The sequence below is a fragment of the Homarus americanus genome, unplaced genomic scaffold (genome assembly GCF_018991925.1).
Source record: "Homarus americanus isolate GMGI-L3 unplaced genomic scaffold, GMGI_Hamer_2.0 scaffold29048, whole genome shotgun sequence".
NCBI lineage: Eukaryota > Metazoa > Arthropoda > Malacostraca > Decapoda > Nephropidae > Homarus > Homarus americanus.
In genome coordinates this window covers 740,542-801,681 of record NW_024752739.1, presented here as the reverse complement: position 1 = coordinate 801,681, position 61,140 = coordinate 740,542, and the positions used below count along the sequence as shown (strand labels likewise).

Sequence of the window (61,140 nt, the reverse complement as noted above, 5' to 3'; positions counted from 1 at the left end):
ATTAGTACTTTCATTAATACAGATTTAATTTTAGAGCCTTCACAGTTTTCACTCAGGAAAGTCGAGAAGATTCAGCGTCCCTCTTCTCCTCTTCATTCTCTTGTGCTCTTGACCCAGGAGTGTACACCAACTTCCTGTGGGAGCCATAACCTACAATAGTTTCACCTTCTCTGTGAAACACTTTGTTACTCTATACTATACCTCCTCACCTCCCTGTCTCCTCTCCTCTCCTCTCCTCTCCTCTCCTCTCCTCTCTTCTCCCCTCCTCTCCTCTCCTCTGACTTCCCTCCTCCTCTCCTCCCTGCTTTCCCTCCTGCCTCCCCTCATTTCCTCCTAACTGTTTCCCCTCCTCTCCTCCTCCACGCCGTCCCTTCTCTCCTTCTCCATGACTCTCTTCCTCCCTGCTTCTCTCCTCTCTTCTTCCCTGCCTCTCCTCCTCCCTGCCTCCCCTCCTCCCTGCCTCTCCTTTTCCCTGCCTCTCCTCCCTGCCTCCCCTCCTCCCTGCCTCTCCTTTTCCCTGCCTCTCCTCCTCCCTGCCTCATACCCTCCCTGCCTCTCCTCCTCCCTGCCTCTCCTCCTCCCTGCCTCTCCTCCTCCTTGCCTCTCCTCCTCCCTGCTTTCTCCCTCCCTGCTCCCCCGCTCTTCTGTCTCCTCTGAAGTCCCCAACAAAGACGTGTCACACCAGAGGCGAGAGTGATTTGACCTTCCAGAGTCATTGAATCTTTCCCTGGAGAGATTTCTTACAATAAAGATTTTCTAAGCTTCTGTGGTTCATTTACAAAGTTAGACCAAGGTGAAAGTGATCTCAAGAGTCTGTCAAAGTCATCGTCAACGTTTCTTTTATGCTTAGGAAATTATTGTTCACACTGTTAAAAAAAGGCCCATTACTGTAGGCAGGAGTGGGGTGAACGATCGTCTGGCTAAGTGCGCATACCTGTGTCCTGTGCTGGATGAAGGAAGAGGGAAGGGGGAGAGCTGCCAGGCGTTGTCGAGCCCTGTCTCCTCTCCTCTCCTCTCCTCTCCTCTCCTCTCCTCTCTTCTCCCCTCCTCTCCTCTCCTCTGACTTCCCTCCTCCTCTCCTCCCTGCTTTCCCTCCTGCCTCCCCTCATTTCCTCCTAACTGTTTCCCCTCCTCTCCTCCTCCACGCCGTCCCTTCTCTCCTTCTCCATGACTCTCTTCCTCCCTGCTTCTCTCCTCTCTTCTTCCCTGCCTCTCCTCCTCCCTGCCTCCCCTCCTCCCTGCCTCTCCTTTTCCCTGCCTCTCCTCCTCCCTGCCTCATACCCTCCCTGCCTCTCCTCCTCCCTGCCTCTCCTCCTCCCTGCCTCTCCTCCTCCTTGCCTCTCCTCCTCCCTGCTTTCTCCCTCCCTGCTCCCCCGCTCTTCTGTCTCCTCTGAAGTCCCCAACAAAGACGTGTCACACCAGAGGCGAGAGTGATTTGACCTTCCAGAGTCATTGAATCTTTCCCTGGAGAGATTTCTTACAATAAAGATTTTCTAAGCTTCTGTGGTTCATTTACAAAGTTAGACCAAGGTGAAAGTGATCTCAAGAGTCTGTCAAAGTCATCGTCAACGTTTCTTTTATGCTTAGGAAATTATTGTTCACACTGTTAAAAAAAGGCCCATTACTGTAGGCAGGAGTGGGGTGAACGATCGTCTGGCTAAGTGCGCATACCTGTGTCCTGTGCTGGATGAAGGAAGAGGGAAGGGGGAGAGCTGCCAGGCGTTGTCGAGTGCTTGTGTTGACATTGTGCTTTGTGGCTTCAGGCAGGTGAGACCGCACAGGAAGGCGCCACAGGAAGAGAAGACCCTCACACTGTATCTCTGCGTCGGTCCCTTTATTTATTTTTTTAATGGCGACTTAACACAGATGGTGACCCAGTCTTGGATACCTTTGTTTTTTAGTTCAACCGTGACCACTAGAGTCAACACATTCTTGCTCCGCTATTAAATTAGACGCAGAACCCCTCTCAGTCACTATCATCGACAAAGACTCCCCTCTCCGCCACTACCATCAACAAAGAATTCCCCCTCACAGCCACTATCATCAACAAATACACCCCTCTCAGCCACTACCATCAACAAATACACCCCTCTCAGCCACTACCATCAACAAATACACCCCTCTCAGCCACTACCATCAACAAAGACACCCCTCTCAGCCACTATCATCAACAAAGACTCCCCTCTCAGTCACTATCGTCAACAAAGACTCCCCTCTCAGGCTGGCAGGGTGGTTGGATGGCAGGGCAGCTGAGTGGTGGTAAGGTTGCCAGTCACTGTCTTCTTTGGTATAGCTGGGTGGCTGGGTGGATGGGTGGAAGGAAGGCTACGTGAGTGGATGTCAAGGTGGCTGGGTGGCTAGAGGGTAAGGTGACTGGATGGCAATTTGTCTGGGTGGTAATTTGTCTGGGTGGCTGGGTTGCTGGGTTGCTGGGTTGCTGGGTAGCACGATGAAGCTACTATAGAAAGTGGACGATCGGTTTCATAATCTAATTCCATCGTTTTTCCTTTCTCGTTCAGCACTCGTGTGTGTGTGTGTGTGTGTGTGTGCTGATATACGTGTATGGAAGGATAAACAGAAGAAGGGAGAATATGGAAGGAAGTGAAGGAGGGAGAGGGGGATTCCGAAAAGGAGGGAGGGAAGGATGGGGAGGGGGAGAGTGGGGAAGGGATGGAGGGAGAGAGAAGGGAAAGAAGAAAGAGAGAGGAGGGAGGGAAGAAAGAGAGGGTAGAGCGGGAGAAGAGGGAAGAGAGGAAGAAATGAGGGTAGAGAAAGAGAGAAAGAGAGGGGAGGGAAGAGAGAGAGGGTACAGGTGAGAAGAGAAGGGAAAGAGAGAAAGAAGAGGCGGAAGTGAAGGTAGAGAGAGAGGGGGGAAGAGAGAGAGAGAGTAGCGAGGAGAAAGGGGAAGTGAGGAAGAGAGGCGGAAGTGAAGGCAGAGAGAGAGAGAGAGAGAGAGAGAGAGAGAGAGGACTCGGGTGTCTGCAACCACCCTACTACACCGCCAGGTCTCTTTAAAACAAGTTTCCCCTCAACATTTCTCCCTTGCCGCCGTCGGGTAAATGGCCAGTCGCCGGGTAGGGGGGGAAACAGGGGCAGGAAGAGGGGACGCGGGTAGCTAAAGGTGGAACGGATAGAAATAGTAGCAGAGACAGTCACGGAGGACGATCTCATTAGCACACAAAGGCTGGGATTGAGGAAGTAAGTCCATCACTATTGCCGTTGAAGGAATCATTGATAACCTACAGTGTCTATTGGTGTGTGTGTGTGTGAGAGGCTAGGAGTACTCAGCATGGTAAGGTGTTCTCCTAATGACCTCCAGGTACGAGAGGTCTAAGGTGGAGGGATGGGGGTTAAGGGGGGAGGAAGGGGGGGGAGAGCAGTTGAGAGCCCTGACAGTTTCAAAGAAGGTGAGGGTAGTGACCAGATCCACGGTAGCAAGGTGTGGTCGGGGAAATGGTTGGGGATGTGGTTACAGAAGGAAAATAAAATGACAATTCTTACTTTTTGCCAGAAAATAAGTTAAATATACGTCAACAGGACACCGTTTGAGCACGAAGAGGTATTATTAGTTCCCCATGACGACACGGGAAACACGCACACACTGAGGAGACAAGTTATGGTCATTTCTGGTTAGTTAATATTGTGGTGAGTTTATTATGGTGAAAGGAAGTACAAAAAGGGGTCACGTCACCCGTGTGCGTGTGTGTGTGTGTGTGTGTGTGTGTGTGTTTAAGATTTGTGAAGTGGGATTAACAAGAACAGTTACTTGTATCTTACCTGCAGCACCAATGAGGTGTTTTCCATGTTATTATGTCATTACCACCACCACCACCAGCAAAACAACCACGACCACCACAACTACAACTACCACCACCAAAACAACCACGACCACCACAACTACCACCATGACCACAACCATCACTAACTAAATCAAAGCTTATTATACAAATTCATTCAGGTATGCGTAAATAGGTGTCCACACTTATATATACACACGTCAACTAATCCCCGTCAATACTTGTATATAAAGAGAAATTCAGTGTAAAAGCTCACTTAACTTCTTAGCGTATAAATGTTCATTGCCATTAAATATATAAGGATGGATATTGTTGTGTGTATTACCACCAAAGTTATTACAGATATATGTTTGTAATATTCGTCCGATAAACCAAAATTTATAACGAAAAAAAAGGAGTTTGTAATTTTGTTAATAATATTACAGAGTTTAGAGGTGAAGTTTTTTTTTTTTAAGTAAGGGTCTACAGCAACCGTCCCTACCTCCTTCCCTCCCTCCCTCCTTACCTTTCCTTTCCTTTCCTTCCCTCCTTCCCTCCCTTCCTCTCCTTTCCTTCCTTCCTCCTTCCCTTACTCCTCCAATCTTCTCTTCTTCCCTCAACAATACCGGTCATCTTAATTCTGCTGGTTGTAGCAATTGTGAGTACGTTACCCCCCCCTATTATAACTTTCTTTGACCGACCTGTTTCACACCTCAGTGGCCCTGAGTTTTTGCTGTTCCTGAATCAGTATCAATATCCCTACACTGATGTTGCAAGTGTCGTTCCCTTAGATGTGCTAGACTGTATGTGTTACACCCCCTTTACCCATGGTGTCGACACAATACTCCCTCATATTGACCCTGATGCCTTTCTACACAACTCACTGGGTTACATCAACCCCATTTGTACCTATTGCTTTCCTGACTCCCGAATTTAGTTCTAGTCTTTTTCTACCTCATTCATTCTTCTTAATTAGCCATAGCATCAGCAGTATTCCCCTTCACTTAGATACCTTTTTAGATCAGTGTATATCTTCTATTGAGCACAAATTTGATGTACTTGGTTTCTGCGAGACCAAATTCACTAACGATATTGAACATTTGTATAACATTCCTAATTTCAATAGACACTGCGTCAACACGTCACGACACAGTGGTGGTGTCGCCCTATATGTTGATATCAAGTATAACACTTCTGTAAGAGATGATAAACAGGTTCAGGAGGAGTTCATGGAGAGTGGTTTCACTGAATTAAGTAACGACACACGAAATATCCTAGCAGGAGTAATCTACAGACGTCCCCACACTACGTAATGTAAGGAATTCTCTTGATAAATTTTCGGAGCTTATCTCTATCATAAGTTCAGAGAGGATACTTTGCTACATTACAGGAGATTTCAACCTTGATCTATTAAAATCAGAAACCGACGCCTCAGTATTAGACCTTCTTGCTACCTGTCATTCTAAGCTCTTCCTCAACGCTATAACCAAACCCACTAGAGTAACTGTCATCTCTGCCACTGTGATAGATCATATCTCGACTAACAACACTCATAACAATCAAGCAAGTGGAATTATTTATAACAATATCTCAGATCTTTTGCCAGTTTTTGCCATGTATAAAACAGCCACAAGATCTGAAAGCTCTAGTAGAGTCTCAGTACAATATAGAGACTACTGCACCAACAACATGCTCCTTTTGAAAACAACCTAATGAATGCTAACTGGGATCTTGCCTATGCCTCCGACAAACCTAACGTGAACTGCTGCAACTTCTCTTGCATCTTCAATGCTTGCTTTGATAAATGCTTCCCGCTCAAGACAAAGTCAGCGAAAACTGTATACATTTCCAAACCCTATATCACAAGTGAAATCAAGGTAATGATAAACGAAAAACACAAACTCCAAAGGAAACTTGCAAAAAGACCCATAACTTTTGGCAATGCTTACCGAAGTATCAGAAATAGAGTAACCCAAGTAGTTAGAAATGCCAAACGAGTTTATTATACAAATAAGCTCCAGTCAGCATCAGGCAACAGTAAGAAAACCTGGAATATCATAAATTCTATTCAGAACAGGAACACTCAACCTACGTCTCCCCATTCAGCTTTTATGATAAATGATTCAGTTGTAACGGAACCCTCCCTCATTACCAACCACTTCAATGATTATTTTATTAATGATGGCAAATTCTTGCAGAGAGCATCCATAATCTCTATGAGGAATTTAAAGCCTACCTGCAAAACAGACAGCAAAATGGGCTGTTCTTATCCCCTGTCATAGCAGATGAATTATTGACCATCATAAAAATGTCCAAAGAGGCAGCAGCAGGCGAAGACAGTATACCAATGAGCATCATTAAGAAAGTGGCCCACTTATTACTACCTGTTCTCCTACACATTTGTAGCTCCTCCTTCACTAGTGGTGTCTTTCCGGATAAACTGAAAATTGCTAAAGTTCACCCAGCATATAAAAAATCTGGGGACAAATGTTTTTTCAAGAATTACCGCCCCATATCAGTCCTCCCAGCCTTGAGTAAGATACTGAAGAAGCAAGTTTGTAGTAGACTAAATTCCTTCTGCAATGTCAATAACATCCTTACAGACTCTCAGTTTGGATTTAGAGCTAGAAGGTCGACTGAGAGTGCTCTGCTATTCTTTACTAATGACATCTTAAACTCCTTTGATGACAGTCAGTTCACAGTCGGTATATTCCTGGACCTCTCTAAAGCCTTTGATACTGTCGACCATACCATCCTCCTTTCAAAGTTTGACCATAATTGCGTTAGGGGCCTGTCCCACAACTGGTTTACCTTATATATGTCTAATAGGAAGCAGCATGTCTGCTATAATAATCATCAATCTGACTCATCAATTTTGTATGACGTCCCTCAAGCTTCCATTCTCGGTCTAGCACTGTTTTTGTTGTACATAAACGATATAGTCCACGCCAGCCCACTCATAAAATACAACTTATTTGCAGACGATAGTAATCTCTATGCTAGCAACTCAGACCTCCATTCCTTAATAAGAACTATGAACACTGAATTGATTCAAGTCAGGATCTGGGTAATACGTAATAAACTGACCTTAAACCTAAAAAAAACAACAACTACACGATCCTTCACAGAAGGAAAAACTTAGCCCCAGATTTGAACCCCTGTATCTTGGTAATACAGTCCTCAAACGCGAACAAAATACTAAATTCCTAGGAGTTATTGTTGATGAGAAACTTAACTGGAGAAACCACATACAAGCCATACTCAGTAAAGTCAATAAACAGTGGGGTATCATGTATCACACTCGACAGTTACTTACTCTTACAGCAGTGCAAGAAATCTAATATGATATTGTTTGCCAACACCTGATACACTGCCACACACTATAGGGGCCTCTGGCTCTTCAAAAACACAATCCTTTGTTACTGCACAAAAGAGTTGTGGGTATAATGATCAACTTGAAAAAAAAAACTGATCACACAAACGAACAATTTGCTAAATTGAAAACCGTTAAAATTCGAGGATATTAACACCTACTGCTGTGCCCTGTTTGTTTACAAATCTGTTAATCACTTGCTTGACAACAATTATTTCCAGTTCCGGAATAATCAGAGATACAACTTAAGGCACCCAGAGCTATCAAGACTACCCCCAATGGGCTCCTCTCAGTCCCAGACCTCCATAAAATATCATAGTGTGATGGTGTGGAACAACTTAGGGCCATATTCAAGAACAGTCATGGGATGTACGACGCCTAAATAAATTGTTTCAATATCAATACTTACCTCCCATCCTTTCTTTCCTCCCTCCTTCCCTTCCCCCTCCATTCTGCTCTCTTTCCCTCCCTCCCTACCTCTCCCGCCATCTCTCCTTCCTTCCCTCCCTCCCTTTCTCCCAACCTGCAATTCTCCCCACCTCCTTCCCTCCCCACCTCTTTCTCTCCTCTCTTACCTCCTTCACTCTTCCCGATTCTTCTCCCCCTCTCCTTTCCTTCCTTACCCGTCCATGGAAAAAATAATCTCTCCTTAAGAACTCCTCTCACACAGGATAAGGGACGGAGAGAAAGTGCTATAAGGAAAAGAAAAGGTAAAGAAAAAAACGAACGTGTGTGAAGCAGTGAGAAGGAATAAATGACAAGTAAAGAGACAGAGGGGAGAAACAAAAATTGGTAGTAAAGAAAGGCACACACACACACACACACACACACACACACACACACACACACACACACTCAGGGGACGAACAGTGACCGACAGGAAGAGAGTAAATAGGGAGGGAGAATGAGGAGGTGGTAAATGCAAACTCTGTTATATAGTTAGTGTTGCCGAGAGGAGGAGGAGGAGGAGGAGGAGCCGGGAACTGGGGGGAGTGAGTGGAGTATGTACACAGAGGGAGAGATGATGTGTGGTGGTGTGGGGATATAGATGGATAGGAGGGTAACAGGATGGATAGTGTGTGGATAGAGATGGAGAGGAATAGAAAATAAACCAGGACAAGTGTGTGTGTGTGTGTGTGTGTGTGTGTGTGTTAGTCAATACGAGAGAATGGAGGATAAAGAAGATGGAGGTAGAAAGAATGAGTTGAAGACAGACGACCAGCAAGGACACACACGCACACACACACACACACACACACACTTTCAAAGGAAAAGCACAAAAACACAGCAGTGTAACACCAGACCGTGGTCACTTTGTCGGTCACCTTCAAAGTGCCAGTGACAGGGACCACCACGGTTTTTACACATACTGTGGGTACTGTATCGGTGACTCTTAAGTGCCGGAGACAAGGACTCGTGGTGTTTACGACTAGACAAATATTAACAGATGTCTACCAGTGTCAGTGGCTCTCAAAGCGCGGCCAGTGAGTTTATGGCCACCGGGGATAGATGTCTACCAATTACTTACTCCAGGCGCTCCCTGTACCGTCTAAAGCATGGGAACGGCTATCCTGATGGCAGTGTTATCGCGCGACTAGTCACTGACCCTATTTCATGCTCGCAGCCGTAGACAAGGACGTCATAAACAAAAGCCAATTACGACCATCACCTCCACTAGAAAACCAGATAAACCTTCTTCTGACAGACCGTAACAATATACTGAAGTTCCCCGAATATGATGTGATCTCCCGTCTTTACTGCTCTCCAACGTCACTTCCTTAGCTAATAAATTTGACGAACTGGCAACCACAGTCCGATCAGTGACTGCCAACGTCGATGCTATATGTAAAGCCTGGCAAATTGTTCCTGAAACGTGCCACATTGAGGGATATCAACTCTTTCATCACCTTCGTTCACATGGACGTGGAGGGGCCTTGCCCTCTTCTGTCAAGATGTACTATGCCCGTCACGCCTGGATGTTCAAGTCCCAGTTGATGTGGAGGCATTATGGGTACGGGTCATGCCACTGGCCCACCCACGCCACACTGCTTCTATCATAATACTGTGTGGCATACCATCAACCTCGCTCACCCACCAGAGACACTTTTATCAATCACCTCATTACCACCACTGAGTTAAGTACCCATGAACCAAGTTAGTACTATGTGGGGATTATAACGAAATTGACACCACTGATATCCAGGACCAGCTGTCACTATCACAAGTTGTGAACTTCCCCACACACGGTCAAAATACCCTTGACCTTATCTTAACTGACTTAGCGGACCAGTACCAACCACCTCAACCAATGCCTTCTATCGGGTGTAGCACACACCTATCAGTGCTCTGGTCTCCAGCTCCCACTACCAGCTAAGTGCAGAGACCCCACATCAAGACCTACAGGCCGATTACTGACTGCAGTGCGTCTCTTCGGGCAGTGGATAACTCACCATCCCTGGGCTGAAGTACTTAGTGTGGATGACGTAGATACCAAATGGATAAATTATACCAACACCACCACGGAAGCTCACCACTACTTCTTTCCCGAGAAGTCCGTCAGATCACACCCAGATGTCCTGCCCTGGATCACAACTCGGATCAAAAGACTTGTGCAACAGAGAGACAGCGCCTTTTATCTTAATGACCACAACTGCTACAGGTCCCTTCGCATCCAAGTCATCCGCGAAATACGCACTGCAAAGAAGTCCCACTACCCAACCAAGTTGCAACACCTGAAGCAGACCAACATCAGTCAGTGGTATGATAAGATTAAAGAACTCTGTGGACTAAACAATAAGAAACACCCCCTCCCCTTCCTTAGCCATCTCGCTATGTTGGCGCAGCTGAGCAATCAAACAACCATTTCGCAACTATATGCCAGACGCTCCCCCTGCTTGACACAACCAGTCTCCCTGCTTACAAACCAGCCCCCTTTCCCACAGACTTAGTAGAAGAATTTGAAGTAGCAAAACGTCTGGACAAACTGAAGTTAAAGCACTGCTCCACCCCCATTGACTTACCAGTGAAACTCTACAAGGAGTTCTCCCAGGAACTAGCTAAACCCCTCTGCTCCATCATTAATGTTTCCCTCAGCCAAACAAGATGCCCAGCTGACTGGAAGACCTCATATGTGTCACCAGTGCACAAGTCAACCAGTCCACAATCCTTAAATGAGTTATGACCCATTGCAATCACCCCAATACCCAGCTTAATTTGTGAAAGTTTCGTGTTTGACTGGGCTTATGCTGATATTGTAGGCGTCATAGATCCTCAGCAATTTGGCAATATGAAAACTTCCTCCAACACTCACTGTCTTGTCAGCTTTCTCGACTACATATACCTCCATCTGGAAAATCGAAAAACTTCTGTTGCTGTCGCCTTAATTGACTTCACCAAATCATCTGACCTAGTCGACCACAATATAATCATCAACAAAGCTATCGACCTCGGGTTTCGAAGAAGTCTTATACCATGGCTTACAGACTTCCTCAGTGACCGACGCCAAGCCGTACGCTTCCGAGGGGTTGTCTCCACTTTTCATTCAATCACCTGTGGCGACCCCCACGGCACCAAGATGGGACCGCTTTGCTTCCTTATGCTTATCAATGATGCCCTAAGAGAAATCTCTGCTCGCTGGGAATATGTCGACGACTCCACCATTGGGATCAGTGTCAACAACTCGGCTCCCGTTATACCGCCCTCAAGGATTTACTGAAGTCTCCAAAATTGGGCCACCAACAACCACGTCACCATCAACCATACCAATGCCATGGTTATGCACATCAACCTCTCCTCCGATGTTGTCCCACCCCCTTCCATTACTTTAGGACCCAACACACTCCAGGTTGTAGACTCCACTAAGCTCCTCTGCGTCACTATTGATAAACTAAATTGGAAAACCCACGTCACTGAAGTTGTCAAATCCTCCAGTTTCCGTCTCCACCTCCTCCGCCGACTCAAGTCCCTCGGAGTTCCTGCGCCCGAGCTCCTCAGTGTTTACTCAACATTCATAGTTCCCAAGCTCACCTACACCCCCCTTCCTGGTCTTCCTCCCTAAATACCACACAACGTAAACACCTAGAAAAAGTGCAAAAGAGAGCATGCAAGATTATTCTCTCCCCTTCCTACTCCACATATCAAGAAGCGCTCAACACACTGACCCTCTCGGCTCTCTCTGACCATCACCACGACCTCATCTACAAATTTGGTTAGAAGTTTCTGCACCTTCCTGACACCGGCTCCTACTACCACCCGAGATCCACCGTCCGCGAATTGCTGTTCGACACGACAATCGCATCCAGTCCATACGAGCACGAACTGATCAATAAAAGAACAGCCCAGTCCCAACCATTGTAAAAAATATCAATAACTTGTAATCAGCCAGTGTATTCACTCCCAGTCAATATTACCTTTTTGCACTATCACTATGTTGAAATGCCCTGTAGTATGACCTTCTCCCCACCTAGTTATTATATATCATATTTGAATTGCTTATGTTATTTGTATATTATTTGTCAATCAAGAGACCCATTCCCCAATTATGTAACTGTATATTTTCAGCCTTCCGGCTGCCATACTCTTTCAATAAACCGTTAATTATTATTATTATTATTATTATTACACACACACACACTTCTGGACCAACAACGCATTTACCACATTTTACTTTCAACTCCTTATATGATAAATTATTTTTTATTCTCCCTCTCTCTCTCGTTCTGTTTCCGTCGTTCTGTTTTGTTCGCTTTAATTTCTGTCTGTCTCTGTCTCAAATTGACCCATTTTTGACTGCCGTTGACTCACCATCTTCCGTGACGACAAAATTCCTTGAACTGAAAACATGATGACGTGTGTGGTAGAGGGGGGAGGGAGGTCGTAGGTCAGTATTAGAGGGAGGGGTAGAGGAGAGGAAGGGGGAGGGGTAGAGGGAGGAAGGGGGAGGGGTAGAGGAGGAAGGGGGAGGGGTAGGGAGGGAGGGTATTAGAGGGAGGGGTAGGGAGGAAGGGGGGAGGGGTAGAGGGAGGATGGGGGGCAGGGTCAGTATTAGAGGGGAGGGAGGGTTCGGAGGTCAGTATTAGAGGGGAGGGGGAGGTAGAGGGAGGAAGGGGAGGGTCAGTATTAGGGAGGGTTCGGAGGTCAGTATTAGAGGGAGGGGGGAGGAAGGGTCAGTATTTGAGGGAGAGAGGGAGGGAGGGTGGGTCAGTATTAGAGGGAGGAAGGATCATTATTAGAGGGAGGGAGGGAGGGAGGGTCAGCATTAGAGGGAAGGGAGGAAGTAATGGTTCGTTTTGGTGACGTTTGCGTGTTTGGCCGCCTGCAGGAGACGACGCTGGTGGGGCTGCTACAGGAGGGGAATGAGGACTTCTTTTCCCTGACCTGATGCTGACTTTGAGGAACATGAATAATAATTTCTTAAAGAGACTAGAGAGTGAATGACGTACAGTATGTAAGGGAGTGAGTAATGTACAGTATGTAAGGGAGTGAATGACGTACAGTATGTAAGGGAGTGAATGACGTACAGTATGTAAGGGAGTGAATGACGTACAGTATGTAAGGGAGTGAATGACGTACAGTATGTAAGGGAGTGAATGACGTACAGTATGTAAGGGAGTGAATGACGTTCAGTATGTAAGGGAGTGAATGGTGTATGTATATAAGAAAATGCATTACACACCCTCTCGTTAAACATTCATTACACAAGACTATATCCTAGCATGAGTCATGGTGGTCTTTCGTGCACAGTGGAACCAAGGCAGGAATATAACCCTAATCTGTTGACTGTTCGTGACTCCTAAAATCTGATAAGTCAACCTAAAAAAAATATGAAGTTAAAATCGGTGGTGATTCATCTTTGGGGGAACTTAAGACATTACAAATCTTTGACCCTAAAATCTGACCTTTTGACCTTTGATGTTTAAGTATAGGAGTAATATAATGAGTGACCAAAACAGCCCCCAAACGTTAAAACATCCATTAGTAAGGATAGTTTATCTATCTATCCATCTATCCACTGAACCCGGTATCTATGTTCACATGTACAGACTACAACAAAAAGCAAACACACCCACTAGAGAAAAACACACACACACACAAAACAAACTGAATTTACACTCATAACACCACGTGTCAATCACCACGTGTCAATCACCACGACAACAACATTCAACAACAAAGGTGATGTCAGCTGGTAATCTCCATCAAGGCCAGAGTTCAGTGATAAACTACTCCTGGGGTTTTGTATTCTTTCCGTTCCAAAATTCACACGTGGAGCAAATATTGAATAGTCAACAACACGGGAACTCACTCACTCACTCACTCGCTTATTGGCTACAGCGGGAGGGGAGGAGGAGGAGGAAGGGGGGGGGGAGGAAGAAGAAGGAGGAGGAGGAGGGATTAGGTTGTAAAATTCGCCAGGGAGTCGTGAAAACATATACACAACAGGATGAGTTTGGTTTGTTGTGGCGCGACTCGGGTTCAGTAGTGTCGTAGGGAAAGTTTGAGTGATGGGGAGGGTGTGTGAGGGAGAGACACGTAGATAGAGATATATGCTGGTGGTGCTCTGACATATAGAAGGAGTTAAGAGGGTAGGTTTATACTCTCACACACACGCGGGCACTTTAATACATACATACATACATACATACATACATACATACATATCTAGGAGCTATTTTAATGTTCCACGACATGAAACACAATGGAAGATAAACGGGGAACGGGAATATTCATAATACTCTATAAACTGCTATGATATATTGAATATTAAAACATATCTACACTTTATACACAGAAAGATGAAAATTAAAGTAGATCAAGTATAACTGAGAACTAGCACATGGAATAAGTGTTACGTATCACAATACACATTATAATTATATTCCTAATCCATATAAACAAAGTAAACTTAGCTGTGAGGTGACCACTCAGTAGCACAAACACAAAACGCTCAGAGACACCGAATACCCGTACACAGGGCAGGGCAGAGCCAGTCAGAACAACAGCAGGTCAAGAAGCCAAGGGAGTGAGTCAGTGACAGCCACTGGTAGACCTACCAACTAACCTCACAGAGTTGACAGGTTGTTTATTACTCACCAGAAGAATGTAAACATTGACACAAATAATTTACAATACTACAATGTACTATATAACCTACAACAATACATAACACAACAAAACATAATACAAACCTAACATAACACTTGTAAAATGAGAAAGAATAAATATAATGAATAACTCGTTCCTTGAACGAGCTGAGTAGGCTACCTAGTTTCCATCATACATACATACATACATACATACATACATACATAATTCAAAACTTTGTACGTTACCTAAGTGTCACAGAATCATTGAAAATAGTTATGGTGTCAAAGTTGAATTATTTTCGTAAAATTGGAAACATCAACTGAAAATTTCGTTAAACTAGAGACGCGTATTGCAACGTTCTTTAAACTGGTAGCGTCTATTGACTCTATTGGTCTTTTTTAGAAACCTGGAAACGTGTATTTAAGATATGTGTAAAACTGGAAACCTTTTGGACAACTGTAAACATCAAAGACTTTCATCGCCATTCGCCTGAGTTATCACGTGTTTTTTTTTAATATAAATATTTTTAAACGAAAAAGCTTAAATTTTAGGTAAAAGATTTAATGTTGTCAAAAGAAGCAATGTTTTTGATCGTGGTTGTAAGTGATCATGAAGGAGCGTCGTGTGGAGGTGACGGGTGACGGTGAGGTGACGGGTGACGGTTGACGGGGGTGACGGTTAGGGGTGGTGATGGGTAACGGTTGGGGGTGACGGTTAAGGGTGACGGTTAGGGTGGTGATGGAGTAACGGTTGGGGGTGACGGTTAAGGTGACGGTTGGGGTGGTGATGGGGTAACCGGTTGGGGGTTGGGGTGACGGTTGGGGGGGTGGTGATGGGGGTAACGGTTGGGGGTTGGGGTGACGGTTGGGGGTGGTGATGGGGTAACGGTTGGGGTTGGGGGGTGATGGTAAGTTGGTGAGATGGAGAGAGGTCAATGTGTTGGTAGATGTGTTACGGTAAGATGTGTGGCAGTTGGAATGTGACGGGTGTGGAGATTTGACGGGTGAAGATGTGACGGGTGAAGATGTAAAGAGTAAACTGACAGGAAGGTAATGGAAAAAATAATTGTTCACCAAATATTTATTTAAGTCTCTCCCCTCTTCCATAATATCCCTCTTCCTCCTTTCTTTCCCATTTCCCCATTCGCTTTTTTGTAACTCTGAAATACTTATCTCTCATCTTTTATTCTCTCTCTCTCTCTCTCTTGTACCTCCTTCCTGGAAACGTTAATTATTTTTCGACCATGTTCTTCAAATTTTCTTGTCTGCGTCTCTATTTCTTTGTATTTTTATTATTCTTGATCTCTTTCTCTCTTTCTTTCTCTGTCCCGTTTGTCTATCACCATCATCATTATCCATTTCCTTATCTCTCTTCATTCGTTTCTCTCCCCTTCTCTCTCCCTCCTTCATTCACTTCCAGGAATTGTTGAAGCCTCTTATCGTTTTTCGCCCTCGTTCCACTCTCTCTCTCTCTCTCTCTCTCTCTCTCTCTCTCTCTCTCTCTCTCTCTCTCTCAGCGGCGTCACTCTCAGTCTGTCTCTACGTCTCCATTTCTCCTCCCTCATCATCGCAGCTGACTCACACTTAACCCACATTTGACTCACATTTAACTCACACTTGATTAATAACTCACACCTGACTCACACTTGATTCACACTTAATTCATATCTGACTTATATCTGACACACTTAACTCACACCTGACTCACACTTGACTAATATTTAACTCCCACACCATCTCCTATACTTCTCCTATTCTTGACTCGGTAAAAACAGCCACGTGTGTAAGAAATACAAGGAAGGTTGAGTTAAAGTAAACCCTGTGAGATATACACAGGTTTTATAACATATGTTGGTCAATGGGAAGTAGCTTGGTTGTCATGTGAAGACGTGTACCTGCCCTCTGGTGTGTGCAGTACTGTACACTACAGTATGTAAAGTATCTAATTTTACCTGTCTGGTGTGTGTGTGTGTGTGTGTGTGTGTGTGTGTGTGAATTACAGTTAAACCCCGAAATAAGTCAAAATTAGTTTTAGCGAGTTAAAACTAGAGGCCTCAAAGGCTTTATGATACATATAGTATTTACTAGGCAAAACTAGTTACACCTAATAATGCTAGGTAAACCAGTATTGGCATATTATTAAACCTAATTTTAAACAAACACATAAAGTTAAAACTAAATTGAACAAGAGTGTGGTGTGAGAAAACTAGATCTATGTGGAATATACTAAGTTACCCCAGTGAGAACTACTGTAGATGCTAAACCAGTTGCGTGTGAGGGACTCGTGGTGCTGAGGTGAAGTGCTTGCTGGCTGGTCACCTCACCCAACCTAGTAGATGTATAGATAAATGAAGAAGAATTGTTAGATAGATGTATAAAGTAGAATATATATACACAGTGGCAGACAGACACAGAGGAAGACAGAGATATAGACAGACAGAGAGATAGACAGACAGAGAGATAAACAGACACAGTGGTAGACAGACACAGAGGAAGACAGAGAGATAGACAGACACAGGAGTATACCTTGGGTTCTATTCTCGTCCTATAACCTTTCCCCTAGCCTCGTTCTTAGTAATTATATTATCTATTTTTAACACTACCACCCACCTACCTCCTTAGTGTGCGCGCGCGCGCGCGTGTGTGTGTGTGTGTGTGTGTGTGTGTGTGTGTGTGTGTGTGTGTGTGTGTGTGTGTGTGTGTGTGTGCGTGTGCGAGTGAAGAAAGGAGAGAAAAGATCAACAAATATACACTCTCCTATACATAAAAAAAACACACGTATCAAATTCAAACACGCACACACACACACACACACACACACACACACACACACACACACACACACACACAAGTTAACATCATCACTACAATCATTTCACGTTAAATTTAATTATAACCTGGTTAAAAACGTCACCTAGTAGAATAAACACGTATTAAAACACTATTAAAAAACACATTATTATTACTATTATTTAAGTGAGCTCTTTCCTGGAATTCCGATACAGGTTAAATTTTCATTATATTTTTTATTTCGAGTAATTAAGTTTGAGAGTACCTGAATTTTTTTAGGTATTCCAGATGAGGGTTTTAATTACTTTGATGGTGAATTATTATCGTTGTGTAATATTTTCCAGGAGTATTTTACCTTTAGGCCTGTAATGTGCTTGAAAAAAATATTATTGTTGTTAATTTGTTATTGTTTTTGTTTCGTTGTGAGAAATTATCTGTTCGTTAGTATTGATCAGCCTCATTGAAGAAAAGAATAATATCGTTAGTTTTTGTCATGCTTCACTTTTATTGGTTATTATTATTATTATTATTATTATTATTATTATTAAGTCTATTTACTAGTTAACTATGTAACAGAGTCATTAACAGGAAAGGATCTTCTATTGCGGTAATGATGCGATAAGCTTATTAGAATCAGCTTTGTAAATTACGTGTTTGCTTTTGATAATTACCTGTCATAATTACCTTTAATTTATTGCATTAATAATTAGGTACATTTGTTTAGTATGTTTGGTAATATTCTGAGGTCATGTTTACTTTCCTTGATGTCGAGTTTGTAATTTAATGTGATTTTATTAATTACGTAAGATAACAGGTACAGGTGGATAAGCGTTAATTAACACAGTGGAAGTACAGGTAGAGGAAGAATAGTACAGGTGGAGATGCGTATCACCTTTAAGTTTTGCTGCAAGATGTATGTATCTCTCCCAGCTGTAGTGACAAGGAGTTATGTGTCCAACCAGGTGTGTGAGGTAATGCTAAACGTGTATGTATCCCTCAGGTGCCCTCAGGCTCAGGTGTCGGGCTTACATCACCATAAACAACAGCTGCAGGAGGGAAAGTAAAAAAAAAATATCTCCCTTAAACTGATGTATCGAGACTCAGCCGCGCCATTATAAGAATTTATATACGTGAAGGATGAGCCACAGATGTAGATTTTTAAAGACGGATATATCTGTTATACCGTAGCATAGTTAGTGACCTCTATTTGGTGTTAAGTTATCTGGATCACGTGAAGATTAGACACCCCAGTTTATTTCGTCTGATAATTTGACGATTAAACACTCTAATGCTACAGGGGGGTGGGGGAGGGGGGTTAGGTTAGGTTAGGTTAGAGTGTTTCATCATCAGGTGAAATAAACTGGGTGTTTAATTTTCACGTAATTTATTTTGGTTACGTAACTTGATGAAAGGGAGAACACATATTGTTAACTGATAGATGAAGGAACAGGGATGAATTGATTCTATGAAATTCAATTTCATTCGACTGTATTTTGTTTCGTTCTGATGAAAATAGTGGTTTATTTAATACTACTTGTATCTTGCAATCACATTCTTACCCCAGTTTTACGAAATTTGACTTATGCTGTAATACCCATCTGCCCCCTGACCCCCACTATGCTAAACGTGACTTCTGTCTTCCCTCAGATGCCCAGCGACTGTAGGAGGATGGGTGAGGCGCCGAAGGTGCAGGTGGACGGCGGGGACCCACAGAGAAGGTATCAAGTGACGCTCATGGGCGGCGCTAGAGTGGGCAAGTCCACCATCGTTTCACAGTTCCTTTACGATAAGGTAAGCGTGTCTTCCTTCCCTACACACACACACACACACACATTGTTATTGCTCTTATTTACACATTAACCTCCCCTTCTCTACACGTTTGAGTTACATTCACAATACATTATGAACTGTGATGATGATTGTTGGAGTTGGGCCAGATGGTGTCTCTGGCCTGGGGGGACAGCTGGCCGAACTAGATCATAGCACCTGAAGTGTGTCAACTGGAGTCCAATATTCGGAGAAGTTGGTTAATTGGTCAGTCGAGGTAACAAGTTAGTTAAACAGTGAGGCCTGGGGGAGAGGGGGGTGTATTAATTTGAGTTTCCTTGGCTATGAATTGGTCTACATAAGGAGAGGCTTCGTTATATTAGTCACTTTCCTGTAATTACCTGAAGGCATCATTAGTCACCTGAAGGCATCATTAATGACCTTACCTGAATACATCGTAAATTACCTGGAGCTTCATAAATCACCCAGAGAACTTATTTTTCCCTAATACCTCCTCCAGGTGCATGACAGGTGTAGGTAGACTCACCACAACGGTGTCTAGTTGTCACAAATTAGTTTAAAAGTCAGCGCCGCGGCCTGTTGAGGTGTTGATTGGTCTGGGAACCTTCACTGAACCTTAAGAACCTCAGAAATGGGTCACACAGAGAGAGAGTTTAGATCAGGTCAAAAGGGAGGTTGGATCTCTTTTCTTGGGTCTTATGCAGATCAATGACCAGTGCCAGATTGAACAGTGCTGGAAACTTGTACTGTTGCCAGAACTGAAATGGGGGGTCACATCTCTTACTTGAGTCATTTGGCCTAAGGAAACTGCCCAAGATCACTATCCTCTAACTACCGTCCAATCAGTCTAACATCAATTGTAGGCAAATTACTGGAAGCAATCATTTCAAACTATATTCGAAACCACCTGGAGAAGCACAAATTGATCAATATTCACAAGCGGGCGTTCATGTCTAACTAATCGATTAACATTCTTTTCAGCAGTTTTCGAATCGGTGGGCGAGGGGCACAATTACGATGTGGTATATCTCGACATTAGCAAAGCCTTCGACAGAGTCCCCCACGAAAGACTACTAAGAAAGGTAGAAGCACATGGCATAAACGGGAATATTCTAAAATGGATTCGGGCGTGGTTACAGGACAGGAAACAGCGAGTGAGCATTAATGGCACTAAATCCCATTAGAGCAACGTCACTAGTGGAGTTCCCCAAGGCTCAGTACTTGGATCATTATTATTTATTATATACATAAACGACATAGATATCGGCATAGACAGCAACATAAGTAAATTTGCTGATGACACCAAAATAGGACGTGTAATTAAATCTGATGATGACTCCGCAAAACTACAGGAAGATCTATACAAATTTTTCGAATGGTCTGAAAAATGGCAGATGAAATTCAATGTGGGCAAATGTAAAGTACTCAGTATAGGAGATGTACACAGGGAAACCAGTTACCAGATGAACAACGATGCCATTGTGAAATCCGACTGCGAGAGAGATTTAGGAGTAATGACAAGTAGGAATCTTAAGCCAAATAAACAATGTGTTTTTGCTCATAACAAGGCTAATAAAGTACATGGGTTCATACAAAGGAGTGTTAGTTACAAGACTAGCGAGGTCATCTTAAGATTATATCTTGCGCTTGTGAGACCTCACCTGGATTGCGCAGTTCAGTTCTGGTCACCGCATTTCAGAATGGATATAGAATCCTTGGAAGGAATCCAGAGGAGAATGACAAGACTAATCCCGGGCATTAGGAACCTTGAGTACAGAGACAGGTTAAATCATCTTAATTTGCACTCCCTCGAGAGACGTAGAGCGAGGGGCGACATAATAGAGGTGTATAAATGGAAGTCAAGGCTAAACAAAGGGGACATTACAAATGTACTCAAATTATCCAACCAGGAGCGAACTCGTAACAATGGTTTTAAATTAGACAAATTTAGATTTAGGCGCGAAATAAGTAAACACTGGTTTGGAAACAGAGTAGTGGATGAATGGAACACGTTACCAAATATCATCATTAACTCGAATACCCGGGATAGCTTCAAACATAGGTTGGATGCTTATATGAGCGATAGGGGTTGGGTGTAAAAGGGACTGCCCAGTATGGGCCAATAGGCCCGCTGCAGTTTCCTCCATTCTTATGTTCTTATGTTAAGATATCATTAATTATGGTCAAATTGCCCCAGGCCCAGGTGGTATAGGTTAACGGTGAGGTATCTGCTCCTACCTGAACCCAGACCTAACAACTTCTTCCCAGCAGATCAGAAATCAATAAATAGATTTCTGGTCTCAAAACGGCTCGACCTAACCTATGCGCCCGAGACCGAGACTTGAGATATGGAGAGAAAAATGAAATCTCGAAACTTTCATCAAACACCTTTCGCGAGGTACACACACACACACACACACTAATTGCGGTAACATTCACACATACACTAGCTGGGGGAAATATATACATAATTTAGGTGAGGAAATAGACCAATACACCAGGTAGGAAATACATACACACTTACACCACTACACCAGGCTGAAAAATACACACGCATGCACTATACATTAGCTTAAGAGACGAACCTACAAGAGAGAACACAAAGCACATGGTAGGTTGAGAAGCCCAGGAAAACCTCATAAGGTCAACTTCGGAACATCGTCAAGTAAAACCCGTCATTCTGGGTTCCTTTGATGCGTAATGTGATCAATGCTTGTTCTGAGGAGCTGGCCGAGGTGAAGGGGGGGGGTTGCTGTGATAAGGAGGGTGCTGTGGTAGGGGGCGAGGGGAGGAGGGTAGGAATGGCTCAAAGGGTTGGGGGGGGGAGCTGATAGTAAGTTCTTTAAACTTCCAAATTGAATGAAAGTGAAAAAAAAAATCGATTGTTGGGAGGAGACAGAGACTCATTCGAATTAGGACCACCGATTCGACTCCTCTCTCTCTCACTCTCTGAAAAGCTAGGATAAAATTTTTGCTCTCTCTCTCTCTCTCTCTCTCTCTCTCTCTCTCTCTCTCAGCCTGTCTCCTAAATATTGCCTTGTCATTCCATCGGCTATAGAAGAACAATAATTAAGTTGTAGAGCCTCCCAGAACGATATCTTCCTCCTCCTCCTCCTCCTCTTACTCTTCCCCCCCTCCTCCGTCTTCCCTTGTCTCCTCCACCTCCTCCCTCTCCTCCTTCGTCTTCTTCTCCTATCTCCTCCATCTCTTCCACCTTCTTCTTCGCCTTCATTGCATCCCCCGTCTCCTCTTCAGTCTTCTCTTCCCCTTCCTTCGTTTCCTCTCCACTTTCATTCTCATTTTTTCTTCCACTTCCCCTGTCTCCTTCGCTGTCTACTCACCCTACTCCTACTCCTACGTAAACAACAAAAACAATAACAATAATAATAAGAACAATTACAAAAAACAAAAACAGCAACTATGATATAAAAACAACAGCAACTATAATAACAACAACGATAACAATACGGCAACAACAACAATAAAAAGCAACAACAACAACGATAATAACAATAAAACAACAACAACAATGAAAGCACAACATTAACAACAACAACAGTAATAAAAACAACAACAATAACAACAACATTATAAGCATGAACCTGTCCAATGCCTCAGCTGATAATTCCTGGTTTACTGAGGCAATGAGTCATTGGTAGACTCTCTGTTTCTCCTTTACCTCTAACATTTATTTTTCTTATTTTAATTAGCTTTCTAGTTTTCCTTGGTGTGTGTGTGTGTGTGTGTGTGTGTGTGTGTGTGTGTGTGTGTGTGTAGTTGTTGTGAAGTGGACTGTATCGTCGTGTCGCTTTAATAACTAAAAGGCTAACCCCTGTTCATGCGTGTGTGTCTCTGGCATAAAGTAAATTACATATTGTTTACATTAAATTACATATTGTTTACCTCACAACAAAGCCACAGGTTGTAATATGTCTTCCAATACCTCAGTCACGTGCATTATCAGTATCAACTCTTTTATACAATGTTGTAATTAATCTTCTATTTACCGCGAACAAACTGGTGACTAGTGCCTGTGAAAGTTGACATTGGTAAGTTCTCTCATTAAGGTTAATGAGGAGGTTTACACACACACACACACACACACACACACACACACACACACATCATCATCATTACGCGTTTATTAATTTTCCTTTGTCGCTCTTAATGAGTTCAAATATTTCTCCTCCACATCAAAAGTCTCTCACTTTTATCCTTCTACTGATTCGAACAAGTGATATTTTGTTCCTCCTGTAGATCCTAATGTCTTCCTTCTTCCTTCCTCTTGCAGATCCTGACCAGTTACAAACCGACGGTGGAGGAGCTACATCGAGGAGAGTATGAAGTCGAGGGCGAGACTCTGATCCTTGACCTATTGGACACATCCGGCTCCCACCAGTTTCCGGCCATGAGGGAGTTGGCTATTAGGCAGTCAGACGCCTTCCTCCTCGTTTACAACATCGACAATGCCGCCTCCTGGGAAATCCTGCCCACCCTCAGAGAAGAGGTCAGTGTCTATCTGTTTATTTCTTTCGCTTTGTGTGCCTCTTACCTTGATCTCTGAACGATAATAACCAAAGGAACGAGGTATCCATCCACCAGCATCAAGAAATTATTATGAAGATGTCAAGGGTCATACGACTGTGTGTGTTAACAGATATAGCCCGTCTGTTACCCTGTGTGTTGTGTCATCACCTGTGAACACTATCGAACAAAAGCATGAACTCTCCCAATATGTCGTTCAAGAACCTGTTGTAAAAGTTTCAACTCAATAACACAATTATTCAAACTTAAACGTTAACAGCTATATCTCGTAACACCAAGTCTGAACTTTGACCAACCGTAACTAGAAAATAAGAAATATCCTACCGTTACTCACACAGAAAACTGAATTAAAAAGATTGAAAGCAATACCTCGAGGCTGAGGATGATAAAAGCATATACTCCAACACATATCCCGTGAACCGTTTCTTCCCCCCACCTCTAAAGCCTCCCGCTATACCTCTTCTCTCTACCACCTTACCTATAATTTTTTTTTTGTGCTTGGACTTAAGAGCTATAGGCAATGATTATATTATCAACTCAGTTAAAGCCTTGTAATAGGATATATCAGCGACTTTCCTGTAGAGACGCCCGTCCACAGCAGCCATCATTATCCTTGACATCACACACACACACATTACATCTACTGCATAATGCTTTAACAACATTTTTGTCTCCAAAGGTAACATTCTACCTAGATTTGTATGTTAAAGTAGCAACGTTCTACTTACTCCTATATGATAATCTACCAGTTAATTCTCTACCATTCTTTCTACTCCTTGTATGACAATCTACCAACACCCTATCTACTACCATACTATGATTCACCAAACACTTATACGCCACACCGTCCTCAACCGTGTCACCTCCTCTTTCCTGGATCTCCTACGACCCGCCAACTCTTAACTATTTCACTAATTGGACTCCGAGGGTTCATGTTCCACCTCAAGACACAAAATTATCACTGAAGTTGACGGATCTTGAGGTTTAGGTCGAAAAAACAAGGATCACCTAAAGATTAAGCGCCACAGTTTATTTCAGCTGATAATTAAAAATAATCTTACTGAACCTAACCTAACCTAACCTAACCCCCGTAGGTGAAATGAGTCGGGGTGCTTAATCTTCACGTGATACAAATGACATTCTAAATCTTCTTTCTTGTGGAGTCCCTTTTTCGAGTGAATTTCTTTGTATCTATTTAGTGGAATTATAACCAGGAGGCTCGACAACACGAGTGTTTTATGGCATCTGGGGATGATTTAGTCCTCCAACGTGCTGCTTCAAGGTCCTCCCACGTGCCCTGCTGTTTGCCGAGACTTGAAAATTCCTCCAGCTGTAACTTGAATGGAATCACTTTGTTCTTGGATGTTATTACCATACAAATGTGTAAAGTTAGAGCAGCACTGCTCAGTCCGCTTTGATATGTCAAGATGAAACAAGCCAATACAGAAACAACTAGGAAGAATGCCCCTAGATCCGTCTCTGTCACCGACTGACAGCGAATATGAAAGAGAACTGAAACACAAAGCCTCAGGAGCGTGTTGCTAGCAGCCTGTCTCAGGTTGTAAAGGACGCTCGACACGTCTTGCATTTTGACAAAGAGGAAAGCGAGAAGTTGTTCCGAACTATGTGTTTGTGTTTGACGCTTCAACACAAAGTCGGCCACAGCGTCTGACCGACTATTATAGCGTTCGTTCTCCTGCTCTGGTTATTATCCTGCCTACAACTACGCGCGCGCGCGCGCATGTGTGTGTGTGTGTGTGTGTGTGTGTGTGTTTATTAATAGGGTTGCAGCCGGTGGCTGAAAATATACAAACTTACATGCGATTTAGACATAATAATATGCTTTCAATACATTTACAGGGCTGTACAGTACATAAATCAGGAGCTGTTTATTATTTTAACAATATATGGGATGGTGCTATTCTTATATCTATCAGTGCGGGCTCTTATGGGCTGAATTTTGTTGTAGTGGCGAACTACGCGAGGTTGCTGGGGACTGCCGGTGGCAGTAGGTGGCGATGACGGGATGGTGCAGTAATCCACTGCGAAACCTTGCTAGTGCTTGGTGGTGGAGGTCACTGAGGGATGGCATTTCCAGGGTGGAGAGAGTTTGTTGTAGCCGGAGTAGTCTGCGCCGAGCATGATTCTGCAGGCCCTCTTCTGTACCTTCTCTAGCTGACGTTGGTGGGTCGAGTTGAGAGAAAACGACCAGGCTGGTGACGCAGACGTTAATTTTGGGAGAATAAATGCTTTGTAGATAGTCCTCAGCTCTGGCGTGGGTGCCCTAAGTGACCTGAGTCGTCGTAGCATGTAGGGTCGTTACGAGGCTGCCTTGATTGTGTTGTTTACATGAGCCTTCCAGTCCAGTTTGTGGTCTATAGTTACACACAGGAGTTTGGCAGACTGCACTAGCTGGAGAGGATGGGCACCCACTGTAACTGCTGGAGCTTGCACTGGAGTGGTGTCGGTGTTGATGTGCATGACTACGGTTTTGGTGTGGTTGATGGTAATCTTGTTCTCCTTAGTCCATGCCTGTAGCCTGTCCAGGGTGCCTTGTAACGATGAGTAGTCCGGTGAGGTGTTATCCACTGTAACCCCCACAGTGCAGTTATCCACGTACTTCCACCTGTGAAGAGTGTCAGATAGAGCGTCGTTGATCAGGATGAGCAAGCACAGTGGTCCCATCTTGGTCCCCTGGAGAACACCGCAGGTGAGGTGTTGGAATGTGGAGACAGAACCCTGGTACCTCACTGCCTGACGACGCTCACTCAGGAAATCAGTGAGCCATGAGACCAGGTTGGTGGGCAGCCCTAGTGCAATGGCCTTGTTGATAATAGTGCAGTGATCAATATGGTCAAAAGCCTTCCTGAAGTCAACAAGGGCAACTGCCAGTGATGTTTTACGTTTCTCCAGTTTTTTGTGCAGGAAGTCCAGGAAAATAACTAAGCAGTGTTTGGGCTCCATTGATGTAGAGGAGGTTCTCATATTGCCAAATTGCTGTGGATCAATTGACTAATAAATACTAGCAAATGCCCATTCAAAAATAAAGTCTTCACAGAGTAGACTGGGTATGGGGGTAATGGCAACTAGCCTGAGGTCACTAGAGGACTGTGGGGTGGGGACCTTGGGAATAGGGGTAATAAAGGCGGTTTTCCATTCATTAGGGGATTTGCTTTGTCTGAGGATGCATTCAAAATTGAACAGAGGGGGGTGGCAAGTTCGACTGCAAACTCCTTGTATATTTTGATTGGGAGGTCAATTGGGGTTGTAGTGTGTGTGTGTGTGTGTGTGTGTGTGTGTGTGTGTCCTCATGATAAAGTTTTGATGCATTATCGTGCCAAAATTAACCAGATGTCATGGTAATAAGGTTTTTTCGAAGTGTAATGAAAACAATAATATTAGATAGCCTATAATGGTGACTACATTATTTTTCAGTAAGTTAGTCACTATTTTAGTTGGATATTTATCCTGCCATGGCAACGGTTCGTGGACAGGGTTTGTATCCGCTCGCATGACGCCTTGATTTACAATTTACGTTATTGGTTCCAAATAAAATTGAAGATACAGTTACACTTTACAGGGTACCGGTATAGGTGTAGTTACAAGTAAGAATCGAGATGGAAGCACATGTGAAGTTGTTAGAACAGATACACGTGTAATTACATATGTAAACACAGATACAGATGAAGACACAAATACAGGAACAGGTAGATAGATGAGGAGGTTGAAGAGTCCCACCAGTCATTACCACCAGTCACTAACCCCCCGCCTCTTATGTCACCAGTCACTAACCCCTGCCTCTTATGTCACCAGTCACTAACCCCTGCCTCTTATGTCACCAGTCACTAACCCCTGCCTCTTATGTCACCAGTCACTAACCCCTGCCTCTTATGTCACCAGTCACTAACCCCTGCCTCTTATGTCACCAGTCATTACCACCAGTCACTAACCCCTGCATTTTACCAACAGATCGTGAGGTTAAGGAGTCCCTCAGTACCAATAGTGGTAGTGGGCAACAAGAGTGACCTGGAGAACCGGCGAGCGGTGACCAGGGCGACGGCTCAGGCACGAGTGGAGTTGGACTGGAACCACGGCTACACGGAGAGCTGCGCCCTCCAGCCTGACTCCGTGCTTGCCCTCTTCAAGAAGGTTCTCCATCAGGGTCAGGTCAGTAAGGGCACTTATCGTCACTATATAAGTGTGACTGTGGATGAATCTTTATCAGGAAAAGAGAGAGTGTCAGGAGAGTGTTGGTCTTGGTGTAGTTGTAAAGATTGTAACCTCGCAATTTAGAGAATAATTCAGAAGTGACATCTAGCTGAAGGTGCTGTGGGCTTCCTGGATATCTCCTACCCTTAAGGCGTTAATTATCCTCGAAAGAAAAATTACAGAGGTAACGAACTACTTCCTCGAACACTACAACAGTAAGAGTTTGCTCCACTGGCCACTGCACTGATCCTAGAAAACTGACAGGGAAGGGGAACTACTGGAATATTCGATCATACTCTATTCTCAGCTGTTGTGGTGGAGGTTGTGTAGCCACGTTGCTCAGACTCCCCCCGCCACGATGGGTGACTAGCACTATCATAAATACGTAAACAGTACACGGAGCCAACAAACGGCCCGAGGAAGGAGGGGAGAAACGGGAGATGAAGTGTGTCGGAAAACTAAGCGAGGTCAACTTTGTTAAGACTCTTCTGATATTCTATTTTAGTGAAAAAAAATAGAAGTTACCGGAGTTTGTTTCCGTTTCCAATTTCCCCTTCTTTCAAGAGCCTAATTATGTACTGTATACTGCGCCTGTAACTCTATTTATACCCATGAGTGTACCTGTGACCCCGCTAGTACACACACACAGCTTTTATTAATAGGATTAAGTATCACCATCAATCGAGGTTTCTGAACTTATGTAAACACGGGGGATTAGTCGGCATTCATTAACACAGTAGCTTGTATGTGGAAGGTATTTCACCAGACGCTATTATTGGGAGTTAATTAGCCAGGTATTCGTGTAGACTGTAGAGCAGCGTCTGTCAGGCCGCTCTAAAGGACTACTCACACTAATTAGTCTCATTTTCACGTCTTCGGGGATGTTCTCTCAGGAGTAACTGAAGGTGACTGTGCTCGTCCCATCAGGCGGTCGAGTGTCAGGTGGAAGGATCAGGTGTGTTGGAAAGGTGTAGGGTGGTGACTTGTGTTGAAGGGAGTATAGGGTGGTGTGGTGGCAGGGTGTTGGAGACAGTGTTGGGTGGTGAAGCGGCAGGGAAAACCTTAAGACAACACACATAGTTCGCACCTGATCCCTACTCTTCCTTAAGACCACAGCAATGGCGGCCGTTCAATTACACAACCCCGAACACACAAGAATTTTACAAGTGCGTTTTAAAAGTCCACCATCAAACAACACAGACCCTAGAAAATATTCAGCTCAATCTTTCAAGCTGAGATTTCCGCTTTGAACAGTTGGAAATAATTCGCGTTATTGGCGTCACTTATTTTCAGTTTTCATCTTGACCTTTCCCTTTGAACGGTGAAAATAACCTCCACCTTCTACGATTATTAGAAATTCGCCAAACAACAAGAGGGGCAGAGGAGAGGAGATTAGGGGAGGGGGGATGAGGGGGAGGGGGCAATGGGGGGAGGGTTGAAAACAAGTTATATCACCGTTGGGAAATTTAAATCTCCACGCGGAACTTAGTAATAGGTCGTAAGCTGTGAAGTGAATTAAGAAGGACGAGACTAATTGATGCCGAACCCAGACTCGGAACCTTACCTGAGTTTTGATATATTAACGCTCTGAATTTAGTTAGGTTAAGTTAGAGTATATTTGGGGTTGGTTAGGTTTTAGTTAGGGATTAGTAAGGTTGAGTTAGGGATTGTTTAGAATAAGTTAAGTCAGGCTTGGTTAGATTAAGTTTAAATAGGGGTTGGTTAGGTTAGGTTAGCAGTGGTTAGGTTAGGTTATGTTAGGTTAGGTTAATGTGGACGCTGATGTTCGCCATATGGGGGCAGTAAGGGCTCTCTCTAACACCTTGCAAGTGAGATAAATGTACATAGTCTGAATGCCACGCAAGCACGGATAAATACACCATTGGAGATCACTACTGACAGCTGCCACATCTTATTGGTCGATAGATGGACATCCAACACTAAGAAGAACACGAACTATGCATATTAAGGCTGACATCTTCTACCTGTTCTACCTGTTCTACCTGTTCTACCTCTTCTATCTTATCTACCTCATCTACCTCTTCTCGTTCTGAAAGGTTATGGGGTCAGGTTCTCCAATCTGTTTCCGCCAACTTCATCTTAATTTTTGCTTACCCATAAGTGTGGGAATTATCAGAGACCAACATACAAAAGTATTTATCTATTAAAAAAAAAAAATAAATAAATAAATAAATAAATGCAAAATAATTGCAGTGGCTCTACGGGTGTCAGTCCGCCAACCAATCAGCAGCCTTGTTACAAACTGATTCAAGGCCTTAATTGCAAGCTTCGAGTAAACTGGCTACAGACAAGCTCACTTAACACCATTTAGGGGACAAAATTAATATACAGAATGTTAATAAATCTGGTAATTGATGTTTTGGGGTTACTAGAATCTATCAATTATAGAACAAATAGAGTAAAATACAGTACGGCCAACCATGAGATACAGCTGATGCAATGAAATGGACGCTGATAGACTTTAGTAGTTTAATTATAATGATCATATTCTTAAAATCTTAGTTAGACAAACATTATGGTACATGTTTGATGGTGGTGCTGTGTGTTTGTGTATTTCTTAACCTGAATGTGTGAATTATACAGCCATGTATGAAAGAAAAAAAGTCGTGTCGTGAAATTTGGTGAAAACATATGCTGAAGGGTTAAATTTTTGGTGCTTGCCAACCACGAGTATGTAACTGTGGTAGGGCTCTCATAATGTTTCACGAGTTAGATTTATTCTTCGGACAAAACCACGACACGATTTTTGTCTTTGATTGTACATTAATTTCCTGCTGGAGTTAAGTCTCGTCTCTCTCTCCCTCACAGGTCCGCTACAAACTGAGTCCGGCCGTAGAGAGAAGGAGGAAATCACTCCCTACTTACACACAAAAACAAAAACAGGAGAAATTTTTCTTCAAGAGACACTCGTGTAACGTGTCTTAGACGTGTCCTAAACGTGTTCGAAATGTAGACGTCTCCACCAGTTGTCTACCATTTTGTTCAAGAGGTTTTCCAGTGATGTGTTCAAGTCGTTGTTTTAAGCCTGTCTCAATCTATTCGCTATTTCCCCGGTTTCAAGAGGATCTCCTTCAACGTGTTATGAAAGTGTTCAGAACTTGTCTCAAACGTAATATCTGCCTCCTCTAGCTTCCGACTCTACTTGAAAAAACAAAAAGTAAACAGGACGTGTTCTTGTTTTAGGTGAAAAGAAAACAATTAACGTACCAGTGTCCTTCTGTGCGTTACTTACGAGAATGATGGTGATTAATGATTACTGTATATAGTTATTAATAAACATAATCAAAATACTAATCACTATACTCATTACAAGCATTGTGAGTTTGTGGGTCATCGTGACTTTTATGTGTGTAAACATTATTAAACATAATCAAAATAGTTAACACTCCACATATTGAACATATTACAGATAAAATGCATAATTATATAATTTTATAAATACTTTAATTATCATATGTTGCAAATGTAAATAATATCAATGAAATCAAAATTGTAAATATTTTCTAAATCCTAAACATCACAAACATTACCGCTCTAAGTACTATAGCTTTTTATAAACATTGTCAATATATAAATGTTGGGAGCATTTCAGACATTAAACACTTAATCCTATTAAACACTACAAACAGTCAACATTACCATAGTATGTTAACGCTACAAACATCATGCCTGAGTATCATGTATAAACATTATACAAGTTATGTATCACTTGTGACCAGGGCTCACCACTTGTACAGTCTCCAAAAAAATTATCGTAATTCGAGGCTTTCCGAGCAATGTTACTCGACCTGTTTCTGAACGGTTGGTAGTTCTACATCTGCGACGTTTTAGCATGAATTAGTATATATAATGCTTTCGAATGATATGAATCCTCCGAGGCTTCAAATCATATATATATTTACAATGGAGCGAGGAAATATCGGGGAGTCATAGCAAGAAGTGAGAGGTGTTATTATTGACCGTCACAGCGAGGGTATACTTAAGGCAGCACGAAGGACTAGGGTGAGCGAACTCACGGTATCACGATGGGTTAGGCGCCATGATACAACTGGTGACACACTGATACTTATAACCACAAATGTTTTACAATAAGTGGACGGGGAGGGGGGGGGGGGTCTGTTCCTGTAAGACCATTGATTTGAAACCCTATTTTGATGTAGACCGATAAACTGTATACTGCTGTAGCTGTTCACTCTAATATCAAGTACTATTTGCTTAGTCACTTCATAAATCCGATATATCGTGAACAACTTTAGTAAGCATATTGAGAATGTTCTGAAACATTTCCATTTAATTTAATTTCAGTGTTACTATAATCAGTCAGTGGCCTGTTTACATATGCCTTGCTTCTACCCATTACGATACATACAATAATATAGCTTAATGGGTTTCTTGTTGCTGATATGGGTAGTAGCCGTACCAAACTAGGATGGTAGCAAAGCATTACGTCTCGCGTTTCAAATTGTAGCGACGGAAAATCAAACGATACTTTTTTTTTGAGGACTGTGCAGTGTGTTCATGTACCAACGGATTCCATGTATAAAGTATTCGATCACCGGTTCATTATACAGTGACCCCTCGTTTAACGAACGCCTCGGTTAACGAAATTTCGGTTAACGAACTGCCTTCCATAAGGATCTTCAATTCGGTTAACGAACAAAAATTCGGTTAACGAATTTCTTACGAACCGACCTCAACATGTTTTCGCTTGCACTGACTGGGCAACCAGCTTTATCAGTCCGCCAATACAGTAATCGGTTTTAGGGCTTAAATTCCTTACTATTTTAGTAAATATCAAGAAGTTTATACTATTCAATAATTTTAAAAGTTTAATATTAACTTTTTTAGTCATTTTAACAATTATTGAACATACAGTATATCACATTTTTTCTTTGCAGGGGGAAAGCTATCGAGCTTTAGTTATTAGCTCATTAACTATTATTAGAACTATTTTTCTTTGCAAATATATTATTAATTCAATGGTCAGTTGCATTTTTTTTATTTCAGTCATAAATTTACTAAACTATTTTTGTTTTAAGTTTTCAAAATTTAATCATAAAATTAAAAAAAATAAAATAAAATCTTATTTGGGGGAATTTAATCATCAACTCATTAATAAATCATTCATTTTCTTTGTATATTTTCGAATATCAATCATGTCACCTCAAAATCACACCAATTATGAAGTCAATATTCAGATATGAAATTTTGTTTACTCTAATATCAAAGACATTCTTGAGTTTGTAAATAGTCATGAATATTTATGATTTCATTTGGTATCAAGGGTCAGAAATATACTCAGAATTATGAGTTGTGTGAGAGAGTGAAAGAAATACACACATGAGCCTTGTATGAGCACCAGGAGCTATACGAGTCTTCTGTGAGTAAACGTTCGTCACCTCTAAATATTGATCAACAGAAGCTCAGAAAAAAAGTAATTAATTTTAGACTGAGACGAAGGGAATGATTTTCTTTATTAATCTCTAACTAGACCTCTGGGTGAAAGTGACCAGATAGTGAACGAAAATGATCTCGAAATCTAGTGAAAATTCAACGTAGTCGATTGGAAAATAATCTAGTTGATTAGAAATGAATTCCAATTAACTGTGAGTAACATTAACTTCTGCTAAGACAGTGAACGAAAGTATACAGGGAGATGAACTAGAGATGATTTCTGAGTGGTTGAGAAATAATGAATTCTGATTGGCTCACAAGTCGTTCCAGCAATAGTAAGCTCGTTTATCGATTGACAGTGATCCTGACTGTGCAGAAAGAGAGAGACTTTGTGTAAACTGAAAAAAAGAAGGGATGTGGATCCTACAAGCAATTAAGCTCTGTAAAGCTCTGATGAAAAAGCTCTGATACACAGGATACAATGATGAGCTCTGATTACTGATATAAGCTCTGATACAGCTCTGGAAATAAGCTCTGATACAAGCTCTGATAAATGAAAAAGCTCTGATACACGGGAAATAAGCTCTGATACACTGGAAATGAGCTCTGATTCACTGGAAATGAGCTCTGATACACCGGAAATAAGCTCTGATACAATGAAAATTAGCTCTGATACACGGGAAATAAGCTCTGATACACTGGAAATGAGCTCTGATTCACTGGAAATGAGCTCTGATAGGCTGCTGGGAATAAAATCTAACCGATTGAAAATGAGTTCTAGTCGTTTGGAAATGATAACAGACGAACGGAAATGAAATGAACGTATCTCAGAGGGAAACACAGGACCTGTCTTTACCGGGGAAAAAACAGACAAGGAAAAAAGAAAATATACGTTTGACTGAGAAATATTAAAAAAAAAGACGATGTGAACATTTATTCCATTGTGTGTGTGTTGCCCAGAGGAAAGAAAACACCGAGTTTATTCTTTTCTAACGCAGAATTTGTAAGATTAAAATTCGAAAAAAAAAAAAATGAAATAAACTCGATATCTGGACACGATTATACTGGCCGTGAAAATATTTTGCAATTTGTTTAGTATAGAATAAATTAAAAAAAACAGACATAAATTATAGAGCCAGAAATATAAGCTCCGACAGACTGAATTGAGTTATAATGTTAAATGTTGTCAGAAAAGACCCGAGAGATCTGACATTCTGATGGAGAATTCTCATGCAGTGAGATTAACGGGATTAGGGAGTTCTTGTACATATGTTTTTTTAGACAATAAAAGAGAGACCTCCTGCAATGCTATTTCTTATTTATGATACCTTAAAAAAAAAAAAGAGAGAGAGAGAGAGAGAGAGAGAGAGTGAGTATGTGTGTGTGAAGAGAATTTGTTTTTATTCAGGCTTCTTCATCCAGGCTTCTCTCCTTTCATGTTATTTTTTCAACTCCTCTTGAGCATCATCCCAAATCTTGCTTCTTGTCAACACTGTAACGTCAAGGCTTGGTGGCGCCACAGTCGAGGGTGACCAAGCTCGCCCTTTTAGAGTATAATAAAATCCTTAAGGAGACTGTGGATATGACCTGTGTCATTTGTGTGGTCAATATGGTCAGTCACCCTTCAACAGTCACGAGGAGCGTATGGTTAAGAGTTCTTCGACATCAGTTATTTTTGTTTATAATTTTTAAGTTTAATACCCAGAGATCAATTTAATATACCGTACAGATGTTGGAAAAATATTCAACCGTACCTATATTGAAGCAACTTTAACTGTCTCTGCCTAAGTTTCTCCTAAAGACACTCACTCCTCGGGCACTACTTAAGGAAACTTTTCACACACTTACATGAAAACTGATATTACATATAAGCTAGTGTTGTGTCACCCACCTGATGAAGCGTTACAACAACACTGATGAGAAAAGCTGGAGGTTGACCTTAAACTTTTCAGCCTCCCACACCTTCCTTTCTCCACGGGTCGACATGATAATAATGCATTAGCCTCGAGTGTTTTATCTACAAGGTTAGTGCCTTGAGATATCTCCTTTCCCTGTCTCTTGCTTCCCATTTCTTTTTATTGTTCTATTTAGTTCCCTTTCTCTATTTTCTAGTCTAGTCTAACCAAACCCAACCCAAAACCCAAAGACGCTTGATCCTAAGTCACACCAAGGGATAAACTTAAGAATAATTTCGTCAACAATCTCACTCATACAATCCTGTCCTGTGTGATGTCCTCTACAGTTTTCAAGGGAGTGGGGGGGATGAGAGGGGCGGGGAGGGGAGGGAATCAACGAAGTAGGAAGGGGGAAAGAGGAGGGGACGTATATTCCTTTCTGTTTTTCTGTCTGTCTGCCTGTCTGTCTGTCTGTCTGTACAAAATAATACTCCCATTCAGTAACTTGAGAAAGATTCAGCAAATTGACATGAAATCAGATAAACAGTGAATATCTTCTGTACTGCTTCATCTCTGCTTCTTTAATGCCTTTTTATTTACTCCCACTACCACTCAATGGCATAGACGACAGAATTAATCCCATGTCCTACCTCTGACCCACACCGGTCTCACATACTACTTTTGATCTGTACAGTACACTCAGTTGTGAATGAGTACCTGAATCTAGTTGAGGAAGTGAAGGCGGTTTGGTATAATGCCGACTACACTTCCTCCTTGTGTACTGAGGTTTAGTGCTCAGTGAGACGGTCCTACTTTCACCACCACTCAGTTAAAGGTAACAAAACACGTCTCAAATTCATCGGACCCGTTGGTAAAGATACTATCCGTCCCGGCATTACCCAGTGGCAGCACATGTTCATCTGTCTAGTGCGTTCTCTTACAATGAATTCGTTTATTTTCATGTATATCATCAGTAAATGTGTCTACTTTACCCAACACATTTCTGCTGCTGCACAACTGATACCAACACAAATCTTCTCGCTTTAAAAATAAAATTGGAACCCATCTGCTTGACGGCTCATGAGTGGCATTGTGAATACAGAACACTGTGTCTTCGGTACCCAAGTAGGTGGTGAGACCGGCACTACACTCAGTAGCCTTCATTTCTCCGAACTAGAAAGTTATGTACCCATTCACAGATGGATGGATGAACCGCGGATCCCCTGAGCACGAACCAACGACCCTTAGAACAGGAAGCGAGCGTTAGATTTCCTCGGCCACCGCACCTCAACCTTCACTCTCCCATTCATCAATTTGCATAATATTAGAATACAAAACTACTTATACGTGTTACTAATATAAATCATATAGCAGACTATCAAGCTACACGTATTGATATATAGTATACACATGCCTATATATATCACCATAATTTTGCAAAAGAAAAAAATATAATATCCTAAAAACTGGATGGCCAGCAGAGGCACCAACGTCTTAATGATCAAAGCGGATAGAAACTACCTGTTCATTACCTCCTCCTTGTGACCTGGCGAGATGTGTGAGGCTGGGAACACCTGCAGCTGTCTACCTGTACCAACTACTGACGCGCCTTACTGTACATCTGTTGAAACTGAACCTGATATTGATGTTGTAAATGACACAGGGAAAATTAAAACTAAAATGGAAATACATTGAAACAGGAAGCAGAAACTGATTATTTTTAGAGAAAGAGAGAAAGCTGAGAAAATACGACACACACACACACACACACACACACACACACACACACACTCAGGTACAGACTGGAACATACAACCAAACACACGCTTTCACATATAGGCATACAAACACTGCCTCGTTCATATTGGTACATGGTGGCAACAGACGCCGTCATCAGCTGCTAGGAGTAGTTACGTTCATCACAGTTAAACTACAAGTACCCTCTCTTTAATGACCAATTTAGCTATTGACCTCGGGTTTCGGAGAAGTCTTATACTATAGCTTACAGACTTCCTTAGTGACCGACTCCCAAGGCACCAAGATGGGACCGATCTACTTCCTCATGCTTATCAATGATGGAAATATGGAAATATGTCGAATCCACCATTGGGATCAGTGTCAACAGCTCGGCTCCCGCCTACACCACCCTCCAGAATATATTGAACAGTCAACAAAATTGGGCCACCAACAACCATGTCACCATCAACCATACCAAGACCATGGTTATGCATAACAACCTCTCCTCTGACCTTGTCCCACCTCCTTCCATTACTTTGAGCCCAACACACCCCAGGTTGTGGACTCCTCCAAGCTCCTCGGCGTCACTGTAGATAACAAACTAAACTGGAAAACACACGTCAGTACAGTTGTCAAATCCCCCAGTTTTCGTCTCTACCTCTTTCGCCGACTCATGTCCCTCGGAGTTCCCGCGCCCGAGCTCCTCAGTGCTTACTCAGTATTCATACTTCCTACCCTCACCTATGCCTCCCCTGCCTGGTCTTCCTTCCTAAATGCCACACAATGGAAACACCCAGAGAAGTGCAAAAGAGGGCATGCAAGATTATTCTCTCTTCCTCTTGCTCCACATATCAAGAAGCACTCAACACACTACCCCTCTCTGGTCTCTCTGATCACCACCACGACCTCATCTGTAAACTTGGTGAGAAGCTTCTGCACCATCCTCGACACCGGTTTTTGCTTCCACCTGAGATCCCTCGTCCGCGAATTGCTTATCGATACCACAACCGCATCCAGCCCATACGAGCACGTACTGATCGCTAGAAGAACAGCCCAGTCCTAACCATTGTAAAAATTATCAACAACTCGTAGTCAACCAGTGTGTTCACTCCCAGCCAATCCTACCTTTTTGCACTGTTGCTTTGTTGAAATGCCCTGTAATATGACCTTCTCCCCACCTTGTTATTATGTCATATTTGTATCACTTATGTTCCTTGTATATTATTTGTCAATCAAGTGTTCCATTCTCCAATTATGTAACTAGATTTTCAGCCTTCCGGCTGCCAGGCACTTACAATAAACCGTCAATTATTATTATTATTATTAATATTATTATTATTGTACACATACACGAGGCCCCTAAGTTTTTTATTATTACAGTTACCATCAGCTGAACAGTCTATACAAAGAGAAACACAAATGTCAAGGTAAACGAAACACACTATTCAGAGAGAGAGAGAGAGAGAGAGAGAGAGAGAGAGAGAGAGAGAGAGAGAATACAAACAAGTGGTCATTACCGCACAATTTGTCCAACAACAAGCACAACAAATTTAGTGGTCACCAAATTGGTCCTTCAGTGACAGCCTGTTGACCTCATTTCTCCTCACGTTCCTACTTGTCTCTCCCCTTAATCCCTCACATCCATTTCCCTTCTCTCTCCCCTCCCCTTCCTACCCCTTCTTAACCTCTCTCCCCTCCCCTTCCTTCCTTCACGAGTTTATCATGAGAGGAAAAGAAAAAGCCTTAGTGATAACAGCCTCTTTAGTAAGGAAGGTTGGCTGTCATTTGTAGTAGAGAGAGAGAGAGAGAGAGAGAGAGAGAGAGAGAGAGAATAACCATATCTTTCAAACCAATAATAATAATAATAATAATAATAATAATAATAATAATAATAATCCATTCATTCTCTCTCAATAACACAATCACTATACAATTACCATAACAATTATTACTTAAGATTATCAGCATATATTCAATATTCCTCGTCAGATGTAGTTCACCGAGTCTTTACCAGAAGTGTCGCCGTCTGTCTGACTTAATTGCAGACACACTATTCCAACCTGGACTTTGAGAATGATGGTATAGGGAATCAACACAGGATAGGATATAGTCAGGATATAGTCAGGATATAGTCTGGTGTAGTGAAGTTATCATTATGCTCTGAGAATTATAAAGTTGAGAATTTTTTTTTAGTAGTTTGGAACTGATAAATATTTAGTGTATTTAATTTGTGTGTGTTTTTGTTTCTGTGTTTGTTATCAATATTTAAATGTATATTATATGTTTATATATTTCCATGGTTTAAATTCAGAATATTAATTGCTTGGTTTGAATCGATGTGTCAGGTGTGTGTGTGTTTGTTTGTATGTAATAATAATAATAATAATAATAATAATAATGATAATAATAATAGGCTTTTCACTGTAACAAGAATGGACATTGTTAGGAACTTAGAAATATGATACTTCCAGGTCAAGTTTTCCAATGGTTGTAAATCACATTCAGGTCGAATCAGTGTGGTCGACTTCTAGATCGAAGAAGTAGGTCAACATAGCTAGTGGTTATGACCTCTAGCTGGTCACAGGTCACAGCTTTATAACCCTTAAAGAAAATTACAGTTGTAGTTTCGAGGGTAACAAAGTGAGTGTGTCTGCTTTCACACACACACACACACACACACACACACACACACACACACACACACACACACACACACACACTTTGCACGTAACAGAAGAGTGTGAAGCAGTGTAAAACGTGAGGCGCAGCACTCGTCTATTCCTGGTGCCAAGTGTTCCTGTTTTGTCCACAATTGAGTTGACCTGCTTGTGACCTCTCTGGGTGGGGGGAGGGGGGGGGCGGAGTTAGTTCATGGGAGCGAGATCAGGTCATGTGAGGGTTAGATAAGGTCTCGAGAGGATCAAATGGGGTCAGGCGAGGAGATAAAGAGTGAGGGGGAGTGACACAATCGCACAATATTGAAGCTGAATGAATCATTATGGTAGACAATTTTAAAACGATACATACATACATTTTTAATGAGTGGCCCACCCGAGCATGGGGGGGAGGGGGGAGAGCGAAAAAAAAAAACATATTGCGCCGTAAAAAATTAAACAGACCAAGAGTGAGAAACGATATATATATATATATATATATATATATATATATATATATATATATATATATATATATATATATACATACCTGTATATACTGTGATGTCAAAGTAAGAGAAATAATTGAGATCCTGCAATTGTGTGTAAATGAGGCAGAGTTTCAGTCAGTTCAGGAACCTGTCACTATTTTTGTGAAGCCATGTGGAACAGGGTCTACCATCACACACACACACTCACACGTCGCTGGTAAAAAACTAAACTATAATTAAGGAAAACTGAAAAACTAACAAGTAAAAACAAACAAAGAAAACGAAAAATTTAAGTAAAAAAATAGAAGAGTAGAAAATAATAAAAAAAAGTTAAAAGAACAAACACCAAATAAAGAGTAGAATGGAAAAATTAACCTAAAACGAAATATATAAAAGATTGAAAAAAAAAGATAATTAAATGTAATAAAAAGACACTTCAGAAGAAATAAAGATAAACACATAAAAAATAAACGATAAAAACAAAAAAAAAATAATTTAAATGGAAATAGAAATAAAAACATAATTAGAACAAAAAATATTCACAATTACAGTAGGAAAAAGATGACACAAATTTCTTCAAACAGTCTGGATCGTTCGTGTAATAAATAAGAGCTGTGGACAAGGTTACTGCCATCTTCACCTCCAATATGTAAGTGGACACGTAAATATGCTTCCTGTCAAGAGATCGGTCTAGAAATGTTAAAAAATGGGAGACGGTGGTGGTGATAGTTGGGGGAATTAGTATCATTGGAATGCATTTTATGAATAAGGAGGCTTGAAATGCACTTAATAGGGGCCTGGAATGCATTTTTGGATAGGCTTGGCAATGCACTTTAGAAATTAGGAACCCTGGAATGTATTTTTGGAATGAACCCTGGAATGCATTTTTGGAAACGGGAACCTTGAAATGCATTTTAGGAATTTGACATCTTGGAATCCATTCAATAGTCTTGGAATACCACGAATGGTTACGAACCGGACAATGCTATGTGTGTGTGTGTGTAAGGGAAATACAGAAATGGTAACAGGGGAAGGAGAGAGAGAGAGAGAGAGAGAGAGAGAGAGAGAGAGAGAGAGAGACTACATTGTCCCTACCTCACACAGCAAGAGCTCTGTCAATCACCTTTGAGCTTCGTCTCCTAGGCAGCAGCACGCGTTGCAGGTTTCCAAAGCCGAATTATTCCTGCCAATAACGCATTCACAGCTAAAATTAATTAACTATGCAAATTAGATGAGGTTATCCAGGTATGTAAATTAGATGCGATTACCCAGGTATGCTAATTAGATGCGATTAACCAGGTATATAAATTGACTTAAATTATCCAGATATGAAAATAGGATAATGTTACCTCGGTATGGAAATTAGCCAAGGGGTTTCAGCAGCTATTGAGGTGAATGGTGTCGGGTATTTTTTCACGACACCGGGTTGGTTAGTGGCTGCATTGAACAGGTCAAGTGGAAAACAATTATGATTAGGGTTATAGAGATATTATTGGAGAGAGAGAGAGAGTTTTACTTAATGGATAGCTGAAATAATGTAGAGATATAGATATAGATATAGATATAGATAGATAGATAGATAGATAGATAGATAGATAGATAGATAGATAGGACCTAGTTCAGTACCGACCTGACCTAGCTTGGAGAAGGATTTGCCCCTGAGTGCTCGTGTTAGTGACCATAGAAAATAGCCGCCATGGGCCATTGTGTTGTGGGGGGAGAGGGACTGTGTGTGGAGAGACGACCCGCCATCACTAAGTTACCTGGGCTTGACTCACACCTACTGTGCCTTCAAAATATTAATGCAACAGACCAATTAAATGTTTACTCAGTATTAAATACCGTTAATTCACCTGTATACTGGATATACCAAGATAATTATTAATATCCCCAGACAGGTGAATCCTTAATGAATTTGGTCATCATTATTTTTCTTTTCAATTTTTATATTATAAATTTAATTTACTAACAACCAATTATTATTATTATTATTATTTTTATTACATTTTCGCCCCCAGGCCCCGATGTGGGTCAGTGACCTGTGCCCGGGTGGGCTAATCCCCGTAATAAAAGAAAAACAGTGTACACAAATCATAACCTCTCCCGGGGACAAGTGAGCTTTGAAGTGACAATGGATAATATCAACCTACCTGTACACCCACTCTACCTCGGTGTTGAATTTTACTTGTAACTGAAGATTTAAGAACGTACTTAATTTAATGACTTAATTTAATACACAAAACTAACATACTCAATAACATCAAATCACACCTGAGACTCTACCTCAGCTAACAAGTGTTCACCAACCACTAGCTTTAATTTTTCCCCGTACTTCTAGATGTGTGAGAACGCTTAACAGTGTGGCTTAAACTGAAACAGAACATAATATATACAGTGACTTCTAATTCCCCCTCTCCTTTAATAACGCACTCAGTTAGCTCCAGTTAGGGAATAAGATTAACTAATACTTGTGAACTTAACTCGTGGCTCACTCGCTAAGAATAAACTGTCAGTGTAGGTGGTCGTGATGACAGCTCAGAGGCTCTCACAAATCCCCAAGATCTTTGTTAATGTATAAAATATGTCTTTAAAACTGTAAGTGGTCCTCTTAAAGTGTTAGTGACAGTTTGAGAAAGATACCATGGATCTTCCCACAATGTCAGGTTAGGTTAGGTTAGATTAGGTTAGGTTAGATTAGGTTAGGTTAGGTTAGGTTAGGTTAGATTAGATTAGATTAGGTTACCTTTAAGTTAGGTAAGTTAAGGTTTGAGTTAGGTTAACACGCACACACACACACACACACACACACCTGCACACACACACACACACACACACACACACACACACACACACACACTAAGTTTACGGAATAAACTTTTAGTCATCAGAAATAATAATTACTGTAAATTTCTTCTTGACTTATAATAATCTAATAATATTTTTGTTTTTAAATTAGTGATACTGTCCACGGTTTATTGTTTACGAGCTTAGCATAACAAGGCACCAAGTTAAACCTCACATGAAATTTCATGTTAAACCTCACTGGAACTTTCATGTTAAACCTCACTGGAACTTTCATGTTAAACCTCACTGGAACTTTCATGTTAAACCTCACTGGAACTTTCATGTTAAACCTCACTGGAACTTTCATGTTAAACCTCACTAGAACTTTCATGTTAAACCTCACTGGAACTTTCATGTTAAACCTCACTAGAACTTTCATGTTAAACCTCACTAGAACTTTCATGTTAAACCTCACATAAAATTTCATGTTAAACCTCACTGGAACTTTCATGTTAAACCTCACTAGAACTTTCATGTTAAACCTCACTGGAACTTTCATGTTAAACCTCACTGGAACTTTCATGTTAAACCTCACTGGAACTTTCATGTTAAACCTCACTGGAACTTTCATGTTAAACCTCACTAGAACTTTCATGTTAAACCTCACTAGAACTTTCATGTTAAACCTCACTGGAACTTTCATGTTAAACCTCACTGGAACTTTCATGTTAAACCTCACTGGAACTTTCATGTTAAACCTCACTGGAAATTTCATGTTATCTTGTTTCATTGCCTTAATAATATGATCTTGCCAACCTGTGTATGTTTCCCCCCTAAAAAAACAAAAAAAGCAAAAAAAACAAAAATATTTACGACAAAATTATATATATCCTGAAAAGTTCTTATAATCTCTTCACTTTTGGGGAAAATCTCTCTCTCTCTCTCTCTCTCTCTCTCGTCCATAAAAAAAATAAAAATAAAATAAAAATCCCAGCTTATGACCCAGACTTTCTTTTTAACACACAAGGAAGCAAAACAGCAACAACAACAACAACAACAGCAACAACAACAACAACAACATTAACAACAACAACAACAACAACAACAACAACAACAACAACAACAACCAGCCAGTGCGCGTCGCGTCCCCTTGTTGGCTCTTAATAATTGTGCGAGTATTCTTATATCCGGGAGGGAAGTTTAAGCTCAACTTCCGCATTGCTCTGAGATTAATAAATATTGTGAGTCCTAGACGAGGGCGAATATCTATCCATCTTACTCTGTGTTAATTATTTATTTATCTGTCATTTCGTATTTATCATCTTTATCTGCTTATCTTTTAGTTATTATACCTTTTATGTTTATTTTCTCTCTCGTGTTAATTTTTTATATAAATAGGTGATAAATAAAATTAACGAATAAATGATGACAATAATGAGGAATTAAGTAAATAAATAGATAAATTATTAGATAATTAGAGATATAAACAATAAATAAATGAATAAACAAGAAAATAAACAGGAAAATATCAATAAATAAACTAATAGAAATATTTCGGTGATTAAACGAATAAATTAATAAATCACTAGAATATGTGGATTAAACACGTGATTGCTAAGCGTTTCCCTCAGCTCAGTAAGATTCTTCAAAACACTCCAAGGGTTGATTAAGTTTACCTGTGGACTGATAATGATAACCCTCACCTGAACTGATTAATTAACCTGTGCAAGAGAACGAACCAGATGGATAGTTAGGATAATAATAATGATAAAAAATACAAATAATAATAATAATAATAACGATAACAATAATAACATTAATAATAACAATATCAAGAGAAATACCAATGAAAAAAAAAGTTCACAAAATAGAATTAAAATCACAGAAGGTATCCGATCCTACGTAAAACAAATGACTGGAGAAATATAACACATCCACTGCCATAAACTGAATCTTCTTTTTCTCCCAACGAAACAATAATGCCAGGGAGGGTACGAGTGACCTTGCTTGTTCCTTATTCGTTTTATATAAGTTTGAGGACTCTAAGACATGAGTGATGAGATGAAGAATGTCAGAGAGAGAGAGAGGCGGACGAGGTGACAATGGTGATAAGACTCGGGAAAAAGTCTTCGGATTTTGCATTGTATTATTACCTTATGTTTATTATGATTATTTGTATTATTATTATTTGTATTATTATTATTATTTTTATTATTATTATCATGGTAATAAAGGACCCTAATTTACGAGACTTGACCTTGATTATCGTATCTAGCAACACGATCGACGTAACTAAGGACCACGGTTGACGTAATTAAGGACACGATCGACATAAATAAGGACACGGTTGACGTAACCAAGGACACGATTGACGTAATTAAGGACACGATCGACGTAACTAGGAGGCTTCGGTTGATCAAGAACGAGGGTCGACGTATCTAGGGCACGTCGTTCCTCGGTCGTGGCGATATCAGAGGTGCCCACACCAGGCGGGCGGTCCCTGCTTCATCCATCACTCAGTGTGTGTAACTTGTCGACGCTGGCCTAGAAGCAGGGAGGAGGGGAAGGGTAGGTAGAAGATGGGGAGAAAAAAAGGAATGGAACCAGGTGACGAAGGAGAGAGAGAGAGAGAGAGAGAGAGAGAGAGAGAGAGAGAGAGAGAGAGGTTGATGTCATTACCAAAAGTTACAGACGACAGGTATGGTTACGAAACGTTTGCCATATTTGTTTATTTTATTATTATTTTTAACGGGAATTAGCCCACCCGGGCACAGCTCACTGACCCACATCGGCGCCGGGGGAGCGAAAATGTAATAAATAATAATAATAATAATAATAATAATAATAATAATAATAAAAATAATAAAGAACCATAAAGAAATATAAACGATGAAAAAAGATCAGAAATGAGAAACGATATATGTACAGTATGTTGTGTTGTCATAGTAAGAGAAACAATTGAGACCCTGCAATTGTGTGCAAATGAGGCAGAACGTCAGATTAGCAACCTGGGACTTGGTCACAATTTTCGTGATGCCATATGGCAGCAGGGTCTACTATTAGACAACACATTATGCGTCCAATATCTTCCCAGGCGGTAGTACCTCCCTGTTTGATAGCTACCTAATACCTACTACCTACATATTAAGTGGTGTAGGTGTCAGGTATGTGTCAGAAGTGTGTCAGGTGTGTGTCAGGTGTGTTTCAGGTGTGTGTCGTTAGTGTGTCATGAGTGTGTCAAAAGTGTGTCACTGAGGAGAGGGGGTTAGAGAAAGAGAGGGTGAGCGTGTGTCAATGAGTGTCATGAAAGAAGGAATAGATGTTGTACAAGTGTCAATAAGATGGAAGGCTATAAAGGTGTCAAAAGTACTTCTAAGTGCGTCAAGGGAATGTCATAAGTGTATCAGAGGAGTGTTTTAAGTGTGTGTGCGTGTGCGTGTCAGGGGAGGCAGAATTAACAACGTTCTCTCCCTCATTCTTATGATAATCTACCCCAATTCAATCCTATTTCACTGTTCCACTTTCTTATCTCTCTCTCTCTCTCGTAAGGATCACCTGAAAAAGACAAGTGATGGAAGAGGTGAGAGGTGAATGGAGGGGGAGGGGCGAGGTGAGAGGGAGGGGAGAGGTGAGGTGAGAGGGAGGGGAGAGGTGAGGTGAGAGGGAGGGGAGAGGTGAGATGGGAAGGGAAAAATGGTATGAAAGAGGAAGAGAAATGGAGGTGAAGAAGGAAGAATAAGTGTGGGAGGTGAAAGGAGAGGGAGAGGAGAGAGGGAACAGGGGGTGAGAAACAGGGTGGTGGGTGAAGGGAGAGGGAGATGAAGGGGTGAGGGGAGGGTAGAGAGATGAAAGGCTGAGAGTGGGAGCTGGTTGGCAAGGAGAGAGGGAAGGGGCAGAAAATCACCAGGGAGCCAAACTTTTAACTTACATGAGAGGGATGGGAATGGGGGCAGGGTGTTGTCAGGGAGAGAAAGGAGGGCGAAAGTTGGAAGGAAGGAGTCAGGGTGAGGGTGGGTGGTTAAATGGTTTGGGGAGAGATGATAAGAGGTGGGAGGTTACCAGAGGGAGAGGGGATGGTAGTGGGAGGTTACCAGGGGGAGAGAGGGGATGGTAGTGGGAGGTTACCAGGGGGAGAGAGGGGATGGTAGTGAGAGGTTACCAGGGGGAGAGAGGGGATGGTAGTGGGAGGTTACCAGGGGGAGAGAGGGGATGGTAGTGGGAGGTTACCAGGGGGAGAGAGGGGATGGTAGTGAGAGGTTGTAGGGGAGAGAGGGAGATATAAATTTGCTGTCTCATTATAACAAACACAAGGTAGGAAAGGAAAAAGGTCCCAGGCTGCCTGATTTATGTACCAAGTGACTCAGATGGCCTAGTGGGGCGTGTCATGTATGCCCGATGTATGTCATATATGTGTGGATGTGTCATATGTGTGGATGTATCATATGTGTTTGAACGTGTCATATTTGTTACGTGTCTGGTGTCAACAAACACATACACTAACACAACCACACAGCAAAACTTATAATCCACAACCCGTAAAAGTAAGAATAAAATCAATGGCCTTAAGCAACACAAGGCACTAGAGGGCTGTGATGACCTTCCAGGAGTCAGATAAAACACTCGAGGTCTCCGTCAGTATAATAGCATCCTGATGTGAACCCTTGTCGTCAAGATGGTTCACTAAGCCATTGACGTCACAGCTCAATTATGGTATCCAAGGTGTCGTAGCCAGGTGTGACTCTACCACCCCCTCCCCCCTTTTAAAGATTTAGTTCGGTAAAGGGTATGAAGTAGATTATTTTCTTCCTTAGTTGAGAGTCTATTAACTCTTTGTGTCCGGGGTCCCCTCTAAGCTGAATAAAATCGTCTCACGTTAGCTAAATAAAGTTTAAAACTGGCGTCCCCGTTTAGTTAAGGGATTAAGATGTATAGTTATTGAAGTTTTGATATTCTACTAAATCTATAAGAAGGGGTGGGAAGAGGTGGAGGGATGAAGGAGGGAAAGGGGAAGGGGGGGAAATGGTTATTACTGTTACTCTTTGTCTTTTTGTATACGTTCATGTCCTTCAGCACGTCTGTACGTCACACGGTTGGTTTTCGTGTGTGTGTGTGTGTGTGTGTGTGTGTGTGTGTGAATGTTTGTGTTTATATGTGGATGTTTGTACTTGTTTTAACGTGTTTGTGCAAGTTTGTGTTTTTCTATGTATTTGAGTTTTTTTGCGAATGTGTTTTTAATTGTGTTTGTTTTATCATCTCTATCTATTTGGGAGTGTTCGATGTGTCTCTGTTCCTTTTGCGTGTGTGTACTTATGTGTGTTTTACCAGGCCTTCGTTTGTGTTTGTTTGTGCGTGTGTGTTTGTTTATATATGCTTATGTGTGTGTGTGTTCATTTGTTTGCATGTGATTATATACTCTTGTGTTTGTTTTTATGAGAGAGAGAGAGAGAGAGAGAGAGATTATCTCCTTATCACAAGTTAGAGATTTCGCTTCATATCGCAATTTTCTCTAATATTAATAGGTTCCCATTCTGGTTACCTATAATTTTGAATCGATTCTTGAATGGGCAACCTACAATTCTAAAAGGGTTCTTGTTATAGAGGCTCACTAGAAACCAATATGAGCAGAACACCTCCCTCACGTGGATGACAGACAGGACCTTCCACCTGACAACAGGCAAGGGCAATGAACCCAGGAATTCCTCATTGTGAAGCGAGTACCAACCTGTAGGAGGAGGGTCCTCACCACCTGCTGCCTTAGGTCAAGTTACACACCGCTCTCTCTCTCTCATACAAGAACTAAATACTACAAACGCAAACAGTCTTCCTCTCCCTCCCTCCCTCTCTCTCTTCCTCCCTCCCTCCCTCTCTCTCTCTCTTCCTTCCTTCCTCCCTCTCTCTCTTTCTTCCTTCCTTCCTTCCTCCGTCCCTCCCTCTCTTCCTTAGCTTCTCTGTTTAGTCTTCGTTAATTTGTGCCTTTTCTCACTCACTCCCAAACATTTAATTGGCAACCTTAGCTTGTGTCGGTCTAGCAGGAGGGGAACTTCCTTACCTTTACTTTGGGAAACAGGTCAGGTCAGGTCAGGTCAGGTTACGTGTCATGGTTATGGTAATTTTATAGCTATTTAGGTATATGTAAGTATTGCTGTAAAAGTATTGTTAATTAAATAATATAGCTTTGGTGTCAAGTACGTGATATAAGATATTAATTTTATCAAAAGGCCATTGATTAGGTAATATGAATTACCCCCCCCCCCAAAAAAAATAAATAAAATAAATAAATAAAAACTAAAAAATAAAAATTAATATATCTATAAATTTGAAATGTTTTAGAAATTAGTATAATTTTCGATGGTACGGATTTAGAAAGATAAATAATTTTAACTTAGACCCTAACAAGGACAACTATCCAATTTACTTTATAAATGTGATACAATTTCATCCTATTATCAGTCTTAAGATGAGAAAAAAAAACCTTACCTGAATTATGTAAACATTAAATGAAAACAAAATCGTGTGTAAAACTTTTAAATTTTTGAATTATTTTGAATCGTCTTGGAGAGGAGAAGGAGGAGGGAGGAGGAGGAAGAGGAGGAGGAGGAGGACTGGGAAAGGAGGGCGAGAAGTGAAGCAAGAAGAGAAAGAGAAGGGAGAGTAGGAGGAAGAGGAGAAGGACATAAGAGGAAGAGAAGAAGAGAGGGCGAGGAAGAGAGGGAGAGGAGGATGGGGAGAGCAGTGGAAGAGGGGGAGGAAATGAGGGGTAAGGGAGGGATAAGAAGGAGGAGGACAGAAGGGGAAGATGAAGGGGAAAGGAGGGAGAGGAAGGGGGAGAGGAGGAGAAGAGGAAGGGAGAGGAGAAGGAGAAGAAGAGGGAATAGAAGGGGGAAGAGGTGAGGGGGAAAGGGGACGTTGCCTTAATTATCCAAAAATCGAAAAAAAAAATAGTTTCGTTTGATAGGTTGAAAAATGTCCCAGTAATTAGCACCGTGTGTCTGAAGGTGAAAGCTTTTACCTGGACTGGAAATCTTAAAGACAATTTTTTTTTCAATCTTGCCTCATAGTTAAGTTAGGTTAGGTTAGGTGATATTATGTGTGTATCAGAGAGAGAGAGAGAGAGAATTTAACTATGAAAGGTTGTCGCTGGAATAAAATCAATCTAAAAAAGTTATTGAAGAACTGTCTCACAGATGAACACAGTGTTATATCTCATACTCGAGTTGATTAAATTAAATTGTTTTTCTACCTGAAGGAAGGTACTGTTTCACCTCACTCGAGTTGATTAAATTAAATTGTTTTTCTACCTGAAGGAAGGTACTGTTTCACCTCACTTACCTGGGGAACAAGACTCAAGACCAGAGCCCCAGACTGTCAATTACCTTCATGGAGATATAACAAGACACCTAACTACTTTACTTAAGACTGTTAATGGTGGCTGTTAATGGTAAGGTTGAATTTTCCTTCTATCTAGCGACATGATGATGAATCTAATTGAAAACTTCAGCTACGACGCAATGACGTATTTGTAAAGGGCCATTTTCTCCTAATACTTAAAGAGTCTAGACGCTTCCTCACACAACCCACGGATCACTTGAAGATTAACCCCCTCAGCCTATTTCACCTGACGCTCAACTCTAACGCTAATTGGGAGTTAGGTTAGGTTATGTTAGGTAAGGTTAAGGCTAGGATATTTAATCTTAAGGCTGAATACGCTAAGGGCTATACTTCATGTAATCTGCTAACTCTCTCTATATCAACACAACTCGGCTGACACTCACGATTTGTTCAGCGGTCTATGGTGGTCTGGTGTTCCCCTCCCTTAATCAGTCTCTCGCTGATACAGAACAGGTCAACAGTGTAAGAGACAGATGACTCACAAACACTATGGTGACCGAAATATAATCCTGGCGGTGTGTGTGTGTTGGTTTGTGGATGAATGTGTGTATTTGATGTGGGTTTATGTTGCTCTGTGTGTGTGTGTGTGTGTATGTGAAATCTTTTGTGAAAGCATGCGTGGAGGTACAGTACAGTACAGTGCAGTACAGTACACAGTACACCTTGATTTGATAAGTGGCAGGGCTGAAGTAAACAGTATATTGTACCTTCTCTGCTAAGGGAAATGTTTAAGTACACATATATAAGAGAGCACTTAAGTGAGATGTTCACTGGGTAACAGGTGATATGATAGTCTCTCTCTCTCTCACGCACATCCTTTCAGTCGGGCCTTGCATGCACGAACTGATCGCTATAAGAACAGCCCAGTCCCAACCATTGTAAAAATTATCAACAACTCGTAATCAACCAGTGTATCCACTCCCAGTCAATCTTATCCTTTTTTATATTGCCACTATGTTGAAATGCCGTGTAGTATGACCTTCTCCCCACCTTGTTATTTTATATCGTATTTGTATCACTTATGTTACTGTATATTATTTGTCAATCAATTGACCCATTCCCCAATTATGTAACTGTATATTTTCAGCCTTCCGGCTGCCATACTCTTTCAATATACCGTTAATTATTATTACACACACACACACACACACACACAGTTTCTCTCCCTCCACCCCTTCGACCTCTACTGAATCGCAGGTATTCAGCCGCCCCCCTGCCTTATAATTAGTGAACCTCAGTTGTAATAAACCCAGTGATAAAGAGACCAATTTGTCCGTATTGTTGTTGTTTTTATATAATTCAGGGAGTCGAGGGAAGGGGGGATGGGGGGGGGGGGATTTGAGGATATGTACCCCAGGTGACCTTATATGTTGGACCACTGTTGCTTTGTGTGTAACAGCGAGTGGTCGAGGCCTGGGGTTGGTCGTCGTGTGATTATGTACTCGAGACAATCATGTAATTGTGTATATTTATATCTCTCTACTTATACGCATCTATAAGGACCTTGACGAGTTGGGGCACAGGACGCCAACTGAGACACCCGGAAAGAATTATGCTTTCCCCTAACAGTCGCCCGATTCTGAAGCTCCCCAACTGTGTATATACACCCCCGAGTGAAGCGAATAAGTACAGGTGTTTTTTTCCCTCCCAAAGTCAAATACAGACATAAAGCAGCTACTGTATTTCTAGGGCCAAACACAGAATTTGTATCGTATGAACATTCCTGGATGTGTATGTGTTTTGTTTCGAAGTTAATCCAACACACAGAGCCTTAAACATTTATATCTTAAACTTATCATAATATAGAACAGGGAGAATTTATTTCCCCAAATAAATTCCCGCCAAAAATATAATTTAAACATGAAACAAAGATAAAATATGGTTTCCTCGCCCCTTCCCTAGAATAAAAACAGAGTCTAGGAACTGGACCTTTCACATCATGCATTTATTCAAAACATTAAATAGAGAAACAATGTTTATCCTACAAACATTGACTTTAGAATAATACCAGTGCAGAAGAATATTTCTTGTGTCATTTTTTGTTTTTAACTTATTTGGATCACATGGAGATAAGCCAGAGATTATTTCACCTTAAGATTAGTCACCCCAACGCTAACCTAACCTAACCAACCCAGGAGAAAATGTAAACACGAAAAACTTTGACAGCAAATTACTGGAACATGGAAGTTCAGTTTTTAATTTCTCTTTCATTTTTCCTCATGTTTTCTCTTTCATCTTTCTCGTTTACCTCTAAAGTATCCTCCGTTTTTACTTCTCTCATCTTCCATTCTCTCTGTTTATCTCTCCGTCTCTTTCTATATCTCTATTTGTCCCTTCTTTTTCTCCTTTCTTTCTTAAATCTAATTCCTTTCCTACTTGTCTCTCAATCAATTTCGTCTTGTTTTCTCTCCATTTTTTTTTCCATTTCTATCGTCTCTCTCTCTCCTCTCCTCACACACAAGATTCACCACTCCTTATTTTCAACCAATTTGCTTTATTCCTTGACTTATGTTTCAGCTTCACCTGCCTCATATCGCCGCCTTCCTCCGTCTCTAAGAGAACTGTTTCCTGACCAAGATATTCTGGGTGTGATTTATCTTGGACGGGAAATAGATTAACTTTTGACATGATATTGCTTGTGGTGAGGGTGATGGTGGTGGTGCTGATGATAATAATATTGATAGCAATGCAACTACTGCTATTGTTACTGTTAATAATAATGATAATATTAACAAATAATAATAATAATAATAATAATAATAGTAATAATAACAATAATAATAATAATAATAATAAGAGCAGCAATAAAAGCCAAGTAGGTCACACAGACCCACGAAACTTAAAAATACTACGAAACTCACTAAGCTCGTTCTCCCAGGGTAATGGTGTTGTTTACAGAGAGCACTGCAACCCCATCTTCCCTGGCCATATACACACACCCTCATTGTGTTCTTCTCAAACGACTGATCAATGGGAATAGGGTCACGGTCCTGGGATACGACAGCCGAGTGATCAATGGGTGTTGTGTTCTGTTACTGTTGGCTGGTGACAGAAAGGAACAGTCCTGTGTGGCTGTGTAAATACGTCTTCTGTTCCCTAGGTTTGGTAGATTTACAGGATTGGGTCATGGAACTTTACCAAACTTAATATGAAGAGCTTCTGAATTTAATCTAGTTTAGCTTGATCTAATCTTAGCCCATATTAACATAGCGTACTCAGATTTAACCTAACACTAATTTAATTTAATCTAGGATAACCGAATTTAACCAACGAATCCCTAAACCTAACTTAACCTAAGCTGATTGAGGCGAAGTAAAGCTAATATGAATTAACCCACTACAACTTTACCTAGACAAACTATAATTGACCTAACCTCTACACGCGCCGGCAACTATTTACATTACCCTTATGATCTTTGAATATACCTACTGTAACATTTAACTACCTCTAATTAATTAAAAAAATGATATTGTTGTTTTTTTTTGGTTAGAGTTAAAACGATACTTATTTTCCAGTTCTTGAAAATCTTGCCCGAGTAAGAGTTTTAACTTTCAGAATTCAGAGTTACGTGAGTCAGCGCCAGTTGTACACAAACCTGTGGGAGTTCAACGTATGTTTGCTGGTGACGGGCCAATAATCTTTATAAGTACCAGTATAGCAGATGTTACTAACTTGTACAGGTGATAATTTACATCGTTTTGTGAATTATAGGTCTGTGGTGTTAAATTAATGATGACACACGAAGATGATGAAACTTTAACGAAAATTATAATAGTCTCATTCTCGTCGGAGAGTTTTTGTCGATTTCTTTGTTTTTAATTTAGTTTTATATAATTTATCGAAAAAATTTGGTTTCCAAAATGCCGTGAGCGTTATAGATGGTCTCAACCTAATGATTGACAAGTAAACCCGTAGAATAAAAGTACGATTAAGTCTGGCCTGGTATACTTGTATAAAATATGACATGACAATTCCCTGTCATGGCATTAAACTGTGTAAGGACTTATGGGCAGAGTCACGTTTGTAATTGACTATTAAAATTATAAGCCTCTCGTAATCTCCAATTAATAATAAAAGGATTAATTCATTGTTATCCCTGTTGTAAAGGAAGCAAAGCGAAATAGAATGGGAGGAGATAATTTTTTGCAGATTAACATAAGGTCTTGTGTGTGTGTGTGTGTGTGTGTGTGTGTGTGTCTGTCTAGGGGCTTTTTGTTTGAAGTAATTTAGTTCTAATACCTTGTAAAACTCAGGCTCAATTACGTAACAAGTGACAATCTGTTTGTATTGTAAAATTTTGTAGTTTCTTTTTACTGTAGGTTTAGTTATACAGCATTATTTGGCTTCAATGAATAGTAGATACCATGGACACGAAAAATATGCAAGTGATTTTTAAATATAAGAATTAAACCTAAATAAACACAAAAACATATATACAAGGGTGAAAAATAATGTACTCAGCTGTTACAACTAGATGACCAGTAGATTCCTCGTGTACAGGTTAGTGCCGGAACAGTGGATCACTCCACGACAGAGTAACAGGGAGGGTCAAGTAGCCGCTGGTGGTGAGAGCTGAACTGACTGGGCCTGGGTGCCCAGAAGAGACATCACCTGCCCCTCAAAAGCCGGCAAGGTTTTCCACCAATCAGGAACCAACTCCTGTCTCTTTGTTTTCCTCTTTGGCTTGTTGGTAACGAGTAGTTTGGTGGTCGTGGAGATAACTCGGGTGTATATACAGGAAAGTGTGACCCTTCTATGTTACAATATATACATCGACCCACACACACACACACACACACACACACTACTACTTATAACTACTTTGCTGTCACTCGAGTATGACGCTCATCCAGCTATGATACAATGATATGAGTTGGTGAGTTTTGAGGTGACTAAAGAGGCCAATACGGGAGCCGCAGAGTCGTTCACAGATGGTGCACATGTGGATGGTTCCATCTAGTGCGGGAAGGGCGGCGGCAGCGTCTTTCCGGCATTGGCGTTTGTCGGTCTCGAAAGTATTGACACCTCATGTGGTGCTCCTCCAAGCGTTACGATGTGGAGTAATCGTCACCCAGGTGAGGGGGTCGATTTGGCACTTTTTCAGGTTTGTCTTAAGACTATCCTTATACCTTTTCAGTTGCCCGCCAGCGTTACGTTTAATATTCGTTGGGTGACTGTAAAGTAGCTGCTTTGGCAGTCTACTGTCGTCCATGCGGGTAACATGGTCAGTCCAACGTAGTTGTTCATGGATAATGGTAGCCTCATACCTACGCATCTGCGTAGGTATGAGTGACAAGGGTGAGGTCGTCTGCATACTTTTGCTAAGTAATGGAAACTGCCGACATCTTTGTTCCTGCCTGGAGTCGTCGTATGTTGAGAAGACCCTTCATCCGGTAGTGGATGTCCATCCCGCCGGCTAAATTGGCACTGGTACGAGAAAGGAAGGCAGCCAAGACAATGGAAAAGAGAGTTGGTGCCAGTACACAGCCTTGTTTTACCACCGTTTGGATGGGGAAGAACTCAAACTGGGTGCCATTGTGCAGGTCACTGGCGTTCATGCCATCGTGGAATTGCCTCACAATGGCGATGAATTTTGGTGGGCAGCCAAAACAGCTGAGGGTCCACCAGAGGGCTTCCCTGTTGACCGAGTCGAAAGCCTTGGTTAGGTCGATGAAGGCCATGTACAGGTCACGACGTCGGTACCTTTCCTGTATCTGGCGGACAGCAAAGATCATGTCAGTAGTACCACGCGGTGGTCTAAAGCCACATTGAGATTCTGGGAGGAAGTTTTCCGCCTCAGGAAGAAGTCTGTTTAGGACTCGGACGATACTCTTGCCAGTTACGGACAGCACCGAGATCCCGCGGTGGTTGCCACAGTCTGGCCGGTCTCCCTCTCCACAAGCGCGCACGCACGCACACTGCTGCTCGTAATATGCAGAGCACTGGGGAGGTGTGATAGTGATGAAACGTAACCCGGGTATTATTTACTTCACCGGGTTATATACAGCGACATCTTTTAATGCCTAATCATTCCTCCGTGTTATTTCTGCCATTTGCCTGACGAACTTCTGAATCTGTCAAATAATTCTTGATTGTCATTAATGCCTCTCCACCCCCTTTCCTTCCTGCACCGTCTTCCCTCCCCCTGTCAACCTTTTCTCCTCCTCTCTCTTTCCACCCTTTCCTATTTCATATCCTTCTCTCTTCTCTCCCTTCTACCTTCTTTCCTGCAATCCGTACCAAGTGATGAAAGCATGATGAGCGTCCAACATATACAGTAGACCCAATAGAACAAGTGTGTGAGGTTGTGTATCACGTCGTTGAGGAGAGAGAGAGAGAGAGAGAGAGACTAGCTCAGTGCCACCATGATATTAGTGATGCATGGAGGAGGTAGTTGACCTTCATCCGGGTGTATGTTGATGTGTTCATGTTGACGTGTGGCTGGTCGCTGCGACGTCACTGTCTCACATCTTACGATAATCTCTCGTAAATTAGCTTAAGATTTTACTCCGTCGCTTCTTAAGAAACCTTTGAGTTAATTTTTCTACACTTAAAAGTCAACACTGGTGGCACGTATGTTTTTTATACACGTAGAAATTTATGTACGGTATATTTATTCAAGTACAGTATATATATTTTTTTAACCTGCAAAATAATCGTGCTGTTATGCAGATTGGTGCAGTTTGGTGCACGAGTGAGTGAATTTCAGCTTTCAAACTATTTATGTGTATGTGGTCATTAGGGTTAAAATATTTACTTGTCTATAAAAAGTGAAATTATCCATCTGGGAGCTATTAAGAGGAGGGAGCCAGAGAGAACTAGGTCATCGGTGGACGAAAATAGGTCATGATTATTACTCACACGGCACCTCGGTCACAGGACTCAATATTCAAGATACGGTTAGATTTAGAGGCGAGGCAGGCAGGGGACTGTTGACTAACCTCTGTTTTTCGTGAGAATTTGTTGCCGAGGCTGGTGAAGGTCTTACATGTCCCCACTCTCTTGTTGACATTCAGGTGAGGGAATAGTAACATAAATATTAATAGGCAAAGTTGAAGGTAGGAGGGCGAGGGGAAAACAAAGACTAGGGTGGATGACTGAAATTCAAAACCGGGTCCCCAGACAGATACAAAACCTAAGAGGATTGGTAAAAAAAAACAGCCCGGGAACGTTTAGAGTGGAGGTAACATGGTCGCCAACCTTTTGATATGAACTGCAAGTTGTGGATCTCGGGGAGTTGGTTTCTTTTATGTACATATTATTATTAAATACCCCGAGCCAACAACAATGACACAATATACACATTGTCTTGTTCGGCTAAACAAGCACGCAGAAACTTACCGACCTACACCTACTGATGCTAATTACAGCAGAAAAAAAAGAGAAGAAATAGTTTATTCTAAGTTTCTTCTGTATCCGGGCAGACACACATCACGGATCCCTGACTCTATAATGAACTACACATCTCTTATTCATAGAGCTGGTAACAGAAGCTCTTTATAAAGTTCTATGTATTATTGGTTATCTATGTTTACGTGGTAGAATCCCTATGGCAATTTTTTTCATTAATCTCTTCATTTGTTTTACATTGTCAATCATCGTATTAGATGCTGTTTGGTACCGAGGCGTGTGTAAAGCCCCCTCTAACACCTCGCCAAAATCCACCACTACCTGACACCCTCCCTGCAATACACCCAACAACACCCCCTCACCAACACCCCCCAGCAACACACCCACGAAACACTTAAACACATTCAACATACTGAGTGAACTTTTCAATTGTTGTTTGTTTACGAGTTTGACCTGAAAACAGAACACAAATGCTCGTAGTTTCCAGCTTTATATTCTTCTCCTAGCTGGTGACAAGAGAGCTCATCTAACAGGCCTCGTTAACCGACCCAGTACACCACAACAGGCTACTGAAGGTGTATGCTTGGTCTTATACACGATCAGTGAGAAGCAGAAACAAATCTTGTAAATAGTCGAGAATTGTGCGCCGGAGTTTATTATATGGACACACACTATATATATATATATCTATCTATCTATCTATCTATCCTGGCGGGTTGAGGTGTTGATTGTATGTAGAAGTCCGCGTGCTTTATTGGGTTAATGAAAAAAAAAATATATATATATAAATAACTTCCTAAATTTCTTCCACTAGATTATGAAAACCCCTGGAGTGGGTGTGTGTGCGTGTATGTGAGAGTGAGAGTGTGTGTGTGTGTGTGTGTGTGTGTGCATATATTTGTGAATGTGTATCAATTTATATTTTTTTAGTTTGTATACATTTGTTTATATATGTATGTACGTATTTGTGTAAGTGTGTCTATGTATTTGTGTACGTATATATGGATGAAACAGTGTCTGCACATAAAATATCACACATCAGTATATGATATGTCAACAAACATCACTTTTAACATTTTGCTAAAAGTTGTGCCAATTTATTTATCTGTACCAAAATAAACTGACGGATGACGAAGAAATAAAAATGGACAAATTGACAATTCCACACACACACACACACACACACACACACACACACACACACACACACACACCTACGCATACCATGAATACTATTTTATTCTAAATTTTTGTAAAGCTCGAATTTATTTTTATTAATATTTTATTTCGAGGGGATGTGACACTACGCGGTTCTACCAAATTGAAATGCGAGACTGACGGACACTTCCGCTTTCATGGCAGAAATATAATTTAAATGTATTTGACGTTTGATAGTCTACTCTCTTGTTGGATGGTCGTTGCTTACCAGTATAAATGACTAAGAGACTATCTTGGGGTGCTGCTACTACTACTACTACTTTTTTTTTAATAATAACAACAACAACAATAATGATAATAATAATAATAATGATAATAATAATAATAATAATAATAATAATAATAATAGTTTTACCAATACTACTACTACTACTACTACTACTACTTTCTTTTTTTTAACGTGGCCTCCAGCCTCCCCCAATAGCCACACCTTCGCCGCCATTTAATTACCTGAATATTAAATATCCTAATGGATAAGTAGCTGTCCTATCTGTGTTGAATTAGTTGAGCCGCAGATCTATGCGGCATTCAGTGACTGTAGCCTCATAGTCAATATCTGCAGCTGTTGCCGGCATTGGGGCAGAAGCTCTCGTTCTCCTGAAGCAGAGCAAACCCGACCGAAGGAGAGAGAAAGACAGTCGACATCTCATCCAGGCAGTGACATAACTTCTGGGCTGCTGCTTCTGTTCGGAGATCACCTCCGCGAGTCTGGCGGAGAAACATCTTGCACTTGGGCCCATCCCACCAGAGGTTGTGAACACCAGAGGAGTGAAGCTGCCTTGATCAACGTTTTGAATTCTCTCCCCATATACCCTTCTCTTGTCGTTCTCGTTCCTCCTGTGTGCAGCATCGAGAGCTAGGTTACGGTGACATGCGGCCATGGGATAAAAAATCCTGATGTCGAAGAAAGCTCGCTGTCCCTGCGTCCAGAATCCTCGAGCACTGACGTCAACACGGGCGTCGTTAGATGTGTTTGAAGTCCTGTGTTGGAAGATCTCACCGTCCAAAGGAAGGAGGGTCGGTTCTACCATGACATCCCGGCAGATTTCCTTCAACATATTTGCTGTGAGGTCCTTTACTTCGTCATGCCTCATGCATATGAAGCCCCCTTTCTTGTACACCATGGCGTGATCGACGCCTCGCCACCCCTAGCCACGCCATGCCATTGACGCTAATACTGACCCGCGGCAACAGTGTCCCTAATGTAAGAATTATATTTTTGCGATTATTTCTTTCAAGAAACTCGGAATTTTAGACATTTGTTTGGACTTGTCTGTGGGGTTTTTTTTTGCCAGTTGTCTGTCTGTCTATCTTTCTGTCTTCTGTGTCTGTCTGCCTCTGTCTGTCTGTAAACTCCTATTCATCCCATAACAATTTCTACCTATCCACGAACAGATCCTATCCTTCCTGATGACAGTAGAGAGATGCAAAACAATGAAGAAGATTAACACAGACACCAACAGGGGGCTCCTCAAGTGTCAGTACCTCAGAGAGTCGATTTTATGAGTGGGAAATCTTTTCTCGCCCTCTCACTCCTGGCCAAGGGAGAGAGAGAGAGAGAGAGAGAGAGAGAGAGTTATGTGGTTGAAGTTACATTGTTAGGTAGTTACTGTGTGGACTTAGTTATACTGTTCGGTAGTTACATAAGAGCAAGAACATACGCGTATGTACAGACAGATGTCAGCTTCTTAGTCTAACGACGCGGTTAACGTAAATGATAACAACTACCTGAGTTTTCAACCACGACAACCAAAACAACAACAAAAACTACAATAATCTCATTAACTAGTAGTGGGTAGTTGGCAGCTATCAAACAGGGAGGTACTACCGCCTGGGAAGATATTGGAAGCTTAATGTATTGTCTAATGGTAGACCCTGCTGCCATATGGCATCACAACAATTGTGACCAAGTCCCAGGTTGCTGATCTGACTTTCTGCCTCATTCACACAATTGCAGGGTCTCCATTGTTGCTCTTACTATTGACAACACAACATACTGTACATATATCGTTTCTCACTATCGATCTTTATTCTTACTTTGTATCTATTTACTGTCCATTATTATTATTATTATCATTATTATATTTTCACCCCCAGGCCTTGATGTGGGTCATTTACCTGTGCCCTGGTAGGCTAATCTCATGAAAAAAAACCCACACCAATTCAACCACCATAACCACAAAAGCCACGACAACCACACCAACCATTTTCAGCCACGATACCAGAGTTGTAACCACACAGGGACGTTCACCCAACACATATTCAAAGGACTAAAATACTGTTTTTTTCCCGTCGCCAATACTAAGCAGCTTACCGTGTACACAGTTAACTGCTCGCTTCCGGGAACTAATTCTGTGTTGTAGCCGTTTCATCCTCTTTGTCTTTCTATCTCTCTCGTTATCTTTCTTTCTCTTTTGTTCTCTGTCTTTCTTTTTTATTCTCTCTCTCTCTCTCTCTCTCTCTCTCTCTCTCTCTCTCTCTAATTAAGGACACTGAAGATGGTGATGGATGAGAGAAGAAAGAGAGGAAGAGGAAAATGAGGAAGAGGAAAATGAGGAGGAAGAGGAAGCAGAAGAGGAGGAGGAAGAGGAAGAGGATGGTCGTGCTGGTTAGAGCATTGTAAGTCCCGCCATTCACCAGA

At 41.5% G+C, this 61,140-nt stretch overlaps 1 protein-coding gene across 1 annotated transcript; it reads left to right on the top strand.

The window, feature by feature from the left end:
• Positions 1–18,676: 18,676 nt before the first annotated feature.
• Positions 18,677–32,231, top strand: LOC121855185 (ras-related protein Rap-2a-like). Its single transcript, XM_042350056.1, has 4 exons — positions 18,677–18,815; positions 23,104–23,319; positions 27,327–27,524; positions 30,396–32,231. Exons 1-4 carry the CDS (start codon positions 18,693–18,695, stop codon positions 30,510–30,512), a joined length of 654 nt encoding a protein of 217 aa, XP_042205990.1. The 5' UTR covers positions 18,677–18,692; the 3' UTR covers positions 30,513–32,231.
• The last annotated feature ends 28,909 nt before the right edge of the window (positions 32,232–61,140 follow it).

Bases quoted from the DNA above. Each gene is read 5' to 3' on its own strand.
- LOC121855185 (XM_042350056.1), top strand. From the start codon at position 18,693: ATGGGTGAGGCGCCGAAGGTGCAGGTGGACGGCGGGGACCCACAGAGA. The intron at 18,816-23,103 runs GTAAGCGTGTCT...TTCCTCTTGCAG, and splicing joins CACAGTTCCTTTACGATAAG to ATCCTGACCAGTTACAAACC. The intron at 27,525-30,395 runs GTCAGTAAGGGC...TCTCCCTCACAG, and splicing joins AGGTTCTCCATCAGGGTCAG to GTCCGCTACAAACTGAGTCC.